Genomic DNA, 72,089 nt, shown 5'->3' with positions numbered 1-72,089 from the left:
TGGGTTGGTATTTGATCATTTCGTTCGTGCAAGTCACTCAGAAGGACTTGCACGAGCGTTTCTCCAATGACGACTGGTGGGGCCTTCAGGGAATCTGTAAGTGGGAAGATCCTCATCACTCTCATTTGTTGTAGTTGGTCTTTGAACCATGTGCTGAGTGGTGGTGGATTTTCTCCCACGCTTGCACTCCCCGCTGGTGACAATCCCAGAAATCCTCTTCTTTTTGTGAGGGTGTTAGGGTTAGTGCCATTTGTTCCCAAACTAACAGAGAACTGCACTGAAGTTCTGCTGTTAGGTTTCCCAAGGAAAAGCTCTTCTAGAGCTAACTCGAGCTGGAAGGCAGTCCAACTGTTGGTGTAACCTCCCTGTCCTTTGCATTCTGCCAAGAGATTGTACAGGCTTTGAGTGAGGCATTCTGTCACTGGGTTGATCACATGCCGCAGTCCCAATTTCTTTGAATTGTCTTTGAAGACAAGGACCATAGGATAGTCTTCGAGAAGGTTGAAGAGGTATGCTTTGCATGCAGGTATGATGTTCATTCTATTAATCAGGAGCAGTTTCCGTGTTAACAGTTTTTGTTAGTATTTACCATGGTAAGTGTTGTTTCCATAACCCAAAAATGCCAATTTATGTTCACTTTGTCTTATTTTGTATATAGCCTGATATTAACTTTGTATAAAATAATAAATATTATTTTTAAAAGACTGGTATATCCAGCATTGTATTAATAAAACTAGTTTGGGGATGCTTAAATTGATTAATCGATTCACCAGTGCTATTGATCTGCATTACCAAACGTGGATGTTTTACACCAGAAACAAACACTGATGTACTATTTTATTTAATACTGTGAAGCTGCTTTGATACAATCTGTATTGTGAAAAGCGCTATATAAATAAAGTTGACTTGACTTGACTTGACTATAAAATAGCTTAACCTTGTTAAGCGTTTATTTATCAGTATTAGTCATATTCTTACAATTTATGTTTATGTTAAGTAAAGGGGGACAGTACTTGTTTGAGTCTACAATTTTTGTGTAAACTTATTTATAATAATAGGCATAAAAAATTACCATGGGAAAATGTGGTTTCCATGGGCAAACGAGTTGAGAACCACTGTGATAAAGCTAGGCTATTCAAAACATCATTCAATAATTTGTAATTAATAATCACCCATTAAGGGAATAATCGACAATTATGATTTTTGTCATAATCGTCCTACCCAAACCTAAAACATCTTACTTCCCAAATACAATTATGAGGAAAAAAAATATTAAAACTTTTTATTTTTATTTCTCCCTGGTGATGCATTTAATGTTACACTAATGATGCTGCTGTCAATATAAAATTGAGCAGTGCTGTAAATATAGCTTTTATTATGTGAAAATGTTTTATATAATAACGTAATCCTGAAACTCATGATTCTTCTGGGCTTCACAGGTAACACCATTGACCTAAAAGTTTAATCATGTGATTATGAACTACAGAAAGTTGACATTATACTAATACAAAATCATGGCAAGTTACCTATATAGGCCTACAGAAAACGCACCGTTTGCACGTGCTCAAAAACATTATGGTATGTCATTTGAAAAAAAATAACAACTGGGCGTTTAACATGAGTAAATCAAGCATTTTTATTCGTAATGGTAAACACAAATATGGACTGGCGGCGGCGCTTCAGATATTAACGTTACTGGTCATTCTGTGTTTCTAACGATAATGAGATCCGATCAAGAACACACTAAAAAGTAACTTATATGTACACTTTTTTTTTTAATCTATTTACCAACATTAACTTATACTAGTCAAAGACGACTTCTCCTTCTGCTCACGTCTCGACAGCAGCTCGGTGTCTTGGACTCGAGTCTGGACTCAAGACCGTTTTTCTATGGACTTGGACTTGTCTCGGCCACTGGTCTTGCCAAATATGGCTTTAGGTTTTGACCGAGTCCAGGTGTCTTTATAATGTTCCCAGTAAGCACACATACGTCGCCGCGATATTAAAACAAAATATTATTGGAGGGAAAGTGAAACACTGGCCAGTGGCCACCCAATAACTAGCGATGGGCATTTCGGCTTTTTTTCGTGAGCCGTCTCGTTTGACTCAGCTCACTGAAAAGAGCCGGATCTTTTTTTCATACCTTCTTTTTCGTACCAACCGCCACCCACCCGAATTTAATTAAAATATAATTTTTCATCACGTCATCCGCCCGATCCGCGGTTTATCCGCATCTTTAGTGTGTGTGTGTGTGTGTGTTGGCTCGGCCCTCCCTCATGCAGTTTAACTGGTTGACATTGCGTGTATGATTGACAGGCTGATCACAGTCGAAACAAATTTTTTGTTGTTGTAAAAAATAAAAATACAAATTAATTACAATTAAAATCATTCATAATTTAATTATTACATAATGATTTAATTTCTATAGGCTTTATTTTTTAGCATACTTTTTTTTCCTGTCCTGGACTCGGTCTTGACTCGGACTCAAACCTTTTTGGACTTGGTCTTGACTTGGACTCGACTAGTCCTGGTCTTGGACTTGTCTTGGACTCGACAAAGGTGGTCTTGACTACAGCCCTAGTTTCTGGCACATGCGCATGAGGCAGAAAATTTAAATAACCTATGTTTTGTTGTTATATGGACACGTTATTTTAAGTTTTCCATTTCCCTTCAAGTTGAGGTTGTTATAACTCATCCTATTGTGTAGTGAGACACTGCAAGTTGACAGGACATGATTTTACTTGTCCACCTGACTAAAACTCAGAATCACTTTTTACAGTGTTGGCTGCAATGCAGTACTAACTAATTAATGAATTACTGTAATTTAATTACTTTTTATTCTAAAAGTAAAATAAGGAATTACTCTTTAAAAATAGTACAGTAATCTTATTACACTGTTGAAGATGTAATTAGTAGCTTTTAGTAGAATAAAGTAAAAGTTACGAGAATACCTAGTCTTCTGTAGAAGTATTTTTATTTCAGTGTTTTTCTTTAGTAAGGAAATGTCGAACTGCCTCATGGATCTAAAAATAATAGTAGTTTTCTAATTTTATCTGGGGTTTCAACAAAAGGAAATTCTACAGGTGCTAATCTACCAACATGCCTTTACTATTCGTCTTAGGACGCTACAGAATAAACTGAGCCGGATTTTACAGGCCAAAACACTTTTCAGACTGGATGGAGGTGATCCTCCTCTGCTTATTCTGACTATTTTGTGCTTCACTTGAAAAAGTTCCTTTCACCTTTAGTAACTGGAGTCACTTCAGTTCTAAAATAATAATAATGGAAGGCTACTAGTAAAGCTGAATCTGCGTGGCCCTGATTGGCTGCGGGGGTGTCCCGTACGCGCGTGCGTTGGCGGCCGATGACGTCTCCACTCGCTCGCGCCGTCTCTCTTCCCTCATTGAGAGTTTCAGCGTCGAGTCTTCTGAGGAGAGGAGAGCAGTTCACGGTATTTCTCATATACAACCATCGAATACACTTTTTACAGTTTGATTAAGCGACAGGCTCATTTCTGTATTGTTTTCATCGATCACAGCGATACTTGTGCGTCTTTTCTGGCGTCTTCCTTCTGAAATAAACATTTAGTGCAGCAGCAGCGAGCATGAGGAGAATATGTTGAGTTCATTCAGACCTGAGCGATTTTGTGTTCGTTTGTGTGATTGTCTCGATGTTTGGAGTGAGAACTGTTACTAACTGTCAAGTCAAAGTTTGAGATCTGTGAGGGGAATTGATGGGAATCGATCCCAAGTGTTGCTGTTGCCATTTTCATGTTTACCATTCAGGATCATCAGCAGATCATCTCACTTTATTCTGAGTTTTTTGCTGTTAGAAACACATTATTCGAGTCAGGATACGTGAATAATGTAACAGATTTGTGTACAGACACTGACAATGATCATAATACTCTTAAAAATAAAAGTAAATGTAACGTTTCAGGTGTCAAACTTTATTTATATTTATCTATATTCCCATGGATGTATAGATTGGAGATTTTCCTCGTTCGTTACTCATACAGTAATCTGCCAAAGATAAATGTTGACAAAGAAATAAAGGCTTGTTGAATGATGGTGCGTTCAAGTCATCTCGTATAGATCGTAAATACGAGTTGAACGCACTTGAACACCACCACAATGTCGTAAATATGTCGTGGGGAGCTCGGGATTTTCTTTAAGCCCCGATCTGTACGAGTTGGGGGCGTGTCAGTGAGAAACATAGCGGAATCAATGGATGCAACGTCTGTAGTCGACGGTAAATTTTAATTGAGAGAAAAGTGATACATTTAGTCATTTAGCAGACGCTTTTATCCAAAGCGACTTACAAAGTAGGACTAGATTAAGCGAGTCATCATGAAGAGGCAAAAACAAAAAGCAGCGCAAGAAGTGCTCCAGATACAAAGTTCAGGCATTATTCAGAGTAGCATAAGCCCGATAAGCGAGTAAAATAATAGTAAAATATATATCACAATACTTACAGGTATTTAGCAGTGACATTGTAATTTTTATTTATAACAAAGTAAGCTTTCTGCACAAAATATGATATCATTGGCTTCATAAGTTAATTAAAAACATAAAAAGAAAAACACACCTGATGCGCATTCTTTGTTCTTCATTTTCTATAAGCAGAGTTAACAAACCTTGCTGTATTTTCATTAATCCATTAAAAGAAGGTACACCACCATCTTGCTCCGATGAAACTGACTTGAACGCACCTCACGTCGTAAACATGATCCCACCTCGTACGTACGATCTTCCCAGGAGGACTTGAACGCACCATTAGTGTTGATAGTCTGAGGCTCATCAATATTAACAGATCTGCTGAAAACACTCTTTATTTCATGACAATAGTTCCTGTTTTCACCTCATTTATTATGCTGATGTCTTCAGATCTCCTATAAATTGACACTTAAAGCTCATTTCATTGGTGTCAACAGACTGATGTTCTGTGTGTTTGCATTTTCTTATTCATAGAAACTTAGAAAACATGATGGTAATAAAATGCACGGGATTGCATGTGAAGTCCCATGATTCTCTGCTACATGGATATAACAGTGAACTGTTATTAACCCTTATGCATGTATGATAAATTATGTAACGATGCGTAAGTTATAACTGAGACATATCTTCATTTAGCCTAGAAAAATAACCTCTGGGTGAGTCAGGACAATAATGAAGGAAGGATGCCCTCCTCTCGCATTCATTTGATACATGATTGTCTCTTACACAAATCGGCGGTAAGAGTAAGACAGCAAACAACTATGTCTAGTTACTTTGTAGTAGTAGTAGTAACGTAGTAACGTTACGACGACAACTGATGCTGTCATCAACGTTTGTGGAGCAGCTAACGTTACCGCAACAAAATCGAGCGACATTCGATCAACGTTTGGCTCGAATGCGACTTTGCAGGCGGAGGTGCTCTGGGGCCTCATTTATAACCGTTGCGTACGCAAAAAACAGGCCCTGAAAGAGGCGTACGCCACTTCCGATGCATGAGTTGTGATTTATAAAAACAAACTTGACGGGAAAATTTGCGCACCTGCACGCAAACTCTGACCCATGCGTACGAACGTTTTGGAGATGGAGCAGTTTGGCGACACCGATGGTGAGCTGGAGTTAAATGTATTTTTGGTCACTTTTAGACAGAAAATCTAAAGAAAATTAAACATATACAGAAAGATAATACAAATATAATTTCACTCACCAAGCCTGTCACCTGTCACTTAGCAAATATCCATCTTAAATATCCGCGCCAGCGAGCGCGTTGGGCCGTTTAGTGAAACTGACGCAAATGGTTTAAATAAATAAAATAATGATTTAAACTGTGTTTTACTTCTGGTAAACATTTAGATTAAATATTGTTTGGGGTGTTGAGGAAGGGCCATCTGAGAGTGGCACTTCCTTCGCTTCACCTTCACCTCCAACTCGACATCAACGCAGAAAGGGTCGTAATAGGAAATCTGTAACTAAGGATGCAGCCAACGAACTATCTTGGTTAATAAAGAATATAACCATCTAAAAGTGTTCTGCTGAATAAAGAGGTTGTTGTTCATCTCTGCATCTCTCAAACCACATGAGAGAGCCGTGACAAGAGTCATTATCCACAAATACTTTACAAAGGAACTGTTGTATCTTCAGCTGCTCGCTGGAGAACAAGCCGCTGGCTAGACATAGTCATGCTTGCACAGAAATAGCAGTCATACGTGTGATATTGAAACAGCAGTCATACGCGTGATATTGACACAGCAGTCATGCACTTGATATTAACTATGATGAAGACGGCTGAATTCAGACTATAAAAGAAGAGACCTGGACAAAAGCCTAGCTAGTATCACTCTGTTAGTTAGTACTCATCTTATAATCTGTAACAAGTATTCTTTTCATTTGATTCTTTTAATAAATATTGTTAAACGTTTATTATAATCATCTGATTGGACCTTGGATTCTTGGGTACGTGTCACATTCTTCTATCTGGATCAGGGAGATCCTAACTGGAGGAAACGACAAGAGGGTGAGCATTCTTTTGATATAAGAATAATCACTGTGAGAGTTGATTGATTAAAAAGCCTAGCCAAAGAGGCAGCTTACGACAGGGTTATTGTTGTATAGCGAACACGGCTGAAGAGCACCTAAAAAGGTAGACTTACAGTACCAGTCAAAAGTTTGGAAACACTACTATTTTTAATGCTTTTGAAAGAAGTCTCTTATGCTCATCAAGCCTGCAGTTAAAAAAAAAAAAAAAAAAAAAACTGATATTATGAAATATTATTACAATTTAAAATAATGGTTCTCTTTTTTAATATACTTTAAAATGTAATTTATTTTTGTGATGCAAAGCTGAATTTTCATCAGCAAGTACTCCAGTCTTTGGTGTCTTATGATCCTTAATCATTAGAAGCATGATATTAAGTAATGATATTACTGTTTTTTTTTTTTTTTTTTTTTTTTTTTAACTGCAGGCTTAATGAGCATAAGAGACTTCTTTCAAAAGCATTAAAAATAGTAGTGTTTCCAAACTTTTGACTGGTACTGTAGAATACAAAGGGGAAATCTATTATCTTTATAATAGAATACGAATTTGTATAGACTGATCGCCTAACTCTTGAGGACACGACTAAAGGATAGGCTCTTTAGTTACCACGGGATTATCTATATGTCCTGGATAGGATGTAGGATAATTTGGAACGGTATTAATAGTCCATCGCAATTTGCTTCCTGAATTTGATGGCATTACACTGTATAACAGTGTGAAGTTATTGAATATTTTTTTTAAAACCGGAGAAGTTATTATCACCGCAAGATGCATGCCGGTTAGAAATGTGTCGAGTGCGCTCTGATGTTATGCTGACGAATGTCTAAAAACTCGTCACGACGACAAGGCGGTCGTGTCGGATTCTGCAGTTTCTCTCCACCGACTGATGGAGCATGATGGGAAACGACTTGCTGATGACACAGCTTAATGCTCATTGGTTTAAACAACCGTGATGTATTGTTCTCTTTTAAAATGTTTGATTTTAAAACTCTGATATCATGTTTTTATGTGCAGAAATTATGTGTGAATATTCCCAAACTCTCTGACAGTGCGATCTTTATATGGGTTATGTGAGGTATTTTTTATGAAAAAAATTGTGTAAAAAAATGTCTGTATTAAAGAAAAAATTATTGCTAAACATGTATTTGGATCGGTATTAACAAGTAGGCTACTTTGTGTGTATTGTAACTTCATCGTATTTTTTTTCATATAAAAGCAACAGAACTTAAATTGCATCTATTAGCAACACCGTGCAAGAGCGTCTATCAGTCTTTAATCTCACAGGTGTCAGATCCACTGCGAGGAGAGAGATCTGTCAGTCTAGCCTGCACTTGCACTTGCACTGGTATCGCTTCCTCTTTAAGCACTCGCGCTTAGTCTCACTGTGAAAGCAGACGGGAAGCACAGTATCTTCCACTCTCTCATACAAATGTCCTATTTACGGTCTCTTTATAACTTTATAACAGTGTACATTGTGTTAAAACTTTGTTGATCAGCGTAATTAGCAAACTCTCTTTATAAGTGGCGCGTTTAATCGTGATCTGTCTATCGCTGCATTCGTACGTGTGTTTTTCCATGCTGGAGTGAGAGACTTGGACTTACGGTGTGTTTTTGCTCAATTTGCGTCTTACTACTTTTCTTTAAAGGTATGTTTACACACTTAATGTTTATTTAATTAGTTTTAAGTTTCAACGTGATTGGATAGCAGTCTAAGATATAATATTTGTTTGACTAACATCGTCAGTTACCACATGGTTCAATCTTATTCAATGATACGGCATGATTTTACCAAAAAGACTTTATATTACACAATATTTACACACATTTTCTTGATGTGTTTACATGATGGCGCGTTGCAAGTATGCTTAGTATTTTTTCATTTGCATTAACTGTTATATTATGTAGTTACATTTTGTGAAACAATATAATATTTTCTTGCCTACATGTATACGTGCAATTACCTACATTAAAGGGATTCACCTCTGGAAAGATGAATGTGTATTTACAATGGGTCAATTATGTAGCAGAAATGTGAAATGTTTTTTTCTATAACCTTTCGGAGTCACACCCTGGGCCTTCCCGGTCAGAAGTGACCGGACACCTAAAAATGAAACTTCCTCCATCCCAGTAAAACCAATGCAATTTATTTTTTGTTCTATAATATTTATTCTTTTTAATTTTGTATTCTGAGAGAATTTTATTGAATTATTAATATTTATGCAATATTTATGGTCTATTTTTGCCATTATAAATAATAATAATAAAAAAAAAATATATATATATATATACATGTATGTTTTTTTATTTATTTTTTTATGCAGTATTTTAGTTTAATATAGAGTCTAGGCCTTCAAAATTTTTTTTTAAATAAATAGTAACAAATGATCAGTTTACTTGAACTGAGGCGCTACAGCGATCTGTCACGTCACATTTACTAGCGCCAAAATGGTATTTATTGTCTGAATTTCGTAATAAAATGGACAGAATCTGAGAGCTGAGAATTTGCATCACATCAAAAGTAGGGCTGGGCGATAAAACGATAACGATATGTATCGCGATAGACACGTAATCGATATCAATAAAAAATGCGTTCGATAAAACGTTCGATAATTTTTTTTTCTTCGTCGGAAGAAACCAGAGGTTGCGAAGCAAATTTGGGGAAAGAACAAATAAGGCACTCAACTCTCTGGTCACCTTGCAACGTAGGGGGTGACACGCTAACAGCCAGTCAGTGTGGTTGCGCAATATTGTTGTCTCGTGTTGGATTCTTCAGTAACAGAACCGGCGTGGAGTGATACAGCGATTGTTGATAAAATAGGAAAAGTCAGCTCGCCTGACTTCAAGTCTGACCGTAGTCAGACCAATGCCGTCTGCAAATTATGCAAGACCGTCGTCAGTTTCTTTGTTATTCGCGTGCTGATGAGCTGTTCTAACGTGTGCGTTTCTCAGCGCGTACATGTGAAGGTCAGATGCACTAAAAGCCTGTCTACCAGCGCCTGAATACTGGACTAAGTTATATTTCGAGTCTTATTGTGCTAATACTGTTATATACACACAAGGTTTACATAAACTAGTCGGATATGTCTAAAGTGAAAGCAAACTTGAGAAAATTGAGAGAAAATCTGCTTGTCAAATGCGTGTATAATTAGACGCGTCGCGCGCAGCTCTTAAAGAGACAGTAGTAATAGTAAACACGGTGCCGCTTGTCCTTAAAGGGATAGTTCACCCAAAAATAAAATTTCTCTCATTATTTACGCACTCTAATGTTGTTCCAAACCTGTATTAATTTCCTTCTTATATTTTCTAATATTAATATTTTGAAGAATGTGGGTATCCAAACAGTAAACAGAGCTATCCCTTTAATGTTAATAAAACAACAAAATGCAAAGTGAAAATCATTCACTGCTCTTGACTGATAACTTTAATAGTAGCTTTAATAAGTATCAATGTATCATTTATACAGTGAAGTCTGTTTTGTTTTATTTTCATATTTGTTCATTTAATTACTTTCGTCAATGCTACTGTTAAATACACCTACTGTAGCTGAAAACATAAAGCACTGTTTATTAATCTGTATATTAAGTTGTGTACGTGTAATGTGTATCTTTGATCTTAATATTTAATAACAAAGAACATAATTAGAACATTGTTTTATCTTCACCCCTGTCTGCTGTTTACATTTTGTTACCTAAGGCTTTGAGCATTACAGCCAAACTAATGTCCATATTTTAAAAACAGTCACAAAATAGTAAAACCAACATAAAAAAGAATCGTGATAAAATCATGAATCATAATATTATATGTTTGCCATATCACCCACCCCTTTATTAAGCATTTCTTACGTTTTCTTTAATTTTGCACCTTAATGTTAAGAGATAATTGTTAAGTGTTCATTGTGATTTTAGACTAATTATTGACTAGTGTTTTCCATGGTCGTGTTGACATTTTTGCCTTTATAACTGATGGGATTATAATCAGAGGTAGGTTAAGTTTAAAATAAAAAATCTTTAAATGTAATATATTTGTCTCCTGGAATGGTCCTTGTTTGAAATATGTCATAAAAAATATCAATAATTATCGATATCGACCGATATGAAACACTTATATCGTGATACAGTTTTCAGCCATATCGCCCAGCCCTAATCAAAAGTAACCTGCTCTGTCTAGTCTGTCGGTCTCCGTGTCCTCTTTGCTCTGCGATTTTTCTCTGCGTGAGAAAACGTATGTGTGGCGCGAGAGAGTGTGAAAACTGTAAATTGCGCGAACATTTTTGAAAAAAAAAAAAACCCTGCCAGGGTGAGGATTTTCAGAAACGCCGGTTGCAGTGTTGTCGTGTAGACAGTAAAACCAGGGTTTTTGCTTCTGATTCAGGCTTCTGATTGGCCAACGTGGCTTTACGATCGCCGCCTGCTAGTGTGGCATGCTCTTGACAGTGCGTGATAGCGTGTTTTTGTGTTTTCATATAGGCGGAGATTTCTTTTAAACCGAGCATGTGTGGACGGGATTTTTTTTAACGCAGGAGGAAAAACTCTGGTTATAAAAATACCCGTGTCCGTGTGGACTAGGCCTAAATCGCCAGCAGTGTTCCTCCATACGCCATGCTTCTTCTCCATGTGAGGATTGTTTACATTAGACTAGAGTGTGCACTGCGCCGCATGCACACAGTGCCTTCTACATGTGGGGATTATTTACATCAGAGTGCGCACGTGTTCTTGCGCAGCACTCCGCTTTTGTAAAACAGAATAAAGCTCAACGTGAAACCGCCTTTTTTAAGCGGTTGATGGAAAATAAGCTAATGCACGGCATATACATTACCATGATTTATCGCATTACCGAATACCGGCACATGTCTAGTTATCAGCTACTAATGCAATATGAAGAAACTTCTGAGCACAATATGATCATATGGGGGAATGTAACTTTGTAGGCTAATGTAACTTTGCTTTTCATTTATTATTTAAAGCTCACTTGAAGTTCTTCGACACCACACGAAAACACAACTAGCCTAACTGAAAAAGTTCAAACATTATTAAAAACAAGTGAACAGTCCGTAATAAAATAAGAACAAATAAACGAATGACAAGCAAAGATACTAAACAAGGCTACAAAGTCTAACAGTAGTATTCAGGTACAGAAATTAAGTATAGTTTCATTTTTGTTAAAGCTGTATTTTGTTGTTTTGTTAATATTAATAACACAGAACACAGTAGGAATATTAGGTGTCTGCTGTCACTTTAAGACAGAATGCACGGACCGGAAAAAAACGACAAACATCCGGTTTCTTTCTCACCTATTCTCTTATGACATAACCGAGAGAATATCTGCAGAGACGGGCATTTAGACAAGCTTTTTTAACATCATTGTGTGTGCATGTGTCCGTTTAAGCGCAAGGAAACGCAAAAGAGGAGTCAATTCGGTGTTCAAGTGCTGTCTGAAACCCACCTCTCTCTCTCCGTGCGCTTCGGGTGAAGATAACATGTGAGTCCCGATTTTCGTCTCTTCGTCTGCATTTAAAATTGTTTGCATGTGTAAATTGGAAAGAAAAAACATCCGAATTATAAACTTTCACTCTTTGATGGTTAAATTTAGCAGTTAATCTGCGAATCACATGCGTGCCGAACTAGGGACCAGCTGGTCTGTACAGATCATGGAACAACTGCGATCCGTTGCACCCCTAATGTATAGGCAATTCATCACCCCAAATTATATAGTAAAAATCTGAGCCTGTCAAAAAAGGTGTAGTGCTCTCTGCAATTTAGTCGGGTCATGTTCACATGTTAAACAAACCGTCACAGAGTTTGTTTGGATCCGGACCGAGACTACCTCTTCACCCGGGTCTCAGTATGGTTGTTCGGTCCGCACCCGAGTGCAATTGCTGTATTCACACCTGACCAAAAGATCCGCACCAATGGGCGAAACGAACTTGAGTTCAATTCAATCGAACCAAACAAGACAGGTGTGAATACACCTGTTAAGGAGATCTAACCAATCAGCGCCGAACTTATTGGTGACGTCGGCAAAGGACGTTAGGTGGCGAGTTAGAAACTTCCTGAACAGTTAGCAAGCAGAGTTAAGGGAAGAACATGCCTCGTATCTTCCATCTTCCTGTATCTTAACCTTCAGAGTTTACCTTCTGTGTGTGCGTTCTTGACAAAATGTAAGTCTGTTTTACTTATTTGTGCTCTTTAGTATAGTTATCTGCCGTGTTACAGTTTGATTAATGTAAATCATCGAGTTGTTTATCTATTTAGTGTCCACTGCATTCACCTCGTACTAACTGCCACAAATATAACATATATAGAAAGTAATTTGTTATTTAAGTTATTTACTGGCTTTATTCCTTGCTTGTGATTACTTTAATTATTGTGAAGTTTATAGTATTTGTCGTATTTCCGCAACCCTGCCGATATATGATGATTACTCAGCATTTTCTCAGAGACACGGAGAATTCGCGATCCTTATTATATGTGCTTTATGCGACATCTAGCGGTTCATTTCGGTAGTGCAGTACAAACCCTGATAATTGTATTGGATATAAATGACATGTATATTATTATTATTACGTATGAATACTGTAATCACTTATTTTAATGTTATTCATTTGTTTGTTTCAGACCACACACATATACACACTAATACAAAGTAAATATGAGAAGATTCTGAATCCTGTGATGTGTTTTGATTGACACTCTGAGGCGAGCACAAGCACCTAATCAGCACATTAGTCAAAACTCCTTTACAACACCCTTATAAAAAGGCGTAAAAATTATTGTAATATTTATAGAAGTTGTCTACTTTGTTACATCATGGTTGACATTTATGTCATTTCACTTCATATCTTTCTTGGAATTGTTTTGATGCACTGAAAATGAAATGTCTTTTTCTCTTTCATGTCAGACCTGATGGAAGAGAGCGAGGAGAGTGAAGAACTGAGTGAAGTGGAGGAGGAGAGTGAAGAACTGAGTGAAGTGAAGGAGGAACATCATGTCAAACCTGGAGAAAAACATTTGAGTCGCTCAAAGACAAAAAATAAAATTTTAAAGAAAAGAAGAGACAATAAATCTTTCACCTGCACTCAGTGTGGAAAGAGTTTATCAAGCAAACAAAGTCTTGAGTGTCACATGAGAATTCACACTGGAGAAAAGCCGTTCACATGTGATCAGTGTGGGAAGAGTTTCAGTCAATCATCATCCCTTAATTTTCACATGAGGATCCACACTGGAGAAAAGCCGTTCACATGTGATCAATGCGGAACGAGTTTCCCACATAAACATACTCTTAATGTTCACATGAGGATCCACACCGGAGTGAAGCCGTTCTCATGTGATCAATGCGGAAAAACATTTTCTAGTTCATCAGCCCTGAAGACACACCTGACAGTTCATACGAAGGAGAAGCCGCATTCATGTTCTGTGTGTGGAAAGAGTTTTTCACGGCGGGGTAATTTACTAGTACATCAAAAAATTCACACTGGTGTGAGAGAGTACATGTGCTTTGAGTGTGAGAAGACTTTTACTACAGCAAACAAGTTAAAACTGCACCAGAGAATTCACACTGGAGAAAAACCTTACAAGTGTTCACACTGTGACAAGAGATTTAGTCGATTAGCAGATCTGAAAACACATGAGAGGATCCACACTGGAGAAAAACCTTACAAGTGTTCACACTGTGACAAGAGATTCTGTGGATCAGCACAACTGAAAACACATGAGAGGATCCACACTGGAGAAAAACCATACAAGTGTTCACACTGTGACAAGAGATTCATTCAGTCAGAAAGTCTGAAAACACATGAGAGGATCCACACTGGAGAGAAACCTTACAAGTGTTCACACTGTGACAAGAAATTCAATGCGTCAACAAATCTGAAAACACATGAGAGGATCCACACTGGAGAGAAGCCGCACACGTGTGATCAGTGTGGGAAGAGTTTCTCTGTTAAAACTCAACTGAAGCAACACATGAGGATCCATGCAGTGTAGAAACCATATCACCACAGTCTGAGATCACGGTGAGTAATTCATCTTTATGTGCTGAGAAACAAAATGAAATTGAAATCTTGAAGTTAGTTTGGCTTGTGTGCTTTTCCTGCTGTAGCTCACCATTGTGAACTTTATTTCCCTTTCGTCCTGCGAACTCTGACGTGTCGTCGGGGGAGTTCCCTGACAAATTGTGATCACACTAGGGAACTCAAATTGCCTACGAGTGAATTAAAACGAGCCAATGAAAATTGGCATGCAGGATTTGCATTCCGCAGCCCGCCTACCAGCGCGGGTATAAAAAGGCGGAAGCAATGCATGCATAGTGCTTTTAGCTTCGGAGCCGACCGGTTGTGTCCTCTCTGAGTGAATGAGCTTTAAGATTGTATCTATCTAACGCTCTACGAGTCTGCTGTTTCGGGAAGGGATCTCTCTGTGTTGGCGTGACGGCGTTTCAGCGATCGCATGATTTCCTGTCTGCGGGCTGCGTCTACACGCTGTTAATTCAAAATTAATTCAGCTGGTAAATGGTTGAGTGCGCACAGCAGGCTTGTAGTTTCCCCGCTGTGTTGCCGCGTTGGGTCCCTGTGTGCTTCAGCACAATAAAGAGAGTACTTTCTTCCTGAAAGAGCAACACGAGTGAAGATCACGTCCTTTTCAGTATGACGTTTCACTCGTGTGTTTCTGGATGCGTTTCCTGTCCTCATTTGACGCCACGTTCATTGTTTCACATGCCTAATCAGTGTGTGAGACTACGTTCGTGGGTGGTTCATGTTCTCTCAGGAGTGCATGACCACGTCGGCACGTTGTTCGTCTCCCCTTTTTAAAGGCTCGAGCCGCTCAGCGTGCCGTGTGCCGTCGAGCGCCGGTTGACAGCGCGGGTTGTCACAGCAACCCAGCGCGCGTCATTCGGCGCTCTAGATGCGCGGTCAAGATCAAGACTCGCGTGCCTCTATGAGGTGAGTCCCTTTGCTCATTTCCTGATCTAGTTTCTCTTCTGGTGCACCAGGAGAGGGGCTACTTTGGCGAATAACATTGGTGATCTGAGGGTTACAGTGAGCACGAACCACTCACTCCTCTAGCACATCAGAAACATGCTGAGACTGTGTTCGTGGGTGGTTTGTGCTCTCTGAAGCGCCTCAAAACCAGCCCGCTCGGAGTTCGTTTCCCCCCAGCAAAGGGAAGGGAAACGACCCTGAGAGGAGCGACCAGGAGTATGTGATGTCTGCTCTTCGGGAGTGCGTGTCATCACCACTCCTTCCCCTCGGGGGAGGGCCGGGTGGAGAATTTCATTTCTGTTCCGCCGCTGGTCATCTAGTCAGTGGTACCCAAAGTTTGAGCAGTCCACTTCCTCTGAGTCACTCACGGGCCCCAGTGCTCAGATGACAGTGAGGGCTACGGCCTTGTCACTCTCATTTCTCGCTGGGTGAGGAGGTGGAAACCAGGAATCGATGCCCCAGGGCCTCGCTCCTTTTCCCTCACGGTCGAGTCTGGCAGACCAGTAAGACCAGTCTCCTCTGTCCGAGAGGGTCAGAATGGCAGTGTGCGCCGCCCACGAACGGCGCCACTCCCGTTCCCCTCTCCCCAGCTCGCGGATAGCAGTGACGCAGCCTCGGCTGCGTCGCTCCTGTCTGCAGCTGGGCCCGGAGGCGCAGAGACCAGGTCACGAGGAGTCAGGGCCTCGTTCCTCATCTCTCCCCCTCCCCTCGCCACCGGGCAGCCCGCAGCAGAATGCCCACGGGCCTTCTCTGCCGTCTGCCCACAGGTGGAAGCAGGTTGGTGTCAAGTTAAAACGCCCAGACCCCGCTCTCTGTCGCTACAATGCCACCAGAGCCGGGTCCCTGTCTTCCACCTCGCTGCCCCTCCGCGGGTACGCCGGTGGCGAGGGTGGGTTTGTTGAGACGGTATCTGGAAGCCTGGCTTGCGCTTCCGGGTCCGTCCCTATGGTTCATCCGCACCATTCGGTTCGGCTATGCAATTCAGTTTGCACGGCGACCTCCCAAGTTCAGGGGTGTCCACTTCACCCGTGTGCGGTCAGTGGGTGCCCCTGTCTTGTGGGAAGAGATCGATGTCCTGCTGGCGAAGGACGCGATCGAGCTGGTCCCTCTTGCCGAGATGAGGTTTGGGCTTTACAGCCCCTACTTCATTGTACCCAAGAAAGGCGGTGGGTTACAGCCAATCCTGGACCTGCAAGTTTTGAATCGGGCCCTGCACAAACTCCCGTTCAAAATGCTCACGCAGAAGCGCATTTTCGAATGCATCCGTCCCCAGGATTGGTTTGCAGCGATCGACCTGAAGGATGCGTACTTTCACATCTTGATTCTTCCTCGACACAGACTATTTCTACGGTTTGCTTTTGAGGGTCGAGCGTGTCAGTACAAAGTCCTACCCTTCCGGCTGGCCCTGTCGCCCTGTGTCTTCACGAAAGTCACGAAGGCGGCCATTGTTCCCATGAGAGAACAAGGCGTTCGCATTCTCATTTATCTCGATGACTGGCTCATTCTAGCTCACTTGCAAGGTGTTGTGCGATCACAGGGACATGGTGCTTCGGTACCTCAGCCGGTTGGGGCTTCAGGTCAGCTGGGATCAGAGCAAACTCTGCCCCATGCAGAGGATCTCTTATCTCGGTATGGAACTGGACTCGGTCGCCCGGACTGCGCGCCTCACGGAGGAACGCGTCCAGTCAGTGCTCACCTGCCTCAGGTTCCTTTGAAGCAGGACAGCGGTTCCACTGAAACAATTTCAGAGGCTCCTGGGGCATATGGCAGCCGCAGTCGCAGTAACGCCGCTCGGCCTGTTACATATGAGACCGCCTCAGCGCTAGCTTCACGATCGAGTCCCGAGGTGGGCGTGGCAGAGCGGCACGTTCCGGGTCAAAGTGACCCCGCACTGTCGCCAAACCTTCTCCCCGTGGCCGTGTTTCTTTGGGCCGGAGTGCCCTTAGTCCAAGTTTTCAGGCATGCTGTGGTTTTCACAGATGCCTTTGCCATGGGGTGGGGGGACACGTACAAAGAGCATGCAGTCTCGGGTCTGTGGACGGGGCCCCACCTGCATTGGCACTTCAACTGCCTAGACTTGCAAGCAGTACGCCTAGCCTTGTGTCACCTCAAGGGGTTTCTCAGACACAAGCATGTACTGGTCCGTACGGATTGCATTGCGACCGTTGCATACATCAACCATCAAGGTGGTCTACGCTCCCGTCTCATGTCGCGACTGGCCTCCCACCTCCTCCTTGGGAGTCAGAAGCATCTGAGGTCACTTCATGCCGTTCATGTTCCAGGGGAGCTCAACCGTGTGGCAGACGAGCTCTCACGGCTGCCTCCCCTGCCAGGAGAATGGCGACTCCATCCCCAGGTGGTCCAGCTGATTTGGAGTGTCTTCGGAATCGCACAGGTAGACCTGTTTGCCTCTCCAGACACAACCCATTGCCAGTGGTTTTACTCCCTGACCGAAGGGACCCTCGGCACGGATGCGCTGGCTCACAGCTGGCCCTGGGACCTTCGCAAGTATGCGTTTTCCCCAGTGAGCCTTCTTGCACAGACCCTGTGCAAGGTCAGGGAGGACGAGGAGCAGGTCCTTCTAGTGGCGCCGTATTGGCCCACCAGGACTTGGTTCACGGAACTCATGCTCCTCGCGACAGCCCCTCCTTGGCCGATTCCTCTGAGGACGGGCACTCTATGTCACCTGCGGAGGTTCTAGATGGCCTGCCACAGGCAGTGGTAGACACCATCACTTCCGCTAGAGCCCCCTTTACGAGGCGCCTCTATGCGTTGAAGTGGAACCTGTTCATCGAATGGTGTTCCTCCCATCAGGAGGACCCCCGAACTTGCCCGATCAGAGTCGTGCTTTCCTTCCTGCAAGATGGGTTGGAGTGAAGGCTGTCTCCCTCCACCCTCAAAGTGTATGTCGCTGCCGGGCCTTTCTCATGTTGTATTGAGATCCCGCCTTGGATATGTGTCCAAGGTTCCTACCACTCCCTTCGTGGATCAGGTAGTGAACCTGCAAGCGCTGCCCCAGGAGGAGGCAGACCCAGCCCTAGCTTTTCTCTGTCCCGTCCGCGCCCTGCGGGTTTATATTGACAGAACTCAAAGCTTCAGGACCTCAGATCAGCTCTTTGTCTGTTACGGAGGCCAGCAGAAGGGGAAGGCTGTCTCCAAGCAGAGGTTAGCTCACTGGTTAGTGGCGCCAGGTCTGCTACCTCTAGTAGGAGTTGCTCGTTGACTGGGTGATTTTTCTAGAGGTCTCTACGGTGACCCATGATGCCACATGCAGTTCAGCCGTGTCTTCCCCTTGAAAGACTTGTTCTGTCGTCCCTGTTGAGTACGCTCCCACTTCCCTCTGATTGGGACTACCTCAGGGACTGCCATATGTTTCACCACCCCAATGGATTAGTATATATGTGTATTCCAGGCCCTCCTCAGGCAGGCTGGGCTTCCATAGCGCTCCCAGAGTTCCCAGGACGAAAGGGAACGTCTCGGTTACGTATGAAACCCTCGTTCCCTGAGTTCAGGGAACGGAGAGGTGTTGTCCCTTCGCCATGTTGCTGTACCTTCGCGGAGGACTGGACACCGTTCGGCTCCTCAGCGAAAAGCACTATGCATGCGTTGCTTCTGCCTTTTTATACCCGTGCTGGTAGGCGGGCTGTGGAATGCAAATCCTACATACCAATTTTCATTGACTCGTTTTAATTCACTCGTAGGCAATTGGTCTCCCTAGTGTGATCCCAATTCGTCAGGGAACTCCCCCGACGACACGTCTCCGTTCCCTGAACTCAGGGAACGAGGGTTACATACGTAACCGAGACGTTTTCTTATGCATTTAGTCCATAGAAATTGGCACGATTGGTATATGTTTTGAAAATTTGGCGCACGGTTGTTTCCATGCAAAAAATTAGCATTTATCAATATGGATGTGAGCATTGGCTATGTTCAAATCTCACATCAGGTCTCAGTTCCATTTCGAGGGAACTCGCGATGCTTCGATGCCGCTTTGAGAAGTCCCTGCGTGATTGTGTCTGAAGCACATGTGTCAATTAGTCCAGTGGCGAGGAGTGAACGTCACGGGCGGGTGACATCATGACCAGGAAAGGATAAAAGCACATCCGGTTGGAACCGCACTAGCTTCCGTGCCTCAGCAAGCGCTTAGTGTCAAACTGGTTCGGTGTGAAAAGATGGTCTTTCAACAGATTCTTACATTTTTGCATAGCTTAGAGGTCAATCAGCTTGTGTCGTGTAGGAAACGATGTGATTGCTTACGGATCACATGTCAAGCCTGCATCATCTAGAGTTTCATGACCAAACTAGAAAAAAAAGTTTGTTGAGACAAACTTTAAGTTGGCTTGAGAAAGCCGGACCAAAGAGTTTTAAGAAGTTTAAAGTAGTTTGATGTTTAAAGTAGGTTAAAGTTTGATAGATAGATTAGTTTGAATGAAAGAAATAATAGTTAGAAAAAAAAGAAACAGATTAGTTAGAAAGAAAAAGATAGATCAATAGATCGATAGATAAAAACGTTTGAAGATAGATAGATAGATAGATAGATAGATAGATAGATAGATAGATAGATAGATAGATAGATAGATAGATAGAAAAGTTTTGAAGAAAGAAAGATTAGTTAGAAAGAAATAAATATTAGTTAGAAAGAAAGAAAGATTGATTAGTTAGAAAGATAGATAGATTAGTTAGAAATAAAGAAAGATAGATTAGTTAGTTAGAAAGATAGATAGATTAGTTAGAAAGAAAGGAAGATAGATAAGTTAGTTAGAAAGATAGATTAATTAGAAAGAAAGATTAAGTTAGTTAAAAAAGATAGATAGATTAGTAAGAAATAAAGAAAGATAAATAAGTTAGTTATAAAGATAAATAGAGACTAAGAGCTTAGAGGCCAATCAGCTTGTGTCGTGTAGGAAACGATGATTGCTTACGGATCACGTCAAGCCAGCGTCATCTCAAGTTTAATGACCAAACTAGTCATTATAACACAAATCATCTTCATGACATTAAAATAGATCATAATCGTGCACAGCAGTTGTTGACCAGATTTTATGGGATTAAAATGACTGTTGAACTCATCAGTGATCTTGACTTTGATCTTCACTTTTCATTTCATGTTTGTTTCTCATTTGAAAACTCACATGATTAAATGTTTCTTTTAGACCTGATGGACGTGAACAAGAAATGAAAAACAGAAGGCAATAAATCTGTCCCCTGACTTCAGTTTAAAAAACACTTCACATGTAAATCAAGTCTGAAGATTCACATGAGAGTTCACACTGGGAAGAAGCGGCTCAGGCTTTCACTCTGAAATCACTTCTTCTCATTCTGAAGAAAGACCATTTAACTGTGATCAGTGCGGTAAACAGTTTCATTGGGCATCAGTCCTGAACACCTGAAGATTCACACAAAGGAGAAGATTCATTCGTAATATTACACCAGAAAAGAAACAGCGGTGTGTGTTTCAGTGCTGAAGTCCTTTACTACAGAAGATGAACTTAAAGAGCACCAGAAAATACACACTGGAAAAAAAACCTTTGAAGTTCAGGAGCTGAAGAAGAGGACATAACACTTTTAAGAGAGACATGAATCTGATATTAATTTTTAACTCGTTCTTTGTTGTTTTTCATCAGAACATCTAGTTTATTTTCCACTTCTACTCTTCCATGCAAATACAACATAAACTTTCATGTAGCTTTGAAACTGGACACTTCTCTTCTTCTCTTGAGATGATTTGGCTCTTATAAGTCTGTAAATTGAGAGATCTGTCTCATTCGCTTTCACTTTTACTTTTTTTTGTATTTGCTTCAAGTAATAATAGATTAAATTTATTACTCATTTTATCAGCAACTCATTGTTATCGTCCGTTTTTATTTGTAGGCTCATTCTGCTTGAATCAGGAATAATTTTAGTTCTGACCTCTTCTCTTTGTCTCACTGTGGTTAAGACGAGGATGTGATAGGATGTGAAAGACACTAAAGGACTATGGTAATCAGGACGGCCAGAGGTGACGACATCAACGACCCGTTGATCACAGGCTAATCTAATCAACGGTTGCCCATTGTTCACCTCAACCCTCCATTCAGACCAAGCTGTGAATGACTATGGACTGCCCAAAGCCACCAAACCAGTTCTGGCTAGAACACAGTAGGAACAAAGAACCCTAAGAAAAACAAAAAGATATGAAATAATACATTGAGGAATAGTGCAATGTATAATATACAATGCCTCCAAACACCAACTTTTTCTTTATACACATTGGCTTAGAACCACAAAAATGGACAGAAAATTGTAAGGAACATGTTCTACATATCTCCTTATTCACCCAGGGAACCGTTCACACATAGTGGAAACCGCACTGGGAATAACAGCCAATGTAATCTCACCCACTAACACAGAAATGGACATCTGGGTGATACCTCAACCAATTTATATCAAGTTTGGACTCTACGAGTTCAGAACACTGCCGCAAGTACTTTGAGAAAGGTTTGGAAAGGAAATAAAGCATTTCCAAGGTTCTAAAGACATTTTAATTTAAAGATGGGGTGAAATGAAGCTAGCGCAAGTTCTGCCAGGAAGACTCAATCGTTCGCGTCATTAATTACCTCCTCATCTATCCAATTATATCACTTACTGTAGCTTAAAAGGGCAGCGCTTACACATGTCTGAGTTCGCAGATGCTGTCACTCCAGTACCTCCATCCTCCCCGCCTCCACCAAGATGGGATCTTTCCTCCAACTCCTCTACTCAACCAAGCTGGGTCCTCCCTCTATCAACCCCAACACCATCAGTCAGGCTATCCCTTCCATCCTGAAGACTTCAGATGTCTTTTCCTCCATCCACCCCACCACCACCAGACGGCCCCTTTCCTTACTCCGCCGGGGGGTGAGCGGCGCCCCCGCCTTCGTCTTCAGGCGGGACTCGCAGATTCAGTACCCTCTGAATGCGAGTTATGAACGGGGCCTACGCCAAAGAACCTGATTGCTTGCTGAGCTCCTAAATAAATGTTATTGTTATAGTATTAATTCTCCCGAGTCTTTCTGGTAGAAATGCTCATATTCACTCAATCTCCTGTTAATCTTCAGTATTTATAGAGTAGTATTGCATCCTTCATATCTCCAAAAAGTGTTTAGTTTTATTATATTTATAAAAGAAAGATAGGCTGTACTAAGTCTTTCCGGAAAAAAACGAGCGTCTGCTGGCGGGCCGTGTGGGCGAAGCCAGAGCCATAGAGAGAATTCTCTCTATGGCTCTGGGTGAAGCTAACGCTGTGCCGACGCGCTGATAGCTAACAACAACAACACACAGAGACATTGAAGCAGTTACTCACCGCCTGCGACTGCGAACCTTTATCATTGTGACTGCTCGATCCTTAAGCATTAGACGATCTGCAAATCCGTCGACCTGGGCTTTGTTAATAAAACATTCATTGTCGAAATGCAGGGAACAAACAGTCTACACACAACTAGTTTTTTATGGAATTATTCTTGTGGCAATAGTAATGAACGTAGCTTTTCAAGAAACTAATGAAAATATAAATTGAAACTAAATAAATTATCTCTAAAACTGAAAAAGAATACATCGCAGGCAAATTTTTTGACTTCGTTTTTAATACACTGCATGTTTTGCTAGCTATTTCTCATATTTCAATCGCTGATCTGAACTTACAAATGGGCTTCCAGAGTTTTCATTTACGCTTCTGAAGTTTTCGTGCTGTTCTGACACATTTCTCTTGTGGGGGCGGGGCTAGTAGCAGTGTGTTCTCATTGGTTACTGAGCTTTTGATTGACAGCTTCATGACCTGGAAGTGAAGACGTCAGTGGTGTGTTTATGTGTGGATGTGAGCGTCTGTAATCGCAGCTTTCTATTTCATTTTAGTGATATTAAGTTTATATCTGTATTTATTTGCTGCTACACTATATTGTTGAGATGATTTCTTGTAGAAGGAATAGTACAGACGAATGATATTTATCATTAGTCATCGTCACTATATCAGGAGGATACTGGATAACGTTAGCCTACTCGTGGTAAGTCTGATTTTTTTTTTCATTAATACTATACTAATACTATTTATAATACAGTACTGGCTTTTTTCAGGTGGAGAGGCATTTTAGAGCTCAGTTAGAGCCCTTAACATTATACAGCTGTGTTGTCTTGATTTAACTGTTAGCCCAATCATTACATGACTTGTTTATCTACATTCTGTTACAGTCTTCGATTACATCATATTTCCCCCCAGCCACCCCAAACAACATTTTGCCGATGCCATAGGACCAGAGCGCTGTCAATCACTGCCTGATTCAACTTTGGCAATGTAAAGCCTTTTTTACCATGCCAATAAAGCTATTTAAACCTGAATTTCTCAATTGCTGATAAATTTGCGATGCAAAGTTTTTGAAAGAGGAGAGACATGACTTGACCACAGAACACGTCTCTGTTCATATGTAAACACTCAATTATTTTGAAGTATCGCCCCTGGTTGCAATATTTATTCTGATTACTTTTGTGTCATAAAGATGACTGATAAAGCTATTACCATATATGTAGCTATGAGAAACAAAATGCTTTTTCTGTGTCCATATTTGACTAATAATAATGAAAAAAGTGCACTTCAAATGAACATTTCTGCAAAAAATGTTTAATCTTTAATAGTCTTTAATAATAAATATATGTCCAAATTAAAAACTTAATACATGCAAGTAATTATGACTGAAAACATCTAGGCATCTAGGGAATACACATCCATGTGTTTATATATAGGGCTATACAGCCATCTACTGGTTACACAACAGTATTACAGATGATAAATGCTGCATGACTCAGAGGTACATATTTAGTACTGTAAAATCCCTTAAATATATATAATAAATATTAAGTCTGCAACTTACTGTTACAATTTAACTGTAACTGTATGTGGGAGTTCAAAGCAGTTTGTATTGTTAGATTATAATACATTTCCTCTCTCATTTTCCAGGGAGTGGAGCAACTTTTCCATAAACAAAATTCTGATGCTGACACAGGATGGAGTGATAGTACCAGAGATCCACTGTCCCTATCAGACAATAATCTTACTTTGTTCAGACACATCACCTTTGAATGACTGGGATCTTTATCTTCAGACACCTGATTTATTTTAATATAAACTAGCAAATATTTCAATTTCATCTAGATTAAAACAAACACAGTTCACAAGTACACAAGAGGTTTCACTTTATTCTTATTAATCTATGCTGATCTTGGATTAGCATACCAACAGCATATGAATGTTGAGGGGATAGTTTTACCCCAAAATACAATTCTCTCTTATTTTACTCACCCTCATGCTGTCCCAGATGCATACAGATGAGTCCTAAAGAAAAGCCCTTTAAAAACCACACACAGTGAGCGTGACGGTAATCTATGCGACCTCAGTGGATGAATCAATGCCTTCTGAAGTCAAACAATTGGCTAGATAAGAAAAACACTAATAATATGACTGTTTTAACTATTAAAAATCACTTCCGACCAACTGTCTTACGTACATGGGTTACAATCCACTTGTATTATATGGACTCACAGAGATGGATTATTTCCTTAAAAATCTTTTTCTATGTTTATGTGAAGAAGAAAGTCATAATCATCTGGGATGGCATGAAGGAGAGTAAATGATGAGAGAATTCTCATGTTTTTGGGTGGACAATCCTTGTTCTGCTTGTGTCCAGTCATTGCAGTGCTTTGTTACTTTTACTGCAACAGGAACTGCTCAGAATCATTGCAACATTTAAAATGTATATGAATTTTTAAAATGTATTCTGTATTTGTAATTGTGCATTTTGTATAGTAATGTATATCATGAGAATACTGTGCATTACATGTATATTATGCAGTTAATGTTTTGTGGATTCTGGTCTTTCCGGTCACAACATAATTGCATCCAAGACCTTCACTTCGATACTTGTGTATGTTTTAGTGACAATAAAGAGTGAACATTTATTTGAATTCAAAATTTCAATTACATTCATTTAACTGGTTGTATAAGTCACAATTGAAACGGTTGATTATTGTTAAAATATATTTACAATTTTAAATGTTAGAAGATAGTGTTAATTAAATGAAATAACTAAATACAATTATCAATTAAAAAAAAATGGCAACAAGAACATTCTTTCTGTGACATATGTAATGAATGCCCTTTGAGGTCTGTATCTGACAGCAGGCCACGATTGTAATTTTCATATTGTTTAAATTCCTCTTATTTAAGTGATCATTAATTTTGATGGTGTAAACGTATATCATGCTAACAATGAGTAGTGTGATGGCCATGGTTGCCAACCTTGATTACCTGGTTGAAGTTTGACTTTCTTGATGGCTGAATATATCACACACGTTTGCTAGCATTCTCTTTAAATTGTAACAGCTGAACCGAATCAGAGCCTAACATGCAAAATAATCATCAGGAATAAACAAATATTCTCCGAAAACATTGGACACTACAATATTTTAAGTATTATATACAGTTCTTTAATGTGCAATTACACCTGAATAGATCTCTTGAGCTCCTAAAAGCTTCTGCCAAGTGCCAACTAAGTAGTAGCAGCAGGTAAATACAGATACAATAAAAAAAACAAACATAACTTAATATCACTAAAATGAAATAGAAAGCTGCGATTACAGAAGCTCAAATCCACACATAAACACACCACTGACGTCTTCACTTCCAGGTCACGAAGCTGTCAATCAAAAGCTCAGTAACCAATGAGAACACACTGCTACTAGCCCCGCCCCCATGAGAGAAATGTGTCAGAACGGCGAACGAAAACTCAGGGAGCGTAAATGAAAACTTCAGAAGCGTAAATGAAAACTCTGGAAGCGCATTTGTAAGTTCAGATCAGCGATTGAAATATGAGAAATAGATAGCAAAACATGCAGTGTATTAAAAATGAAGTCAAAAAATTTGCCTGCGATTTATTCTTTTACAGTTTCAGAGATAATTTATTTAGTCCATCCATCCATCCATCTTCCTCCGCTTATCCGGGGCCGGGTCGCGGGGGCAGCAGTCTAAGCAGAGATGCCCAGACTTCCCTCTCCCCAGACACTTCTTCCAGCTCTTCCGGGGGGACACCGAGGCGTTGCCAGGCCAGCCGGGAGACATAGTCTCTCCAGCGTGACCTAGGTCTTCCCCGGGGTCTCCTCCTAGTGGGACGCGCCCGGAACATCTTCCCGGGAAGGCGTCCAGGAGGCATCCGAAACAGATGCCCTAGCCACCTCAGCTGACCCCTCTCGATGTGGAGGAGCAGCGGCTCTACTCTGAGCTCCTCCCGAGTGACCGAGCTTCTCACCCTATCTCTAAGGGATCGCCCAGCCACCCTGCGGAGAAAGCTCATTTCGGCCGCCTGTATCCGGGATCTTGTCCTTTCGGTCATGACCCAAAGCTCATGACCATAGGTGGGAGTAGGAACGTAGATTGACCGGTAAATCGAGAGCTTTGCCTTGCGGCTCAGCTCTTTCTTCACCACGACAGACCGGTACATCGACCGCATTACTGCAGAAGCTGCACCGATCCGTCTGTCAATCTCCCGTTCCATCCTTCCCTCACTCGTGAACAAAACCCCAAGATACTTAAACTCCTCCACTTGAGGCAGGAACCAACCTGAAGTGAGCAAGCCACCCTTTCCCGACTGAGGACCATGGCCTCGGATTTGGAGGTGCTGATTCTCATCCCAGCCGCTTCACACTCGGCTGCAAACCGTCCCAGTGCATGCTGAAGGTCCTGATTTGATGAGGCCAACACGACAACTTCATCCGCAAAGAGCAGAGATGAAATCGTGTTGTCACCAAACCTGACACCCTCCGGCCCCTGGCTGCGCCTAGAAATTCTGTCCATAAAAATTATGAACAGAACCGGCGACAAAGGGCAGCCCTGCCGGAGTCCAACATGCACCGGGAAGAAGTCTGACTTACTGCCGGCAATGCGAACCAAGCTCCTGCTTCGGTCTTACAGGGACCGGACAGCCCTTAGCAAAGGACCCCGGACCCCATACTCCCGAAGCACCCTCCACAGGGTGCCGCGAGGGACACAGTCGAATGCCTTCTCCAAATCCACAAAGCACATGTGGACTGGTTGGGCAAACTCCCATGAACCCTCCAGCACCCTGTAGTGGGTATAGAGCTGGTCCAGTGTTCCACGGCCCGGACGAAAACCACACTGTTCCTCCTGAATCCGAGGTTCTACTATCGGCCGTATTCTCCTCTCCAGTACCCTGGCATAGACTTTCCCGGGGAGGCTGAGAAGTGTGATCCCCCTGTAGTTGGAACACACCCTCCGGTCCCCCTTCTTAAAAAGAGGGACCACCACCCCGGTCTGCCATCCCAGAGGCACTGTACCCGACCGCCACGCGATGCTGCAGAGACGTGTCAGCCAAGAAAGCCCCACAACATCCAGAGACTTGAGGTACTCAGGGCGGATCTCATCCACCCCCAGTGCCTTGCCACCGAGGAGTTTTTTGACTACCTCGGTGACTTCAGCTTGGGTGATGGACGAGTCCACCTCCGAGCCCTCAGCCTCTGCTTCTTCAATGGAAGACGTGACGACGGGATTGAGGAGATCCTCGAAGTATTCCTTCCACCGTCCAACGACATCCTCAGCTGAAGTCAACAGCTCCCCACCTCTACTGTAAACAGCATTGGTAGGACACTGCTTCCATCTCCTGAGGCGCCGGACGGTTTGCCAGAATCTCTTCGAGGCCAGCCGATAGTCCTTCTCCATGGCCTCACCGAACTCCTCCCAGGCCCGAGTTTTTGCCTCCACAACCACCCGGGCTGCAGTTCGCTTGGCCTGCCGGTACCCGTCAGCTGCCTCAGGAGTCCCACAAGCCAACCAGGCCCGATAGGACTCCTTCTTTAGCTTGACGGCATCCCTTACTTCCGGTGTCCACCACCGGGTTCGGGGATTGCCGCCTCGACAGGCACCAGAGACCTTAAGGCCACAGCTCCGAGCGGCCGCTTCGACAATGGAGGAGGAGAACATGGTCCACTCGGAATCAATATCTCCAGACTACCTCGGGATCTGGTCGAAGCTCCGCCGGAGGAGGGAGTTGAAGATCTCTCTGACAGGAGACTCGGTCAAACGTTCCCAGCAGACCCTCACAGTACGCTTGGGTCTGCCGAGTCTGTCCAGCTTCCTCCCCCGCCATCGGATCCAACTCACCACCAGGTGGTGATCAGTTGACAGCTCCGCCCCTCTCTTCACCCGAGTGTCCAAGACATACGGCCGCAGGTCAGATGAAACGACCACAAAGTCGATCATCGACCTACGGCCTAGGGTGTCCTGGTGCCATGTGCACTGATGGACACCCTTATGCTTGAACATGGTGTTCGTTATGGACAGACTGTAACTAGCACAGAAGTCCAATAACTGAACACCACTCGGGTTCAGATCAGGGGGGCCGTTCCTCCCAATCACGCCCCTCCAGGTGTCACTGTCGTTGCCCACGTGGGCATTGAAGTCCCCCAGTAGAACGACGGAGTCCCCAGTTGGAGCACTTTCCAGCACCCCTTCCAGAGACCCCAAGAAGGCCGGGTACCCGTAGGCACACACGACAGTGAGAGACCTATCCCCGACCCGTAGGCGCAGGGAAACGACCCTCTCGTTCACCGGGGTGAACTCCAACACATGGCGGCTGAGCTGGGGGGCTATAAGCAAACCCACACCAGCCCGCCGCCTCTCACCATGGGCAACTCCAGAGTAGTGAAGAGTCCATCCTCTCTCGAGGAGTGTGGTTCCAGAGCCCAAGCCGTGCGTAGAGGTGATCCCAACTATCTCTAGTCGGAACCTCTCAACCTCACGCACAATCTCAGGCTCCTTCCCCGCCAGCGAGGTGACATTCCACGTCCCTAGAGCTAGCTTCCGTGTCCAGGGATCAGGTTGTCGAGGTCCCTGCCTTCGACTGCCGCCCGATCCTCTCCGCACCGGCCCCTTACGGTCCCTCCTGCAGGTGGTGAGCCCACGGGAAGGCGGCCCCACGTCGCTCCTTCGGGCTGAGCCCGGCCGGACCCCGTGGGGGGGGGCCCGGCCACCAGGCGCTCGCATACCAGCCCCAACCCCAGGCCTGGCTCCAGGGTGGGGCCCCGGCTGCTCCATACCGGGCGACGTCACGGTCCTCGGTATAATTTTTCTCATAAAGGGTTTTTGAAAACCCTAATTTATTTAGTTTCAATTTATATTTTCATTAGTTTCTTGAAAAGCTACGTTCATTATTATTGGCACAAGAATAATTCCATAGTTTTTGCCCTGGAAAAACAATCTGCATCCACTGTTCCTAACGCTGGGTTCTTTGGGAATCTGAACACGGTAAGCTTTCCCTCACATCCAAAAACACACTTTGGAGACACTATGCAGCGCTGCCGATGATTTCCTGTTGAAGCGCGTTGATGTGCGCGGTCTCGCTCTCCTCTGGTCGGCGTGTGTGTGAGCGAGCTTTTCCGGGAGAAAATGCTCATATAAGGAGCAAGCACCAATGCTCCAGTGTTTGAGCTAATTTAAAAGTCTTGAGTGTGGAGCCAAATAAACTCCCAGGAGAGTTAATTTAACACATGAGTTTTTTGTTGTGTAGAAGTGAATTTGCGAGGTCAGGCACTGATGTTGGACGAGAAGGCCTGGCTCGCAATCTCTGCTCTAATTCATCCCAAAGGTTTTCTATCGGGTTGAGGTCAGAGACGTATGTGACATAAAACCGAGGTCCTGACTCTCTGTGGTAATTAAAAATCTATGGCACTTCTCGTAAAGAGTAGGGGTGTATCTCCGGTGCCCTGGCCACATTCCACCCATCGGCCCTTGCCAATCATGGCCTCCTAATAATCCCCATCCACTGAATTGGCTCTATCAGTCTCTCTCCTCTCCACCTGTTGCTGGTGTGTGGTGAGCGCATTGGCGCTGTTGTACTGTGGCTGCCGTCGCATCTTCCAAGTGGATGCTGCACAGTGGTGGTGTTGAGGAGAGATCCCCTGATATGATTGTAAAACGCTTTGGGTTTACAGTAATACATATGAAAGCGCTATATAAATGCCTCATTCATTCATTCATTCAAGTTCCTCCACACCAAACTCGGTCGTCAATGTCTTTATGGACTTTGCTTTGTGCAGGAGCCGGAGGCAAATTCTGTGGTGCAGGAGCCGGAGGCAAATTCTGTGGTGCAGGAGCCGGAGGCAAATTCAGTGGTGCAGGAGCCAGAGGCAAATTCAGGGGTGCAGGAGCCAGAGGCAAATTCAGGGGTGCAGGAGCCGGAGGCAAATTCAGTGGTGCAGGAGCCGGAGGCAAATTCAGTGGTGCAGGAGCCGGAGGCAAATTCAGGGGTGCAGGAGCCGGAGGCGGAGCCAACTTCAGTGGTGCAGGAGCTGGAGGCAAATTCAGTGGTGCAGGAGCCAGGACCATCTCATTTATCTGTCTTACCCCTTCCCCTTTGTCTGCATCTTCCCCTTGACCCTCAATACCGAGTGAAGGGGTTAGGGGGAAGAACGTTCCTCTAAGTAATGAGACACCACTCGATTTACCGTTTGCAGCATTTTCTCTTTCCGCTAGCTGTCTGCTACGTCAACAGAGGTGATAAGCGTTGACATAAACAAACGAAGATGCCGTCATCTCAGGTTGTGATATCAATTGCCTGGTCTCTCTTTATCTTTGCACGCTTGTGTGCCATCAGTCAAAGACATTGTAGAAGACGAAGATTGTTTCTCAGATGCATACGACTGCTTGCGGATCAAGTCATGGTATGTTCGCGAATTGTATTTAACGACGGCGCCGGCGACACCATAGCTAAGCGAAACATTAGCAACCGGCAAATAGCGCATAGCTGCTAGCTAGCGGTTAACTAGCGATTGAAAACAAAAACATTACAATTAAAACCGCTTGAACATTTTATTAAAAGTATCATAAAACACGAGTGTCATTAAACTGCGGAAAATACTTTGTGCGACTCACTTCTGAGAAATTCCTACCCCTCTCTTTCAAGTGCGATCCTCCGCAAACTTCGTTTCAAGGGCTATGTAACCCTACGCCTTGGCCCTAGCCCTTAATCAAAATCAGAATTGGGACACCACTTCCCCTCACATGAACGCACAAAACCGAGGGGAAGGGGTAAGAGTAAGGGGTAAGACAGAGAAATGAGACGCAACCTTAGAGTGCCTCCAATCAAGTTCCCATTCCTCCCATCCCACCCTCTGTCTTTCATGGTTATGGTTCCCCTAAGCTGGCACCTCAAAGTTTGAGATCTGTGAGGGGAATTGATGGGAATCGATCCCAAGTGTTGCTGTTGCCATTTTCATGTTTACCTTTATTTCTTTTTTTAACATTTATCTTTGGCAGATTACTGTATGAGTAATGAACGAGAAAAATTTCAAATCTATACATCCATGAGAATATAGAGAAATATTAATGAAGTTTGACAACGGAAACTTTACATGTTAATGATTTAATTACTTCTTGCAATTAATAGTTATTATAAAGTCGAACTAGTTTTAAATTGACATATTATAGTGTTGTAGTTATTTGCCTGTAGAGGTTCACAAAGATAGGTTATTTATTTAATTATTTTGTTCCATTATTGATGATTTATCCATGTTAGGCTATATTGTGAGGAATAACAGTAATGTCTTTCAATAGAGCAGTTTAACAGGCTTTTGTCATGTATCCTGACTCAAATAATGTGTTTCTAACAGCAAACACTCAGAATAAAGTGAGATGATCTGCTGATGATCCTGAATGGCTTGTTGAATGAGTGTTGATAGTCTGAGGCTCATCAATATTAACAGATCTGCTGAAAACACTCTTTATTTCATGACAATAGTTCCTGTTTTCACCTCATTTATTATGCTGATGTCTTCAGATCTCCTGTAAATTGACACTTAAAGCTCATTTCATTGGTGTCAACAGACTGAGGGTATTTGATGGTTACTATATGTTGCCTATGTTTATTTCTGTTGTGGTAGAAATTGTATATTTTCTATGTGTTTGCATTTTATTATATTCCTAGAATCTAGTTATAACTGAGACATATCTTCATTTATCCTAGAGAAATAACCTTGGGGGAGTCAGGACAATAATGAAGGAAGGATGTCCTCCTCTCGCGGTCATTTGATACATGTTTGTCTCTTATTCAGTAATATAAAATTGCTTGCCACCACACTGTTTATGCTTTCAACTGTTTTTCTTACCATTATTTATATTTGGGAAAATTGACATTATTATATTCTGTAGTCCATGAACATAAAACAAACTCAGTAACTTATATATTTTTGATTTGGGCAGATCAACTCCTCACACTACAATTCATCATCAGTGAAGCTCCTTCCACAGCGGTCGCTTCATCAGTGAAGCTCCTCCCACTGTAATTCATCATCAGTGAAGCTCCTCCCACTGTAATTCTCCAATAAATGCTGTAAATTCCCATCAGCTACAAGTGAAGTCGAGCATCAGAGCATCAGGAAGAGCTGAAATCTGCAAAGACTGAGTTTATTAAAGAGGACAGTGAGAACATGAGTGATCCAGAACCCTGCAGAATGAAACACACTGAAGATCCTGAAGAACAAAGAGGTTGGTGTTTATTCTTCATTCATTCATGATGCTGAAGAACATTCATGTTAGAAACATTCAACCACATAATCACTTTTAGATCAACAGTTAAACTGTGAAATGGCTGCAAAAGTTTCTGTTTTTTTTAACAAATGGTCAGTAAAAGGAGGTTTCATATTGATTGTCAACATCAGGTCAAACTAAATTTAAATAGTTTAACAGTTCTATTTTACATTTATTTTATATATGGTTTACAATTTGTTGACCAGTTGACCAGTTCTCAGAGAATCTCCCACAAGAAGAAGCTTTAATTACGGCCGGAGGATCTCAGACAAATTTCAGAGAGAATCCCACCAGTAAACTTTAGAAAATTTGAAAATTAGAGTTTTCTTTGATTTCAGACCTGATAGAAGTGAAGGAGGAGACTGAAGAACTGAGTGAAGTGAAGGAGGAGAGTGAAGAACTGAGTGAAGTGAAGGAGGAGAGTGAAGAACTGAGTGAAGTGAAGGAGGAGAGTGAAGAACTGAGTGAAGTGAAGGAGGAGAGTGAAGAACTGATGGACGTGAAGGAGGAGAGAGAAGAACTGAGTGAAGTGAAGGAGGAGAGAGAAGAACTGGGTGAAGTGAAGGAGGAGAGAGAAGAACTGGGTGAAGTGAAGGAGGAGAATGAAGAACTGAGTGATGTGAAGGAGGAACCTCATGTCAAACCTGGAGGAAAACCTTTGAGTCGCTCCAAGACTAAAAAGACATTTTTAAAGAAAAGAAGAGTCAAGACATCTTTCACCTGCACTCAGTGTGGAAAGAGTTTATCAAGCAAAAAATCTCTTAAGATTCATATGAGAGTTCATACAGGAGAGAAGCCACATGTATGCCATCAATGTGGGAATAGTTTCAGTCAATCAGCAAACCTTAATGTTCACATGAGGATCCACACTGGAGAGAAGCCATTCTCATGTGATCAATGCGGAAAAACATTTTCTAGGGCATCAGCCCTGAAGCGACACCTGACAGTTCATACAAAGGAGAAGCCACATTCATGTTCTGTGTGTGGAAAGAGTTTTTCACAGCTGCTATATTTACAAAGACATCAGAAAAGTCATGCTGATGTAAGAGAGTACATGTGCTTTGAGTGTGAGAAGACTTTTACTACAGGGAGAGATTTAAAACTGCACCAGAGAATTCACACTGGAGAAAAACCTTACAAGTGTTCACACTGTGACACGAGATTCAGTCTGTCATCATCTCTGAAAAAACATGAGAGGATCCACACTGGAGAAAAACCTTACAAGTGTTCACACTGCGAAAAGAGATTCAGTTTGTCAGGACATCTGAAAAGACATGAGAGGATCCACACTGGAGAAAAACCTTACAAGTGTTCGCGCTGTGACACGAGATTCAGTGACTCATCATCTCTGAGAACACATGAGAGGATCCACACTGGAGTGAAGCCGCACACGTGTGATCAGTGTGGAAAGAGTTTCTCTGTTAAAACTAACCTGAAGCGACACATGAAGATCCATGCAGTGGAGAAACCACATCACCGCAGTCTGAGATCACGGTAAGTAGTTCATCTTTATGTGCTGAGAAACAAAAGCTGCTTTTCCAACTTCAGAAAAGGTTCCAGTTGTGTTTCCACTTGAGCCTGGTACGGCACGGCACAATTATAAACCGTTCTCGGCCCTGAACTCTCAGCACACATGGCTAACCGTGCCGAACCGTGATGGTTGAATGTGTATAATGTTTAGTATAGTATTTCTCCTGTGTTTTATGCATGTCCCTATGTTTTATTATCCTACTTATGATTCTTTAGTTATGTTAGAGTAACTTCCAGTGTTGATATCCAATGATGATGTATCACTGCTTTAATGTCTTCAAATCCCCTCTTTATTAGTATCAAAATAATCCCCTTTTGATTTTATAATCAATGGTGTACAACATGTTTTGATAAATTGCATCATAAATATTTGTACCATACTTTTGTGTAAAAACTGCACGAATTCTCCATGCCAGCATGAACATGCAAATGGTAATAAGATGGATTAAAGACTTTCTCCCAGTCATCTTTGATTGGTCACCTCAACAAAAGGGGTGTGAACTGATAGGACCTTTAAGAGTGGCCGATTAGTTCAGATCTGGGCTCAATCTCTTTGAGACCACATTCTCCTGTCTTCTTCCGGCAACTTCATCAAGTTAACTTTGGATTCAACACAGACCACCCCAAGAACCCAAACAAACGCTTCAGCGCACTCCTGACAAAAAGCATCAAGAATCTCAAGAATTTCCTGCATCTGGACTTGTTCAGCAACCAAAGTCAATGCAAGTACCCGTCCACAGCCTTTAGATGCGTTATAAGTTATTGTGCCCCTAGGTGACACTGATTCTCTGATGTTTCTCGTAGGTTGCGGTTAACTGATTGTAATCTTGACATTCTCTTTTCTTTTCTTCTCTCTCTCTTTCTTCACTTTTCCTTAAAAGAAAATCTTAAATTCTAAACAAAACTATGTATTCAACTACACCTACAATTGCACCAATGGTTAGCAGGTTTCAACATAACAGGATGAAGCTATCTGGATCAATGGAAAATAAGTCCATGTGGCAAGTTAGCATCTGCAACCCTCTCTCTCTCCTTGTTGTGAGATGGAGCTGGCTTTATATGCTGGCTATAATATAAGGGTTTAATAAATGAACCTAGGGTAGGCTACATACACAACTAAACTAAGCAAAAATTGTATACAAAATCAAGAAAGTAAGGAAACCTGTAGGGAGGTGGGTGCCATTTTTGTTTGAATTTGGATTTCTCCTGGTTATGTGTTGTCAGAGAGAAAGGGAACTTTTATTTGGAACTATATCAATTTTTGTTGTATTATTATTTTTATTTTTTATGTTTAGGTAAGTTCTGGTTTAAACTGAGTTAGAAACCTTTTTGTTTGTTTTGTTGGCCTTTGCCCCCTCCTGAAGTTTGTTTCCTTTTGTCTTTTTTTTTCTTTTTCATTAAATACTTTTCCTAAGCTTATTCGTTTTGGATGTGTGCTACTGAGACTGGAGACAAGAAGTTCCTGTGCTCTCTCTCTCTCCAAAACTTTGTTACTGCTATGCCAAGTACCCCTAGATTAAAAAAGAGGGCTAGCACGTAGCACTAGACATTTTGATGGGTGTAAACCAAGCCCTGGGTATTTTTAAGAAAATGAAAGCTCAGACGGGCGAATCTAGAAATCTGCCCCTTATGTCGTCATAAGGGGAAAGGTTACCTCACCTTTCTCTTATTTGCCTGCAAAAATAATTTGGCCTGCCCTTGAGAAAATGAGCTGCGCGAGCGCGATATGATTTTTCCTCTAGAGACATCATGGCGAGTGAAGCATGACAGTTGCTCAGTGTTTGGACGTACAAATGAACACAAAACTATTTTTTTAGTTCCTTCATCCGAGCCTCTGAAGATCCAGTGGGTTATGTGAATTTCTGATGTGTAATTGTTCAAGTTCAGACAGATAATCTTTCTCTCAAAGTGGTTCAATACTGTTTATGCATCAGTAAATCAAGCCAGTGACTAAACGATCAACTTCACATCTTACTTAAACTGTGATTTAATAAATATACACAAAGCGACCAAAGAACAATCCCTTTCCAATCTCCCAAGCTGTCAATCACACAGCACGAGTTTATCTGGACACTTGCCAAAACTCGTTATAAAATCAATGACGCTTTTATACTGCACAACGAAGCTCTTACTGTACATACCTCTTGTTTGCATTGGTGAAATCATTAGTGAGAGTGCAGAAACTGTGTTATAATGATAAAATCTTCATTCACGTGATCAACAGGCTGTCATCTGCTCATTGCTCATCACTGCAACCTTTCATGTGATGGGAATATATCTAAATACTTAAAACTTCTCACGATTCTTTAATCCCAATAGCTGTAATAGTAAAAACGTATAATAGCTGTAATAGTAAAAGTATTCGAGAGAGTTCCACATGTAATGCTAGATATTTCATATGCAAGCATGTCAGCCAATCACAGCAGTGGGCGTTTACACTGAAGTCTCACACAGACATGCCCCTTCAAACAGCGTTCAAATCAGAGGCTAAAATTAGGCTTATCAAATTATAACAAGTTTTGATCTAAAAAACATACTAACATTATAAGGGCACCCCAGGAAACATTCCAAAATAATAAAATAATCCATGCAATGGAACCTTTAATTATTTCATGAAAATAAAGTTTATAATCAAATAATTAATATGTATTTAAGCTACAAAGGTGAGGTGACCAAGATCGCATGTATTTAGGGATGGGGCCGATCCGATCCAGTATTGGTATCGGGACCGCTACCAGCGTAATTCACGTATCGGATTTTCCCAATCCAACCTGCGGAGATATCCGATATCCATGAGTCATGTCTGCGCTTTAATGTTGTCTGCTGAAATGACTCCAAAAGTGATTCCCGCCGGCTAGTCTGCTAGCTGGATGCAAACTGCGGAATGGATTTCCTGAACGGAGGCGCGGCTCAATGAGACACAGAGTTATGAGACACGCCCCCGCTCAGGAAATCCATTCTGTATTTCGCGGCTAGGTAACATGTCTGCTTTGTGGAAATACTTCCCACTGGAAACACCGCAGAGCAAGACAGCTAAATGCAATGTTTGCAAAGCCGTAATTCAGAGCTGTTTGAAGCTCCCTCACGTCTTACAACACAACAAATGCAATCAAACATTTAAAAAAGCACAACGTTACTGTGCGTTCACACCAAACGCGAATATCGCGTCAAATTCGCGTCTACCGTGTCTAGTTGGACGCTTGAATATTTTGAATCCATTCGCGTGCCAAGAGCGAAATTGACACGCGTAAAAAGCAAAAGTTTGAAGTGACATTGACGCACATCTGAGGCAAAATCCACTTGTCTGTTTGCAACATGGCTGATGTTGATCGAGCATTCATCGAGAGAGTTACAGCATCGGAGCGAGGATCACCCTTCAGATAGTGTGTGTGTAAGATGTTTACAATTTCTTATATTTTAAGACTCAAGTATTTGACATTTTGAGAATGTTAAATATTAATAAAGAATACATATTGACATGACAATCAATTTGAAACCCTTACAGTTGTATATTTGTTTTCAGAATGGGTTTTTTCCTGTTAACAGGATTTTCTGTTTTTCTGACTTCCTTTTCTGACCTTATACTTACCTCAAGTTTCCTTTTGGGACACACATGCATACATACGTACATATCATACTTGCCTGTTGAGAGAAGTTTATTTCAGCATCATAGAAAATAAACAATAATGATAATAATAATATTAATGCAAACACAGCTCTGGTATCGGAATAGTATCGGTATCGGCCGATATCCCAATTCAGGTATCGGGATCGGATCGGAAGTGAAAAAATGTGGATCGGTGCATCCCTACATGTATTTCCTTTAGCATATATACTGTTCTTCATGCCATTAAACAAACAAAATAGAACCTAACCATCAGCAGAATGTGGCAAAAGGTGAAAACACAAGTTGCTATTTCTTTGTCAAAGTAGAAACAGATTATTTTAAGATTACGTTACGTTTGCTTGCCACTTCCACTGCTTGCTTTTGGAGGACCATGAGATCTGACATCTTCCTCCTCTGCTCAGTGACGTACTGCTCAATCCACTCGGGTGTCCCAGACTTCGCCTTCTCTTTTTGCCATGTTCTGCTGATGGCTTAGGTTGTGAAGATGAAGGTTGTGAAGATGATGGTCCTGGGCCAACTGGATCTGATGAAGATCCTGAGTGGAAAGAAAGTTTAAAATGTCTACAAATGTTTAAAACTGATAAATCTGGTAAAACCCAGACACTTGTTCAATGGTTCACCGCATGGGTTCCAAGAGATCATTGACGTTTTGAAACGGTTATGAGGCAACGAAGCCTCATTTACTGAAATCATGTGAATTTCACAGTTTGATTCACACTCTGAACCACTGATTTGAATCAAAAGATTCATAAAGGTGTCTGAGCTTCGTGAAGCAGTGCTTCGAAATCGCCCATGACTACTTTAACTACATGAGAAAGACATGATTAGCAAGTTGTTTGCATAAAATAGTCCATTAAAACTCACTTGATTTAATGTTTCTTTTAGACCTGATGGATGTGAACAAGAAAAGAAAAACAGAAGTAAAAAAAATCTGTCTCCTGCCCTCAGTGTAAAAAAAACACTTCACATCACTTCTGCTTCTCATTCTGGAGAGATCAGTGCGGTAAACGGTTTTGAAGAAACACCTGAAGATTCACACAAAGGAGAAGATTCATTCGTAATATTACAGCAGAAAAGACACGGCGGTGTGTGTTTCAGTGCTGAAGTCCTTTACTACAGAAGATGAACTGAAAGAGTGCCAGAAAATCCACACTGGAAAAAAAATATATATATAATTTTTAAGGCAAAGTTCAGGAGCTGAAGAAGAGGCCATATTACTTTTAAGAGAGACATGAATGTGATTTTAATTTTTAATGTTTTTCATCAGAACATCTAGTTTATCTTCCACTTCTACTCTTTCATGCAAATACAAGATATACTTTCATGGATCTTTGAAACTGGACACTTCTCTCTCTACTTCTCTTCTCTTTGGCTCTTATAAGTCAGTAAAGAGTGATATCTGTCTCATTTGCTTTTACTTCTAATGTTTGTATTTGCTTCATGTAATTATTGATTAAACTCTTTAGTCATTTTATCAACATCTCATTGTTACTGTCCTTTTTATTTTCTGCTGATTCTGCTTGAATCAGGAATAATTTTAGTTCTGAAAGTCATGAAGTATCCTGATATGATTGCTTTTTGAGTTTTCATTTTCTCAATAGAGCTTTTAAATGCCTAATAAATGATATTTCACCACACACACACATGACTGACATTGATTAAGATTTCTGTCTACATTATTAACAGTTTCATATCCAGTATCAAATATACATTTCAAATAGTTTGTTCTAGTCAGTTTGAAGTTCATTCACACCATGAGGCTTCATGAAGTCAGAACAATCACTATGAACTTTAAACAACACCAGCCCCGGCTCCAGCTCTGAGATTTAGGGTGGGCCAAGTGAAACTCCTAGTTTTAACATTAGATTATTTTTTAATCAATGAGTAAATAGAACAAAGATCAGGTCTGGGGCCCCTGGGCTTGAGTTTATGTTCGGGCCCTACATATGCTCCAAATGACCTTAAAGCTGCATTAGGTAACTTTGGTAAAAATGTATTTTTTTACACATTTGTTAAAACTGTAAACTATTATGTCCTGACAGTAGAATATGAGACAGATAATCTGTGAAAAAATCAAGCTCCTCTGACTCTTCCCAGTGGTCCTATTGCCATTTGCAGAAATACACCGCTCCCGGTAAGAAACAACCAATCAGAGCCAGGCGGAATATCTTAGCAGTGTCAATGAAGCTCGTGTACGCGCACCCCTCTCTTGCACAGTGTGTACCGGTGTTAGGCCGGTGACACACTGGCTGTGTGGCGTTTCTGTTGCGTGTCAGCTGCGTGGTGTTTTCCATGTCTTTGCACACCAGAAGCGTGTCTGACGCGGCGCTGCTGCTGCTAGGTGACATATGATAAGCATCATTGGTGATATATTCGACATAAGGGGAGAGAGTTGTGGAAGGCCTATACTTCATTTTAAACATAAATATATAGCAGCAAAGACAACGTCAGCAGTGTGGACGGCAAAATAGGCTACATAATATTTCGTTCTGTATTGAGAGGTGCAGTATTTGAAAATCGATAATATTTAGTAAAATTACATTTATATTTGCATTTAAGTCACAACCTAGACACTTTTAAACATCAAAATAACATCAAATCGTGGGCGGGGCGACCAACAGGCGAGTAGCTACAGGCGAGTGGAAAAGAAATTATTAGCGAGCGCCTCAAATCGCGATAAGCTCTAAATTGAAACTGAGCTATAAGCATTTTCACATATATAGGAACTTGTGGTTAAATGTTTTTCTCTTAGCGCTGTGAAGTAACAGTGTCGCATGATCACGATCGGCTCGTGCTGCTTTGGTCCAAACTGATAAACAACGGTCCGTCGACCACACAATAAGGAGTAGCTCAGTTTCGTTCCGCTTGCATTACGTTTTCCATTTGATGTCGTACAATGTTGTGGTCGCCAGCGTCTCTACCATCCCGCCTACATTTGAAATAACGGAATTTTAGTCGGCAGGAAAAATGATCCAACGAACCGTTCGGTTTGAAAATGCGTACCGAACACCGAATTCGGCTAGGTATACATCCGCGCTAAAATATCAAGGTGAAAGATCATAGCTTGCATAGTATAAACCCGGCTCCCAACCCAACTTTGAGAATAGATTAACGAAAATATTTTTTTTATCGCCCGATAAGAGTCTCACGTTAACGCAGCATGTTAACACCGATAACGGCCCACCACTAATTTTTATATATACTGTATATATATATATATACAGTGAGGAAAATAAGTATTTCAACACCCTGCTATTTTGCAAGTTCTCCCACTTGGAAATCATGGAGGGGTCTGAAATTGTCATCGTAGGTGCATATCCACTGTGAGAGACATAATAAAAAAAAAAAAATCTAGAAATCACAATATATGATTTTTTAACTATTTATTTGTATGATACAGCTGCAAATAAGAATTTGAACACCTGTCTATCAGCTAGAATTCTGACACTCAAAGACCTGTTAGTCTGCCTTTAAAATGTCCACCTCCACTCCATTTATTATCCTAAATTAGATGTGCCTGTTTGAGGTCGTTAGCTGCATAAAGACACCTGTCCACCCCATACAATCAGTAAGAATCCAACTACTAACATGGCCAAGACCAAAGAGCTGCCAAAGACACTAGAGACAAAATTGTACACCTCCACAAGGCTGGAAAGGGCTACAGGGAAATTACCAAGCAGCTTGGTGAAAAAAGGTCCACTGTTGGAGCAATCATTAGAAAATGGAAGAAGCTAAACATGACTGTCAATCTCCCTCAGACTGGGGCTCCATGCAAGATCTCACCTCGTGGGGTCTCAATGATCCTAAGAAAGGTGAGAAATTAGCCCAGAACTACACGGGAGGAGCTGGTCAATGACCTGAAAAGAGCTGGGACCACCGTTTCCAAGGTTACTGTTGGTAATACACTAAGACGTCATGATTTGAAATCATGCATGGCACGGAAGGTTCCCCTGCTTAAACCAGCACATGTCAAGTCCCGTCTTAAGTTTGCCAATGACCATTTGGATGATCCAGAGAACTTTTTGGTCATAATTCCACTAAACGTGTTTGGAGGAAGAAGAATGATGAGTACCATCCCAAGAACACCATCCCTACTGTGAAGCATGGAGGTGGTAGCATCATGCTTTGGGGGTGTTTTTCTGCACATGGGACAGGGCGACTGCACTGTATTAAGGAGAGGATGACAGGGGCCATGTATTGCGACATTTTGGGGAACAACCTCCTTCCCTCAGTTAGAGCATTGAAGATGGGTTGAGGCTGGGTCTTCCAACATGACAATGACCCGAAGCACACAGCCAGGATAACCAAGGAGTGGCTCTATAAGAAGCATATCAAGGTTCTGGCGTGGCCTAGCCAGTCTCCAGACCTTAACCCAATAGAGAATCTTTGGAGAGAGCTCAAACTCCTTGTTTCTCAGCGACAGCCCAGAAACCTGACTGATCTAGAGAAGATCTGTGTGGAGGATTGGGCCAAAATCCCTCCTGCAGTGTGTGCAAACCTGGTGAAAAACTACAGGAAATGTTTGACCTCTGTAATTGCAAACAAAGGCTACTGTACCAAATATTAACATTGATTTTTTCAGGTGTTCAAATACTTATTTGCAGCTGTATCATACAAATAAATAGTTAAAAAATCATACATTGTGATTTATGGATTTTTTTTTTTTTAGATTATATCTCTCACAGTGGACATGCACCTACGATGACAATTTCAGACCCCTCCATGATTTCTAAGTGGGAGAACTTGCAAAATAGCAGGTTGTTCAAATACTTATTTTCCTCACTGTATATATATATATATATATATATATATATATATATATATATATATATATATATATATATATATATATATATTAGGGGTGTAACGATACGCGTATTCGTATCGAACCGTTCGGTACGAGGCTTTCGGTTCGGTTTTCGGTACACGCATTGTGGCTTTCGGTTCGGTTTTCGGTACGCATTTTCAAACCGAACGGTTCGTTGTATCATTTTTCCTGCCGACCAAAATTTGCTTATTTCAAATGTAGGCGCATGGCAAGCGCGCTCATAATGTAAGAGACGCCGGCGCGAGTCGCGCGACCACAACATTGTCCAACATCAAATGGCAAACGTAATGCAAACGGAACGAAACTGCTCATTATTGCGTGGTTGAAGGACCGTTTATCAGTTTGGACCAGTGCAGCGCGAGCATATTGTCTATGAGTGCGAGACGATCATGATCAAGCGACACTGTTACTTAGCCTACTACACAGCGAGATCCGGTAAAGAAAGCATTTGAATTCTCCACAGAATAAACATTTACATTTCTCCGTTATTAACGGATCAAACAGCGCTGACGTGGAAACCAGGAAGAAACATTGTGCCTTGAATGAACTTGTCCACAGATCAGCAACATTCACTATGGATATCTGAATTAAAATAAACCTGTTTATAACTAGCCTACTACAATATTACATTTCATTTTTTCCAAGGAGCTGTTTGTTTTATATGCTCCTAGTCAACCATAGCTCCAGAATTGCACAAAGTAAAAAAAAAACGTACTTTATGATGTTAGTTTTAATAAAAAAAATAAATGAAATAAAGACAATTTCTCTGGCATTTCTTTCTTTTTGCTATATCAAAAACGTACCGAACCGTACCGAACCGAACCGTGACACAAGTGTATCGTATCGAACCGAACCGTGAATTTTGTGAACCGTTACACCCCTAATATATATATATAAATTAGTGGTGGGCCTTTATCGGTGTTAACGTGCTGCGTTAACGTGAGACTCTTATCTTGCAGACAAATACACCACATGAATTCCCATGCCTTTGGATGCTGTGTGGTAATGTTTGACATTGCCACTTTGTGGTTGGAGTGCCTTTGCTGGCCATACTGCAAATTCACTTTGGTAGAAGAAAAGAAGATTAATAAAAAATAACAGACCAACATTTTGAGTATCTTCATACATTTGTCCTTACCTTACAACCTTTCTGCAGTGAAGCAGTTTGCCTCGGCTTTCACCAAAGGAGTTTACATACAAAATTCTCCTTTCTTTGGGATATATCATCTGTCAAGATGGGGTCATGAATTAATGAATCACATTTAAGCTATTGTAGTTTACAGAGAAGGATGGAGAAAAAAAATAACAAACCAGAAGTGTCCAGTGGTCATTCTCGTTAACTGACCCCACCAGCACATCATATGCCTCTAGATCCATCTACAGCATACAGGTATAAATGTGGCATTCCAATAACAGATTACCAAATAATCTGAGAACATGAAAGTTACTTGTATGGGATCAGGATTTTTTTTGTTTTTTACCCTTTTCATCAAACTGGCCTTCCTCTTCCAAATATTTGTGGCTTGAAAGGAATCCAGGACAAATACCCTGCCTGAATAATTCCTCACAAGGCAGGTCAGGTACGCATTAATGACCTGTGGTCAAAAAGAAGGATGACCGACTTGCAAGGTATAACTGTATGACTACAGAATATGGTCTATTCTAAAAGCAAAATGACAGTGAACTACAGGAAATTGAATCAATCATGTTAACTGCAGCACAAACCTCACTTTCAAGTTTCGCGCCAGGTTTGAGGCGTTCCAAATCCCAGGTAAAGACCTTGTACGGGCCAACTTTGCTGCAAAGTTTCCCACCCATTGTCCTTGCCCATATGTCTTGCAACACTACAGAGAGACAGAAGAAAATCTTGAACAAATGTTATTTACATGTACGAGATATAAATTATGAAGGAAAACACGTACAACACATACCTGAAGAACAAGGTATTTGGGGGGAATGCTGTACGATCGATTGGGTGGCAGGACTGAAGGTAGGATGAGGTGCAAGTCCAGGTAAAGGTGGAGACTGGTTGGCAGGACTGAATGTAGGCTGGGGGTCAAGGCCAGGTAAAGGTGGAGTCTGGGTGGCAGGGCTGGGGGTCAAAGCCTGGTAAAGGTGGAGACTGGTTGGCAGGACTGAAGGTAGGATGAGGTGCAAGGCCAGGTAAAGGTGGAGACTGGCTGGCAGGACTGGAGGTAGGCTGCGGGTCAAGGCAGGCAGCAGAAATGGATTTTGAAGATGGTGGGCCAGCAGGTGTTGGATTAAAAAGAACAGAACACTGTGTTCCAGGATGCATCACAACATGAGGGAGGGGCATGGGAAAAAGCACATTGAGAGGTAGTGGTACATGCTGCAGGGGAAGGTGTGTATAGGGCAGGGTAACAGGGTGGAGGAAAGGCATGAATTTGAGAGGTGCTTGTAGAACAGGGGACTGGGGAGGGACGTGAGGGACTGAAGACACAGTAGCATGAGGGCAAAACATCTAAACTTTTGGAGGAGGATCCTCCAAAAAATTAATTAAATGGTCAATATTGATTTAGGGAATTTTTTTCCCTTCATCATCCACCACATTAATGGATTTGCCCTCCACGTTTATAACGGTGTATGGACCCAAATAATCTGGGTTCAGCTTGCCCCCCTTTCTCTGCCTGCTTCTGATGTTCTGCCGCAGGACCCTGTCTCCAACCTGAATGTCAATGGCCATTCCTTTCTCCAATTTCCTTTTTTTAACCTTACCTTGCACATTTGTAATGTTGTCCTGCACGGTTTTAAAAATTCTGTCCTGCCTTCTAATGCATTCTGTAATACATTCCTCTGCCACAATGTCCTCCACACTTTCGTTGATCTATATAAAGAAATTGGATTTGATTGGCAATTGCAGGTTTGCAATTGTTTTTTAAAAGATAATTTTGATGTATTGTGCTTACCTCATAATTGTCTGGCACCTCACAAGGATATCTTGCCTCACGGCAAAACATTAAAAAGTAGGGCGAGAATTTGGTGGTTATTTGTTTTTTAGTTCGGAGACCGAACATTGCAGCCTCCAAATAATATGCCCATGTGTCTAGACGTTTTCTCACAAGCTTGCTCAAAGACCTGAAAAACAAGTCTTACAGTTAATCACCTATAGTGAGTGTGAGACTTATGTGTTTCAATTAAATGTACCTGATAAATGAGTAAATATACAATGAACAGACAAGAGCAGATACATCTGCCATTCATGTATTGTTTTATCAGTTGAATGGTCACTTTCATACCTCTGAATTGTGCCATTTACTCTTTCAACCAGTCCATTGGTCTGCGGGTGGCAGGGGCGCTGCTATGGATTTTGGGCCCCATGAAAAGAATCTTGACAGGGCCCCCAACACAGCTGAGACTTTTTTCATATTAATATACATAAAATCATGGTTTATGGTATTTTGACTATCATTCTTGTTTTTTGACATCATTCATCGATGTTTTTTGTAAATATCAAACATTCATAACAATAAACAGATAAACTAACTTTTCAAATCGTCTTAGTAAAGTTTCTCAGCATTCAAATTGCTTCAACCATTGCTTCAGAGGGGTAGACAGATAGGTAAGAGAGATATAGATAGTAGGGGTGTAACGGTTCACAAAATTCACGGTTCGGTTCAATACGATACACTCGTGTCACGGTTTGGTACGTTTTCGATACAGCAAAAAGAAATAAATGCCAGAGAATTTTTTTTATTATTATTATTATATTATTTATTAAAACTAACACACTTTGACCAATGATGGAGCTATAATAGACTCTTCTTAGGAGCATAAACAAAACAGCTCCTTAGAAAAAAATGAAATGTAACCTAATATTGTAACTTAGTAGTTATAAACAAAGGTCTATTTTTAGTTCAGATTAACATTTGAGGGCAGCAATTGTATTCATAATGTCAAAATAAAACCAACGTAACGTTACTTGAAAGCATTATAGCCTACTATTCCTGTCAAACTCCCATGGTTGCAGTAAGTGTTCAAATCCATGGTGAATGTTGCTGATCTGTGGACACTGGATAGTTCATTCATGGCACAATGTTTCTTCCTGGCTTCCACGCGCTGTTTGGTCCGTTAAAAACGGAGAAATGTGAATGTTTCTCACTAGATCTCACAGCGTTGTTATTACTTCTGTGGCGAATTCAAATGATTTATTTACTGGATCTCTTATTACCGCTGTGTAACAGTGTCGCTTGATCAAGATCGCTCGCGCTGCACTGGTCCAAACTGATAAGCGGTCCTTCAACCACACAATAACGAGTAGCCCAGTTTCGTTCTGCTTACATTACGTTTGCACATTTGATGCTGGACAATGTTGTGGTCGCGCCAGCGTCTCTTACATTATGAGCGCGCTTGCCACGCGCAACGCGCATTTGAGGCATTTTCACTTCCTCTTCCGTCAAGTTTATATTCTGCCGGTTTATTTGTGTTGCCTGGATACAATTTGGGCGGACTGAACCATTTTATGATAATCAAGAGGGGGAGAGCGGCCCACTGACGTTTGTGTTTCCTAAACAAATACATTTGTTTGACACCAGGAAACAGCAAATAGAATAATTTAAAGTTAATAATTTTTACTATCAAATTTTTTTTTTAGCACCACAATTTTATTGGGGGCTTCTCTGGGCCCCCTCTTAGTCATGGGCCCCGAGAATCGTCATCGTTTACCCCCCCCTTTACAGCGCCCCAGCAGCAGGTCTCTGACTGAGCTGAACTTTACAGGCCAAAACACTTTTCAGACTGGATGGAGGTGATCCTCCTCTGCTTATTCTGACTATTTTGTGCTCCACTTGAAAAAGTTCCCTTCACCTTTAGTTACTGGAGTCACTAAAGTTCTAAAATAATAATAATGGAAGGCTACTAGTAAAGCTGAATCTGCGTGGCCCTGATTGGCTGCGGGGGTGTCCCGTACGCGCGTGCGTTGGCGGCCGATGACGTCACCGCTCTCTCGCGCCATCTCTCTTCCCTCATTGAGAGTTTCAGCGTCGAGTCTTCTGAGGAGAGGGGAGCAGTTCACGGTATTTCTCATATATACAACCATTACACATACTTTATAGAGTTTGATTAAGCGACAGACTCATTTCTGTATTGTTTTCATCGATCACAGCGATACTTGTGCGTCTTTTCTGGCGTCTTCCTACTGAAATAAACATTTAGTGCAGCAGCAGCGAGCATGAGGAGAATATGTTGAGTTCATTCAGACCTGAGCGATTTTGTGTTCGTTTGTGTGATTGTCTCGATGTTTGTGTGAGAACTGTTACTAAATGTCAAGTTAAAGTTTGAGATCTGTGAGGGGAATTGATAGGAATCAATCCCAAGTGTTGCTGTTGCCATTTTCATGTTACCTTTATTTCTTTGTTGACATTTATCTTTAGCAGATTACTGTACGAACGAGGGAAATCTCAGATACATCCATGGGAATATAGATAAATATTAAAGGTATAGCGGAGGATTTTCTTTTTCTGGGTGGGTAGTGTAAACTATTCTGCCGTGCAAAGGCAAAAGACCGTAACTTCGTTTTTGGTCGAAAATTAGTTATTTATATTTTTGACACATTCAAGACCTTCTTTATCATGTGGATAAGTATCTTGAATCAATTCCGTTTATTTTTCGAGAAAATAATGATTTGTCTTAACAGTAACTTCCAAAAGCCCATGAGAAACCAAGGCAGAACACCGTAACATCAGTTACCGCTCTTTGGCTTTGTTTTGGAACGCTCAAATTACGAGTTACGGTGCTCTGCCTTTGTTTAGCCGCGCGTCAATATGAAGTTACGGTGCCGGTGATTAATCAAATAATGCTACCTACCAGATTGTAAGGTTATCTGCCTTTGTTTTAATGTCCATTAAAATTAAAATTACGGTGTATCCTGTGTACTTTGTACAGCTGCCATCAGTCGCTTTAACTTCTGATGTCCTCAGAGCGGTCAGAACATTTAGTATGGTCTGCTCCATCGACAAACGTGCGATTACGATCGCGAAGGATTATGCAGAGTTGACAGAAAAACGTTACACATTGCCGTATCAGATGAATACATCCATGAATTAAAGCTCGCAAACTAGCTGGCAGAGTGCCAAAACTTCGCCTTCAGCCCCGCCCTAAACGCGGTCGAGTCAACGCTGGACTAATAGGAGGTATTTTGTCATGTCAAATGTATTAATAATGCCATCAGAATGCAACCAAAGCACAGGATAGCAATAAGTAGATGGCTATAAATAATTGTAAATCATACAAAATAAATGCCATGATCACTAGATTTTATACAGGTGTGTACTATAATGATTTTGTTAATGGTGATCAACTAAATATTGATAATGTGGAAGTTACTGCCTTTTGCCTTGGCATGACTTCTCACTTTTTGCTGACAATACAAAGGCAGAGTACAGTAACTTTAAAATAGTGGTCAAAAGTCAAGTTTGAGCTCAAGATTTTTTTATGTATATAATTTCCATTACTAAAACATCTATTTGCCAAATTTCCAGTGTCCTACCTATAATTAATTAAGCGGGACAACTAAAAATCTTTAAAGTCATTTTTCTCAGTTCCACACTCTAGCGACTTAAGGTCTTTTGCCTTTGTAGGGCAGTATTGGTCCACCTAAGTGTCAATCATTCTGGTGATATGTTTACGTAAGGCCGTCGTACGTGCTCGTCCCTTAGTTTTCGCTTTCTGCGCATGCGCACTTTCAGGTGTTTATGTGTGGTGGTGAGCTAGAGTTACGGTTTAAGCCATTCATTGAAGCTCGCCGTTTCACCGGGTCCTTTGAAAATGTCAAGTCAAGTCAAGTCAAGTTTATTTATATAGCGCTTTTCACAACACAGGTTGTATCAAAGCAGCTTCACAGTAATAAATTAGAACAATACATCAATGTTTGTTTCTAGTGGAACGTCTACGTTTGGTAATGCTGATCAATAGTATCGTTGATTGATTAATTAAATTAAATATCCCCAAATATCCCCAACTGAGCAAGCCAAAGGCAACAGTGGCAAGGAACCGAAAAACTCCATCAGGTGACCTAATGGAGAAAAAAAAAAAAAAAACCTTGGGAGAACCCGGGCTCAGTCGGGGGCCAGTTCTCCTCTGGCGTTTATGAACTAGAGGTCGGATTTAACTGTAGGATTAAAAGTATTATATGAATGCCTGGCTGAAGAGATGCGTCTTTAATCTAGTTTTAAACTGGGAGAGCGAGTCTGAGCAACGAACAGTATCCGGAATACTATTCCAGAGTTTTGGTGCTAAATGTGAAAATGCTCTCCCTCCTTTGGTGGACCTAGATATCCTAGGTATGACCAAAAGCCTCGAATTTAGTGACCTTAAAGAGCGCGATGGATTATAGGGCGATAGAAGATCCGTTAAATAGACTGGAGCTAAGCCGTTTAGGGCTTTATAAGTCAGTAGCAATACCTTGTAATTAATACGGGACTTTATAGGTAACCAATGTAGGGATGATAAAATCGGTGTTATATGATCATATTTTCTTGATCTAGTTAGAACTCTAGCGGCGGCATTTTGGACTAACTGTAGCTTGTTTATTGAGGATGCAGGACAACCGGCTAATAACGCATTACAGTAATCTAGTCTCGAGGTCATGAATGCATGAACTAACTTTTCTGCGTCAGAAACTGATAGCATATTACGTAGCTTAGCAATGTTTCTAAGGTGGAAAAAGGCTGTTCTTGTAACATATGAAATATGATTTTCAAAAGACAGGTTGCAGTCTAATATAACACCCAGGTCTTTTACTGTAGAGGATGAAGTAACAGGACATCCTACTATGTTAAAGTTGTATTGTGAGAGGTTTTGTGGGTGGTTTTTTGAACCGATAAGTAGTACCTCTGTCTTGTCTGGATTTAATAAAAGAAAATTATGCGTCATCCAATCTTTTATATCTTTAACACACTCTGTCAATTTGGATAATTTAGCGTTTTCATCTGGCCGTGATGAAATATAGATTTGAGTGTCATCAGCATAACAATGGAAACTAATTCCATGTTTCCTTATAATATTTCCAAGTGGCAGCATATATATTGAGAATAATAGAGGGCCTAACACAGATCCCTGCGGCACTCCATAGTTTACTGGAGTTATGATAGATTTTTCTCCATTTAAATAAACAAAATGGTAGCGGTCAGATAAATACGATCTAAACCAGCTTAATGCTTGTCCTTGAACACCAGTATAATTTTGTAGTCGATCTAAGAGTATTGTATGATCTATAGTATCGAACGCAGCACTAAGATCAAGTAAAACTAATATTGAGATACAGCCTTGGTCAGAAGCTAAAAGTAAATCATTTGTGATTTTAACGAGCGCAGTTTCAGTGCTATGATGCGGCCTGAACCCAGACTGAAACTTTTCATAGGTGTCATTTTCTTGTAAGAAAGAGCCCAGTTGAGCGGACACAACTTTTTCTAGTATTTTAGACATAAAAGGTAGATTTGAAATGGGTCTATAATTTACTAGATTATTCGGATCTAATTGTGGTTTCTTAATGAGAGGTTTTATAACTGCCAGTTTAAATGTTTTTGGAACATAACCTAAAGATGAAGACGAGTTAATAATATTGAGGAGAGGCTCTTCCACTACAGGTAACACTTCTTTCAATAGCTTAGTTGGTATAGGATCTAGTAAACATGTTGTTGTTTTAGATGAAGTAAAAAGTTTATTTAACTCTTTTTGTTCTATAGTTGTGAAGCACTGTAATTGTTCTTGCGGGGTGATAATTGAGGCTGAATTATAAGGTGCGATTGAGGATTGAACGTTTACAATTGTGGTTCTGATGTTTTCTATTTTCTCAGTGAAGAACTTCATGAAATCATTACTACTAAACTGTAATGGAATATTCTGTTCAGGAGACATCTGTTTATTTGTTAGTCTCGCCACGGTGTTAAATAAGAACTTAGGATTGTTATGGTTGTTTTCTATTAGTTTGCGTAGATGCTCAGCCCTGGCCGCTTTTAGGGCCTTTTTATAACGTGACATACTGTCTTTCCATGCGATTCTAAAGACCTCTAAGTTGGTTTGTTTCCATTTACACTCTAAATTACGGGTTTCTCTCTTTAGAACACGCGTAGTATTGTTGTACCATGGTGCTTTACTTTTCTCTCTGACCTTTTTTAATCTAATGGGCGCAACAATATCCAATGATCCAGAGAGAATGGTGCTCATAGTGCTAGTTAATTCCTCAAGTTCATCTGTTTGTTTGGGTTCACTGAGCAGCTGAGACAGATCCGATAAGCTGTTTGAAAAATTATCTATGGTGGATGGAAGGATTGTTCTGCCTAATCGATAACGCGGCGCAGCATGATATATTACAGGAGTACGTAATATGCAAGTTACCATGTAATGGTCAGTGACATCGTCACTTTGTGGAACGATATCTATATCGATTGGATCGGTTCCATGTGATATAATTAAATCGAGTGTATGATTAAATCGATGAGTCGGTCCGGTAATGTTTTGCTTGACCCCAAAGGAGTTTAATAAATCTGTAAACGCAGCCCCTAACGCATCATTTTGATTATCTACATGGATATTAAAGTCTCCAACAATTAATGCTTTCTCGAAGTTAACTAATAGGTCTGAGAGAAAATCTGCAAACTCTTTTAGGAAATCAGTGTAAGGCCCAGGCGGTCTATATACGGTAGCCAAGGCTAGAGATAATAGGGATGTTTTTCGAACATCTAAGAGCGTAACATTTAGTACAAGTACTTCAAATGAAATAAACTTATAACCCGTTTTCTGAGTAACATTGAGAAAATCTCTATAGATTGTTGCAACACCGCCGCCACGACCATTCAGACGGGGCTCGTGCTTATAGGAGTATCCTGCTGGAGTAGACTCATTTAAACCAAAATAATCATTTGGTTTAAGCCAGGTTTCAGTAAGGCAAAGTACATCGAAGCTATTATCTGTGACTATTTCATTTACAATAACTGCCTTAGGTGTGAGTGATCTAATGTTTAGAAGACCTAGCTTTAAAAATTGTTTTTGATTACCAATAGCAACATTTTCTGGTTTAATAACAATTAGATTTTTTCTAGATCCTGCAGTAGATTTATGATTTGATCTCACTAAACGAGGAATAGACACAGTTTCTATGCAATGTTCTACACTATTTATATCAGTTAAATTGGTGCAGCAGAGACTATGATTTGGACTTTTGTTTACTAGTCAAAAGGTATTTAACATTTTGGAGATGTTATCTGACAGAAGATCCGATCCGAATCTGCTTGGGTGTAAGCCATCAGCACGGTAAAGCCTAGGACGCTCCCAAAACAGATTCCAATTATTTACAAAGAGAAGTTTCTGCTCATTGCACCATGACATTAACCATTCATTAAGCGCAAATAATCTACTAAACTTTTCATGACCTAGTCGGTACGTGGGAAGCGGTCCTGACACAATAATCGTTATATCAGGCGATGTGCTGCGTATCGTATCGATCAGATTCCTGAAGTCTTTCTTCAGAACCTCCGTCTGGCGCAGCCTGATGTCGGCCCCTCCCGCGTGCAGGACAACGGTTCCGACGCGCTCGTTCAGAATCTCGGGAACGTGAGCAGCGATTTCAGAAACACGAGCACCAGGAAAGCAGTGACTATGCACCTTACTTTTATTTAACGTAACGTGTACGTGTCGAACGATGGAATCGCCGATTATCACAGCATCGCGTTCTGTTTCGCGAAGAGGGGAGAAGCGGTTTTGTGTGGATATCTCGAAAACCGGGAGGGTCGGAGAGAGTTTTCTTGGTCTAGACCTGACTCGCGACTTCCGCTGCGGAAAAATCCAGGCTTCGTGATGGCATGTTGGAGCCGGAGTGAACGAGACCATGGCTGATCGCGACCTCGACGTTCGGGACCGATGTTGAGGAACGCACGGAGTAGACGAGGTCGGAGTCAGCGGGTTAGTAACATTAATCTCTGATTTGTGTGCCTCGGCACGTGATGTTTCGAGAGCCAAACGCCGGTCTATCAGCTCAGCTTTTCTTACTAAAAGGTCGTGGATCTGTTTCTCAACAGCTTCCAGCTCAGACTGCACCGCGTGCAGCTCAAATGTGTCCTCACCTGCACCAAAAGGTAGACTACTTACATTTGATATATTCGCCATTTTAACAGATGGACAGTAAGTTAAGTTAGCAACGACGCTACCAGTGGTGCTATCAATATTAATACTAATTTATGGCTTAAGTCTTGGATATAATCTGTCTTTTCAGTGGTACGGGTGTAGAGTAGACGCACGATAGGCGAAAAAATGTTTGTTTGTAACTTAAATGAGTGCGGAGAAGACGCGTTCAGCCGTGATCCACGGACGTAACCTATAAGAGTATCCAGCGTTGGATCACAAGGCTTGAGACGCGTCTGCTCAACAATCCGCGTTATAACTATGAGGTGAGGAAAAGTAGAAAATGTTCATTGTAAGTGAGTTTAAAGAGAAATCAAGAATTATAAATCAATCGATGGAGCTCCAAAGACAACAACGCGCTCAGACGCAACGCATGCGCATTCGAAACAGGAAGTCAGGAAGAGTTCCAACTCAAAATGTCTGAGGGTCGCAAGAGAAAAAGTTTGTACGAACTGTATGAGAAGAAGAGAAAGGCCTCAGAAGAGAGAAACAAGATCAGAGTGTTTTGGGGAGATTGTTTCACACGATGGCGTGCGCTGAAAACACAGGTTGGGCTTCCCACTGATGCCTCAGTCGCGAAGTTTCTACTCGACAGGTAAAGTTTGGCATGCTATTTGGAGAAAAAGTGCAAATCTTCTTTTGGAAAGTAATCTTGTATGAGTGATGCCGACAGCAACTTGTAAACAGAGCGTGCGCGAGGAGAACCTCGCACACGTTTAATAGGCGTTCCCTCTCGGGAGCATGTAGTGTGTTGCGCATGTGCATTTTTTCAAAAAGTGGAGAGGGCGGTTCTTATCTAAAATTCGGAAAGATCCTCCGCTATACCTTTAATTAAGTTTGACACTGGAAACGTTACATTTTCTTTTATTTTTAAGAGTATTATGATCATTGTCAGTTACTGTACATACAAATCTGTTACATCATTATTATAACCTGACTCAAATAATGTGTTTCTAACAGCAAACACTCAGAATAAAGTGAGATGATCTGCTGATGATCCTGAATGGCTTGTTGAGTGTTGATAGTCTGAGGCTCATCAATATTAACAGATCTGCTGAAAACACTCTTTATTTCATGACAATAGTTCCTGTTTTCACCTCATTTATTATGCTGATGTCTCCAGATCTCCTGTAAATTGACACTTAAAGCTCATTTCGTTGGTGTCAACAGACTGATGTTCTATGTATTTGCATTTTCTTATATTCATAGAAACTTAGAAAACATGATGGTAATAAAATGCACAGGGATTGCATGTGAAGTCCCATGATTCTCTGCTACATGGATATAACAGTGAACTGTTATTAACCCTTATGCATGTTTGATAAATTATGTAACAATGCGTAAGTTATAACTGAGACATATCTTCATTTAGCCTAGAAAAATAACCTTGGGGGAGTCAGGACAATAGGCTAATGAAGGAAGAATGCCCTCCTCTCGTGGTCATTTGATACATGATTGTCTCTTATTCAGTAATATAAAATTGTTTGCCACCACACTGTTTATGCTTTCAACTGTTTTTCTTACCATTATTTACATTTGGGAAAATTGACATTATTATATTCTGTAGTCCATAAGCATAAAACAAACTCGGTAACTTATATATTTTTGATTTTGGCAGATCAACTCCTCACACTACAATTCATCATCAGTGAAGCTCCTCCCACAGCAATTACATCATCAGTGAAGCTCCTCCCACAGCAATTCTCCAATAAATGCTGTAAATACAGCTACAAGTGAAGTTAATCACCATTAAACAAGAAAAAGAAAAAGAAGAAGCTACAAGTGAAGACGAGCATCAGAGCATCAGGAAGAGCTGAAATCTGCAAAGACTGAGTTTATTAAAGAGGACAGTGAGAACATGAGTGATCCAGAACCCAGCAGAATGAAACACACTGAAGATCCTGAAGAACAAAGAGGTTGGTGTTTATTCTTCATTCATTCATGATGCTGAAGAACATTCATGTTAGAAACATTCAAGCATTGCATCACTTTTAGATAAACAGTTAAACTGTGAAATAGCTGCAAAAGTTTCTGTTTTTTTATCAAATGGTCATTAAAAAGATGTTTCATATTGATTGTCAACATCAGGTCAAACTAAGTTTAAATATTTAAACAGTTTTATTTTACATTTATTTTATATATCAGGGTTTCCGTGGGGCATTAAAAAGCATTAAAAGTCCTTAAATGGATTTTTACAAAAATGAAGGCCTTAAAAGGAGTAAATTTGAGTCTGTAAATGTAAAAATATTGTTTGTTATTGTTTTGAAGAGAATTTTTATCAATTTCTTTGAATATAGCCAGCATAATTAATCATGTTATTTGCTGTCGCATTATGTACGTTAGTGTGATAAACACACGGAACCAGTTTGTAATTGGTTTCGGCCGGAGCAAAATTGCAGTGATACGGAGGTGACGCGGGCATTTTGTATAGCGGTGGATGACAGGTCTGTGGAAAAATGGGAAAGTGTAAATTCCAACTGAAGTGGCTGGAAAACGAAAATTTCTAGACATGGTTGCAGCCCGTTAGTGGTAAAAATGATGAAGGATTTTGCGGTGTTTGCAGAAAAGCATTTAAGTTGGGGACAATGGGAATTAGCATCGTAAAATCCCATATGCAGTGTGACGGCCACAAATTGTCGGTAAGAGTAAGACAGCAAACAACTATGTCTAGTTACTTTGGCATGACCGACAAATCTACAAGTAGTAACGTTGCGACGACAACTGATGCTGTCACCAACGTTTGTGGAGCAGCTAACGTTACCGCAGCAAAATCGAGCGACATTCGATATGGATGTCCCGATCCGATCACGAGGTTTCAGACTTGATCGGAATCGGACGTTACCTTCCGATCAGGACTCGGATATATATGTATATTCTCATTATTTTTTAACACATCTATAGTTATGCGGTGGCACAGTGTTATTACGCTGGTTTCACACTGCACGCGTGAGCAGAGCGTAAGCAGGGCAGGACTCAGGAGCAGTGTGTTTGGTGAGCAGGACACGCGAGTTTTGCTTTCACACTGACAGCGTTTGTCACGCGCAGCTGAACCGCGGCTTGTGTACAGAGTACTCTATAATGGATAAGTTGGCATTGCTTTTGTAGCGTGGTGGTGGTGGGGGTAAACTGTGGACCAATACCAGGTCGTATGATTTAATATGACAAGCTGACTACGCCACCCCTTTCTCAAAGAAAGGGGAAATACTACCCAATACAAATAGGGCACACAGGTTCGTTACCATGGAGGGCAAAGAGACGTGGATAATCAGTACAAAAGTTTGTTTATTAAATTCACATCAATAGATAAAACTCTCAGGTTAATGGAAGGCAGAATGTCACTCAAATGACTAGTACAACACCGTTCATCTACACAAAATAAAAGAAAATGATGATGGCTGAGGCTTACCCGTAGCGGGGTAGGCTAGCTAGGTATCTAACTCAAAAGCCACACGCACACACAACACACACACACCAAGTGAGGTGCAAGCGAGTATAAGCGGCAAACCACACTCAGTGTTTGAAATACCACCACCAGAAGCCAAGGAAAAGCTATAGCCTCCCAGCCCGGGGTCCATCAGCCTAAAAAAAAAAAAAAAAAAAGATTAATGAACACACTGAACGAATGATACTAGACATAAAATTCTGATTGATGCAAAACCCTCACCACAACGGGAGCGTTAACTGGTAAACAAAACAGAATCACAAATCACAAAGCAACAAAGTTGCAACTTAATAAAATATAAAATAATCAAACTAACACAAAAACAAAGTAAAGAAATATAAGCTAGCACACCCGCAGCCAAGAATAATAATAATGATAATAATGATAATAATATGACGACTGAAGAGCGAGTCCACGTAGACAACTTCGGCGCATGCAGTGCCGAACAGATCGAATGGCTGTAGCGTGGAAAACATACAACAAAATGAGACAGCAGCAAAACAGCAGCGCCGTCTAAATGGCCTTTATGCAGAAAACGATCAGCCCAACGCCCACATTAAGACAGAGCATCCTCAAAGGAATCAATATCCTGCTAAAAGACACATTTGGTTAGCTCAATTGAGTAAAATATTTAGTTAAAAGAACAACTTTACGTACCAGGTGATCATCACGGGACCGCATAGGCGTACGATTGCGCACCGCAGCTTATGAAACATAGAAACAGACCAACTGGAATAAAAAAAGCACGCAGGTTACCGCAAACGGCACGAGTCCCCATCAACAAATATCTGATTAACCTACCTGGGGGAAAACAGCCTGCACACCACCGCAGAGCCTCAACCCAAACACATGTCCGACATTGAACGGCAGCACGCCCGCAACAAGGGGCGGAGCTAACAATAATGCATGAACAGGTGGTATAAACACAGTCTTTAAATAGGCCAAGGACAGCAGCTAATAGGCTGTCACATCTATCACTCATGTGACAACTATCAATAATAAAGTGGGATCTAACCCACTCTGCCACACTTTATTTCGTTTTCAAATACATTTAAGAGAATAGACTAGTCAAGAAGCTTATTTTATTATTAATTTCATTTATATAACTTTTGGTTCATCTTTGTTTTTATTGTTCTGGCAACAAGTTTTTTTTTGGACATTTGTTTTCTTTTTAAATTGCTGTTGGTCACTTGATCAACTGTTTAAAACACAATAGATATCATCAATGCACTTTTTGGATAAAACTGCGGCGTATTTTGGCCATGATCAATGCATTGTCACTTTAATTCAGCGTAAGCGGCGCAGCAAAAATAGACTGTCATGTCACGTGTCTTCACTGTCATCATTAGTTCAGTTGTGTCAATCATCTACATCACCTGTGTTCAGTTAATCAGTGTTCATCAGTGTCTGTATTTAGTTCCCTCTGTTCAGTCAGTCTTTGTCCGTTCTCGTCTGTGTAACGTTGTGTTAGGTGTGTGTAAACCTTAAGTCTGTATGTGCCTGTCTGAGTGAATTAGTAAAATGTATGTATTGGAGCCATTGGCCTCTTTGTCTTCTTCAACATACACCACACCATGACAATTATCATGCCACACATTCATTGAACAGAAATTCTTAAGCAGGGAAAAGCAGGAAGTGCAAAAACAGGCTTATCATGGAGATCTTTGGTAGTGCAATTTTTATGGTGTTATTATCAGCTACTAACGCAATATGAAGAAACTTCTGAGCATAATATGATCATATGGGGGATGTAACTTTTTAGGATAATGTAACTTTGCTTTTCATTTATTATTTAAAGCTAACTTGAAGTTCTTCGACACCACATGAAAACATTACTAGCCTATCTGAAAAAGTTCAAACATTATTAAAAACAAGTGAACAGTCCATAATAAAATATGAACAAATACACAAATTACAAGCAAAGATACTAAACAAAGCTACAAAGTCTAACAGTAGTATTCAGGTACAGAAATTAAGTATAGTTTCATCTTTGTTAAAGCTGTATTTTGTTGTTTTATTAATATTAATAACACAGACAACAGTAGGGATATTAGGTGTCTGCTGTCACTTTAAAGGTCCCGTATTATGCCCCTTTTCACAAGATGTAAAATAAGTCTCTGATGTCCCCAGAGTGTGTATGTGAAGTTTAAGCTCAAAATACCGAACAGATCATTTTTTACAGCATGTTGAATGATCATTGTCATTTTTGGGGGCTCAGAAAAACGCGCTGTTTTAGTGTGTGCCCTTTAAATGCAAATAAGCTGCTGCTGGACGACCCAGGGGGCGGAGCTTCACAAGCTCGCGCTCAGTCTGTCAGAACAAATTCATCTCACGGAATGATGATAATATCAGAAACTCTCAGTAATGGTGTTCAGTTCGAGTCGGACAATAATGCCTACAGAGTCAGAGTGCTGTATAGAGATGAAACAGGTATAGTTTAGGAGTTTAATTACGGTTATTATAACGTATTTGTCATCTGCTTGTATGTATCCATTATTTATTAATAGCCTAGCTGCTAAGTCTGCTGTTTCAGACCATAGACGTTTCAGACCAGCGTCAGTTTTACTTCAGAAAATCACCGTAAGAGCTGAGTAAACACAGTAGGCTAAGTTATAAGAAGTGCGCAAGTAGCCAGTAGAGTTGAGGGTGCATTCCTGTGGGCGGAGGTTAGTCAAGAAACGGTTCTAGTGACATCATTAAAGAAGGAAGTAGAGGGGTGTAGTCCAAACGAGCCGTTCACTGTAGTCAACTTCTGTTAAATAAAATATCTTGCTTGGCATTAGGGCTTGCATAGACTAGTCGAGTAGTCGATAGATCGACTACTTCAACCACTAGTCGACGCTGTCGGAAACAATCGACTACTCGAACGTCCATTAACCATAAATGAATAGGCTCTATGCACGATCGCTTCCGCGTTTTGTCTCAGCCCGCCCAGTTACATCCGGTGCTGCGTCAGAAGCCGTTTTTGCATCAGGTGGAGATAATGGCAAATTACACTCGCTGTTTACAAGAACTTCCAGCGTTAACGTGAATGATGTTAACAATATTGTGAGGCAGTTAACGGTCACACATATGAGTAAGAAAGAGAAGTTCTTTAAATTATACATTTCGAGCTACATCAACAACTTTGAGGGTGAGTATTCTCTCATATCGCGCGAAATCTGACTAGCGAATCAGTTTCTAAAATCGTTGTCTCTGTTTCTGAGAAAATGAATTTTATTAAAGTGAATTGTCCTATAGAATGCGCTATGCGGAAGTAAAGACGCCGGCTGAGATGCTACCGGCAATACGTCAGCAGCATTCGTGCATAGAGCCTATTAAAAATGGCGAACATCAGTCACCAACAGACACCACACGTCAGATGTGTGGAAGTATTTGGCCAACTCTGCAAGAGGGCGTTCACATATTGCGTCTAAAAACGTGTGGAAAGCGTGGCCGTGCCGCTGTCTCCTACAAGCGCTTGCGCTCCCATGGCGTCTGTCGTTGCTATGCAACATGAACTGCGCTCTCCATGATGACGACGACGACGAAGTATCAGCAAAGGATTAATTGATTTCTAGCCCTTGCATTAGCTTTACTACTAGATATATTTCTGGAGATGAGAAGGAAAAACCCGCCTGGAAAAACTAGCGCAGCATTAAGAGCGCTCGCCGCGCGCCTACATTTGAAATAAGGACCTTGAGCGCGAAAAAGACCCGATATGTGAACGGCCCTTAAAAGCAGACGTCTGAAATGAAAGGCAAGGAGGGCTATTTATTTGGCTTTAGACTTACATGAAAATTTAAAAATGAAATGTCATAATTATAATGTTTTGAGAGTTTACTTAGCCTAATGCATCAATTACATATGAATTAATAAATGTTTATTGATAAGATCTAGCTATTTCATGTCTTTTCATTTACAGTAACATGAACCGAGTAGTCGAGTAACTCGAGTATTGTTTTGATAAGAAATCGACTAGCAGAAATCAGTAGTCGTGCAACCCCTACTTGACATTGAACTTTGAGCTTTATAATTTTACATATATTATTTATGCTCTAACAGCAACATTACACACTAACTAAAGTTTGAAACATAGGATCACGAAGAACGGGACCTTTAAGACAGAATGCACGAACCGGAAAAAAACGACAAACACCTGGGCCCGTATTCATAAAGAATCTTAATGCAAAGAGTAGCTCCTAGAGACAAAATTCGAAGAAAATTCTTAGAAATGTGGGCGTTTACTCTTTAAAATTAAAGAAAAAAATCCTAGTAAAGAAACAAGTCATTCAGAAAGCATCTTAACCATTAAAAGAGGTCTTAAGGTCAAAATTTAAATTGTTAGGAGCACGGACGAGGACTTTTAAGAGGCTATTAAAGAGATCGTTAATATAGTCCAAGTAACTATATTAACGATAACTTTAGACCTCTAGTTGGTTCGCGTAGTGTTTTTGCGCAGCGCGTCTGTGTTACACGTCACCACGTAGGCTCACTATTGGCCGACGCCGGTCATGTGTGTGATGCGTGATGGCGTGCAACACAGACGCGCAGCACAAAAACACTACGAGGCCCAGAGAGAAGGAAATGAATAGTGGAATAAAGTCGTTATTTTTGTTTGTTTTTGCACACAAAAAGTATTCTCGTCGCTTGATATACTTAAGATTGAGCCACTGGAGTTACTTGGACTATATTAACGATCTCTTTAATAACTTTTCTGGGCCAGCAAGTTTCGGTCACATAGCAGCCTACGGAGGATTCAGACATGGCTCAGATTTCATCAAAAATATCTTAATTTGTGTTCCGAAGATGAACGAAGGTCTTACGCGGTTGGAACAACATGAGGGTGAGTAATTACTGACAGAATTTTCATTTTTGGGTGAACTAACCCTTTAAATAGACATGCCAGTGTAGCGGCACGAGGATGGGATGAAATGATTTTAAGCATAAATGATCTCTGCTAACGACTACGCCACCCTGGAATCTTGCCAGGGACAATAAAATATAGGTTGTTATTTAAGGAAACACAGGTTCGTCCACAGTAAGGCGGCAGGAGACGTGGGTACAAAAATATAAATTTGTTTTATTAAAGATAAATAATCAATATAAAATGCACAAACATCAACAGCACTCAATGTAGACAATTTTGTGGTTCCACGAGCACACATGGAGCGACCTGAGTCAGCAGGACAGGAGCCGAGGCAGAGCAGTGGATAAGGGCACATAAGGCCTCCAAGACAAGTCACCTTTTCCGTACGCCTGTGCATATACACTCACACCAGTACACACACTCACACCACTCAGCACACCACACTCGTGAGGGAGACCACCACCAACAATCCGCCCCTGCTTTGTGCACTCAGCTCCTGGAACAGAATTGTCACTGTTGAAACACACTCAGAATTGTCACTGTTGAAACACACTCAGAATTGTCACTGTTGAAACACACTCAGAATTGTCACTGTTGAAACACACTCAGAATTGTCACTGTTGAAACACACTCAGAATTGTCACTCCAAGAGACAGAAATTGGAGTAGAGATGTTCAGTTTCACGTTAAACATATTACAAAATTCTGAGTCAAAATACAAAATAAAAACTAATACAAATGAAAGGAAAACTTTCCTGGTGTCACAGGACACAGAGACAACCCCGAAATAAAGGGCTCACATGAAGACACACACTAAAATAAACACAAAGGACAGTGTTTTCAGTCCTTTGTCCACAGCGGATCAAAGTAACAGCAAAAGCAGCAAAGCAGCAGCGCAGCAAAGCAGCAGCGCAGCAAAGCAGCAGCGCCTCCAGAAGTAGTCCCACGCAGTCAACCGCACAGAAACTAATCGGTGGTGCAGATGCGACCCATTGGTCCGTACTACATCTATAAATTTACAAATAAACAATCAGACAAACTCTGTGATTTAACTGCTAACAATTAATAAAAGCTGTTTCTCAACAGATTGCCATTTAACGTAGGCGCAAATTTAAAACTACATACCTTTTAGGTGCGATCTCTGGGGACTAACTCAGTCAGGCAGACAACATGCATGTGGGCTCATCCCATCTATCAGGTGAACAGCGTGCGCGTCGGCAATAACTAAGCATTCCGGACATGAAGTATAAACAACCATACTCTGACCATCAAGAGTACAACCTCAGCCGAATGCCAGCCGCGAAAGCTTGCATGTCGCCCTGGAAATAAGCTAATGTTAGCTACAGTATGCCATTGATCGGCCAGCTCACAACACCCAACATACCTGAATGACGACACGAGAAGGGGCGGTGCCTCATGGCACCATACACTCTAACCAGCTTTTTTATATGCGCTACTACAGCTCACTGATAGGACGAGCTCAAATGAATTAATCAGCCACCTGCAGGCAGGATATATCTCATTAGACCTGCCACACCAGCAATCAGCTGTAATTGGAAAGAGTGGAACAATTTTTATCATTCTAAGTCAGTCAAATACCTTATAGGAAATTAACAGCATGGTAAAAACAACAAAAAAAAAGATTTATATAAACATATATAATGTGTGTGTGTGTGAGAGAGAGAGAGAGAGAGAGAGAGAGAGAGAGAGAGAGAGAGAGAGAGAGAGAGAGAGAGAATTGAATTTTGAAAAAGACTTTATTTCACAAACAACTAATACACACAAATTAAACAAGTTAAAACAACAGAAAACACATTACGGGAAAAAAATTAAATCATCTTCTAAAATAGTACAAACAACTCCTTTGCAACACCAAACCTTCTCAAAAATAAACAAATCATTCATAGTCTTATAAAACTTGTAATCAATCAGTACTCTTGATTTCACCAATGATAAAAAAATCTCAATGATGTTTTGACCAGGTTTCTGTTCAATTTTATCCCTTCTACTAACATATATTGCCATTTTCGCTTGACCAATTATAAAATTCAGTAACTGGCAAATATACTTCTTTTTTTGACTATATTTAAAACCCAAAATAAACACAGTTTCAGTAAACAATTCATTAAACCCACAAAAACATTTTTCTAAAAACTCAAACAATGATATCAAACGGGCACATTGTATAAATGTATGAAAAACTGTTTCTCTTTGTAAACAAAAGGGACAACCATCATTAACTTCCACATTTAAAACAGAAACAAAAGAATTAACCGCTATAATACCATGAAGAATCCTCCATTGCAAATCCCCAACCTTTTTTGATAATGGCGGTTTATATAAAATTCTCCATTCTGGTTTTACATTTTCCTTCAAACCAAAAAAATTCCTCCACGGTGTATCAGGTTTACTTGCCAGATGATTCTTATTAAAACCCATCACACAAGCTCCATACAATATCTTTCCTTTAGTAGTTAATAAATCTAACCACCGCAAGTCCCACATTTTAAATGGAAAACTCTTAAACCCATCCAACTTTGGTGAAAGCATTAAACAAGGAAAAAAATCTTTTTCATCAGGAATAGATTCTCCAGAAAAATATTCTTTTATCATTACACTCTCTTCTGTTGTGAGGGTAGACTTTAACTTTTTTTAAAAAAGGGCAACCAAACGAATAGATCTAGTACCTAAAAAATCAGCTACTTTTACATCATTATCCAAATTTTCTCCAGCTATATCCAGCAATTGTCTTAAAATGATCACTTTTGATTCTTGAAACTTAAAACCACAATTAAAAAAACTGTTATTGTCCTTTACATCCAACCGGGCTCCAAGAATTAAAGGTTCCTCCAGGAGCCAGTAAAGTGAGTACGGGTTTTCGGATTTCTGAATATGAAACAGGCTCCAAGCTTTAAAAAGACTCTTGTAAAAAGGAGGGAAAACAGCCAAGTCCATTTTTAAAGGGTTTAGTAAAAACAAATGTTTGTCTAGTCCGAAACCTCCAAAGTTTTGCAGAATAATATGGGCCATTACCCTCCAGCTGACATCTGATGCACCGTCTAAAAGTCTCTGCAGAAACTGTAAACGAAAAGCGGCAGTTCTGCTCTGTAAATGGATCAGTCCTTGTCCTCCTTCTTCCTTGGGTAGATAAAGAACACTCTGTCGAATCCAATGTAATTTGTCCCAAAAAAAGTCTACAAGTATAGCCTGTATTTTCATCAGTAGTTGAGGAGGAGGATCAACACACGCCAGCTTATGCCACAGTGAAGACGCGACCAGGTTGTTGATAACAAGAGTTCGTCCTCTATATGACATTTTAGGGAGCAGCCACTTCCATTTTTCTAATCGTCCTTTAATTTTTTCAACAACTCCTTCCCAATTTTTTTGTTGATTTGTGTCATCACCTAAAAAAACTCCCAAATATTTTAAACCACCTTTACCCCAGACCAAACCTTCAGGAATTTTTGGATTACCGTTTCTCCATTTACCAACCAAGAGTGTTTCACATTTCTTCCAATTCACCTTTGCAGAAGATACAAGAGTAAAATCATTAATTACATCAAATAAACTTTGCACATCTTTTTGTCCACTTACAAACACCATTACATCGTCAGCATAAGCAGATAAACATATATTTTTTGTACAGTTAGGCAAATGTAATCCATCAATTTTTTCCCTTATTTTTTGTAATAAAGGCTCAATGGCTAAGGCATACAGCATTCCAGATAGGGAGCACCCTTGTCTTACACCTCTTTTAACCTGAAATGGAGCACATAAACCGCCATTAATCTTCAATACACTTTCAATCTCACTATAGAGTACCTGGACCATCATAATAAAATCTTTTTTAAAACCGAAAGCTGCTAAAGTTTTCCACAAATAAGGGTGCTCAACCCTATCAAAAGCCTTCTCCTGGTCCAGTGAGATCAATCCAAAATCCAAATCAAGCAACTTTGACACCTCTAAAGCATCCCGAACTAAAGAGATGTTATCAAAAATGGATCTGCGAGGAATACAGTAGGACTGGTCTGGATGTATTACTTGCCTAATTTCTTCAGCCAATCTGTTTGCCAACACTTTAGAGAGCAGTTTGTAGTCACAACAAAGAAGTGATACAGGGCGCCAATTCTTTATGTCAGTCAAATCTCCTTTTTTTGGTATTAGCGTTATCACTGCCCTCCTGCAGCTCAACGGCAACATACCTACTGACAGACTCTCACTCAGAACTTGTAACAAGTCCTCTCCCAACTCGGCCCAGAAAGACTTGTAAAAGTCAACTGGTAGGCCGTCAATCCCAGGAGCTTTTCCCGATTCCATGTCATGAAGGGCCTTATATAGCTCCCCCAGGCTTAGCACACCTGAAAGAGCCACATTACCCTCTTCTGACATCTTTGGTAGGGAGCTCAAGAAAGTGCTGTCCTCATCACCCTCCGTTTCATACTCACTTCTAAACAGATTTTTGTAAAAACCAACTGCTCTCTTTCGAATATCGCTGGGATTCAGCAAAAACTGACCATCTTCCGACCGCAGGGCTTTAATCAATCTCTTCTGCCCATTTTTTTTCTCTAAACAGAAAAAAAATTTTGACGGTGCATCCATATGATTTATATTTTGAAATCTTGATCGGACCAATGCGCCCTGTGTTCTGTATTCTAGCAGATCCGCTAACTGAGCTTTCTTTTTGAAAAATAGTTCGAAATGATTACTTGTCCCAGTTGATTCAGCTATTTTTTGACACTCACTTAATTCATTCTCCAAAACTTCCAAAGATTTTTTAGCCTCTATAGTGACATTGCAAGTATATTGTTGACAAAACTGTCTAATTTTAACTTTACCAATGTCCCACCACTGCTGTATTGATCTAAAATTATTCTTTGATTTTCTATAATTCTGCCAAAAATACTTAAAAGAGTCTCTAAAAAAACTATCACTCAGTTGTCAGAAATCAATCAAGTCCGTTTCAGTCCACCACTCAAAGATCACTCTCTCCAGAATATTAATTCCACACACCTGTTCATCATCAATTACCTCATCAACCAACCTATAAAACCCTCACAATGGTATCAGTCTTTGTCAAGTCTCCAACAGGAACAGTTCACATGCCTTTGTCTTTGCTGCCGCTGATTCTTTCAGACTCCAAGATGTAATGTATACTTACCTGACATACTAACCTCCGTATCCTGTTGTTCCGTCTTCAGAATCCTTGCCCGAATCCATGCTGTCAGAGATCCTATGCTCCTTCAAGAGTTCCAGTGTATGTCCTCCGAATCCGCTTACTGCTATCTGCATCTGAAAGAGAAGAGACAAAGTTATTGAACAAGTGACTACTTGACATCAGCTCATCTAAAGTGAACTTGCTTACCTGCTGTCTGCCGCACTTCGACTCATCACGAAATCTGCACTTGATTTGAATATATACTCACCTTGCACTCTGATCATCTGTGAATAAAACTTCACTTATACCACTTACCTCTGATCTCCTGGTTATTATCCTGACAGAAGACTTGACCAACAACAACAGAGAAGTAACAGTGCAATGGAGTTTGGCATCGATATTGACAATCCTGCACAACCCATCGCCGCCGCTGTGAATCCCAGTCAGCCCGTACCCGATGCTTCCGCAAACTCCGCTTCCTCTCTGGTTTGCATCGCAAGTTCCACTTCTCGTCCAGCGCCGTTCTCCGGCCGGGCGGAGGATTGCAACGGGTTCCTATTGCAGTGCTCACTGGCTCTGGAACAACAAACCCAGTTGTATCCCACTGAAAAATCGAAGGTTGCTTTTATTATTCAACAATTATCAGGAGCTTCATTACGATGGGCTGAAACGTTATGGATGCAAGAATCTACTGTTACTTCTTCGGTACAAGAATTCGTAAATCATTTCAAGGAAGTTTTCGGACGCCCAGTGGAAGATTCATCCATCAGTGATAAACTGTTACAATTGTATCAGGGCAAAAAGTCAGTCTCCGATTATTCACTGGAGTTTCGTACTTTGGCTGCTGCAAGTGGGTGGAACGAGAAGGCTCTCATCTCTGTTTATCGACATGGTTTGAATCCTGCTCTTCGCCTCCAACTCGCGATTTATGATGACAACATGGGACTTGAGAAATTCATACAACAAGCCCTCCGTGTGCATCAAAGATCTCAAGGCTGCTATCGCGAAGTTCAACAACCCATTTTTTCACCTCCTCAAAATGCTGCTGAAAGTTCCTCCAGCCCAACTGTAGAGAAGATGCAGGTAGATACTTATCGACTGTCTCAAACAGAACGTTCTCGACGTAGAGAGTTAAGATTATGTCTTTACTGTGGAATGGGAGGACATTTCCTTCGTTCATGCCCTACACGACCTCCTAGAATGCTTGTGAGTCCAGTGCTAATGTCCGTTTCTGTATCAGCTCCGTTAACGATATCAGTGATTCTAAAATCCACTAACTTCCATATCTCTGCCACAGCCATTGTGGATTCCGGGTCGGCAGGAGATTTCATCTCCGGACAGCTCTGTCAGAAGCTCCAACTCCAAAAGTGTACCACCATCAAGCCTTACTCCATCCATGCAGTAACTGGTGAAACCATCAATAAGGGGTACGTAACTTCTCAGATTAAACCTATCCTACTCTGTGTAGAAGAAACACACCATGAGCTTTTTGAACCTCTCATACTTGAGAATAGCCAGACTGATATTATCCTTGGACGTCCATGGCTCATACGACATCAACCTAACATCGACTGGAAGTCAGGCAAGGTATTGAAATGGGGTTGCCGGTGTGCTTCCACGGACGTCGAATTATCAGACTCGAATGATGTTGACTTACCAGACTCCTGTCCAGTGAATTCAACTTCCATTGAAAGTCCCATAGAAAATCTGTCTGTGTCCATTCCTTCTTGCTATTCTGAATACTCCGATGTATTTAATCCTGTCGAAGCTTCCAAGTTACCACCTCATCGACCTTGGGATTGTGCCATCAATCTGGTTCCCGGGGAATCCATCCCCAAGGGTCGAATCTACTCTCTGTCAATTCCGGAACAAGAGGCTATGCAACAGTACGTTGAAGAGGCTTTGAAACAGGGTTACATACGGTCCTCCACGTCACCTGCCGCTGCCAGCTTTTTCTTTGTCCCTAAAAAGGATGGTGGTTTACGGCCATGTATAGACTATAGAGCCTTGAACAAAATAACTGTGAAGTTCAGTTATCCACTCCCATTGGTTCCCTCTTCTCTTGAGCAACTCCGAGAAGCCAAGATATTCACCAAACTAGATTTAAGAAGTGCATATAATCTCATCAGAATCCGAGAGGGCGACGAGTGGAAGACCGCATTCATCACACCAGCGGGACACTATGAGTACCTCGTTATGCCTTATGGCCTGGTAAACGCCCCTTCAGTCTTCCAAAGTTTCATGGATGAAGTGTTCCGAGACTACCTGAATCATTTTGTAATAATCTACATTGACGATATCCTAATCTTCTCCAGAAACCCAGTGGAACATCAACGACATGTCTCTCGAGTACTCCAACGACTACGTGAATTCTCCTTGTTCCTGAAAGCAGAGAAGTGTTCGTTCCATCAAACGTCAGTTGAGTTCCTCGGTTACCATCTCAGTGAAAGAGGAGTAGAAATGGATGATCGTAAAACCAGAGCCATTACTTCCTGGAACACTCCACAGACAGTAAAGGAATTACAACGATTTCTAGGATTTGCCAATTTCTATCGGAGATTTATTCACCAGTACAGCATGCTAACTGCTCCTCTGACCTCTCTCCTCAAAGGAAAACCCAAGATGCTACTCTGGACTTCTGAAGCCGAGTATGCTTTTCAGTCACTAAAGACAGCTTTCACTACAGCTCCATTACTCCAACACCCAAATCCTGAAGAAAGGTTTATTGTCGAAGTTGATGCTTCTACTACGGGAGTAGGAGCTGTTCTTTCACAATATTCTGCTTCGTCATCCAAACCTATGCCTTGTGCATTCTTCTCCCGCAAGTTATCCCCTGCAGAGATCAACTACGACATTGGCAATCGGGAACTCTTGGCGGTGAAGCTTGCTTTAGAAGAGTGGAGGCATTGGTTAGAGGGAGCTAAGCGTCCATTTTTGGTACTCACAGATCACAAGAATCTTCAATACTTGAAGGAAGCTAAGAGACTTAATCCGCGCCAGGCCAGATGGGCACTCTTTTTTGCTCGCTTCCATTTCCAGATCTCCTATCGCCCTGGTTCGAAGAATGTCCGTGCTGATGCCTTGTCTCGGCTCCATGCCCCTGAAATTTCCAATGAAGAACCTGAAAATATCTTACCTGAAAAGATGTTTGTCAACCCCATTCAGTGGGATCTAAATGAACAGCTAGTTGAATGGTCTCAACATCAACCCAATCCTCCAGAGTGTCCAGCTGGTAAGCTTTATGTACCCGAAAGGTTCCGCACCTCTCTGATTTCTTCAACACATTCCTCTGTTGGCACCGGTCATCCTGGAGTTAACAAGACCTGTTGTACTCTCCAGAATCGTTACTGGTGGCCCAGTATGATGCAGGATATCAAGACCTTTATTCAAGGATGCATTCTCTGTGCCATGAACAAGAATCCCCGACACTTGCCAGCTGGAAAACTGATGCCTTTACCTGTTCCCCAACGCCCCTGGTCACACATTGGAGTCGACTTCGTAACTGACCTTCCTCCCTCAGATGGGAATACGTGTATCCTGGTGGCCATCGATCGTTTTTCTAAGGCTTGCAAGTTAATTCCCATGAAAGCCTTACCTACTGCATTTGAAACTGCGGAACTTATGATGGAGCACGTCTTCCGGAACTTCGGCATCCCGGAAGATATTGTGTCGGACAGGGGACCGCAGTTTATCTCCAAGGTGTGGCGAGCCTTTTTTGCTTTAATGAATGTAACTGTGAGCTTAACTTCAGGGTATCACCCGCAGTCAAACGGTCAAGCGGAACGGAAGATCCAGGATGTCAGTCGATTCCTTCGTACCTTCTGCCACACCAATCAACATCTCTGGAGCCGATATCTTGTGTGGGCAGAATACGCACAAAATTCTCTTCGACAAACCTCCACTAATCTCACACCATTCCAATGTATCCTAGGTTACCAACCGCCATTGTTCCCATGGTCCGGTGAACCATCAGAAGTCCCTGCAGTTAACGCCTGGTTCCAAGAAAGTGAGCAGGTATGGAATCAAGCTCATCAACATCTCCAACAAGCCCTGAACCGTCAACAACGCTTTGCAAACATTCATCGTCGTACCTCTCCTGGATATCAACCTGGACAACTGGTTTGGCTTTCAACCAAAGACATTCGTTTGAGACTACCCTGTCGCAAGTTGAGTCCAAGGTACATTGGTCCATTTCCCATCGTAAGACAAATTAACCCAGTTACCTACCAGCTCCGTCTACCGGCCCAGTATCGCATCCACCCTACATTTCACGTCTCTCTTCTGAAATCCCATCATCCATCTGTTCCTGTTCCGTCTACAGATCTAGTTCAGGATGATAATGTTCCAGTACCCCCCATTGAAGAAGAACCCATCTACACTGTAAGGGAGATCTTGGATTCCCGACGTCGAGGTGGTCA

At 41.2% G+C, this 72,089-nt stretch overlaps 1 protein-coding gene across 1 annotated transcript; it reads left to right on the top strand.

Annotated features, from left to right (window-relative positions):
- Positions 1-33,193: 33,193 nt before the first annotated feature.
- Positions 33,194-39,738, top strand: LOC308695006 (uncharacterized protein; the record flags this gene model as incomplete). The annotated part of the gene is made up of 3 exons (XM_081372899.1): positions 33,194-33,200; positions 33,443-34,598; positions 39,148-39,738. The coding sequence occupies 3 exons, from the start codon at positions 33,194-33,196 to the stop codon at positions 39,386-39,388; spliced, it is 1,404 nt and encodes a 467-aa protein (XP_081229025.1). The 3' UTR covers positions 39,389-39,738.
- Positions 39,739-72,089: the final 32,351 nt, after the last annotated feature.

Source organism: Scardinius erythrophthalmus, assembly GCF_964197995.2.
Source record: "Scardinius erythrophthalmus genome assembly, chromosome: 1".
Taxonomy (NCBI): Eukaryota; Metazoa; Chordata; class Actinopteri; order Cypriniformes; family Leuciscidae; genus Scardinius; species Scardinius erythrophthalmus.
This window is presented reverse-complemented; position numbering and strand designations above follow the sequence as displayed.